This window comes from Phaseolus vulgaris, chromosome 4, assembly GCF_000499845.2.
Source record: "Phaseolus vulgaris cultivar G19833 chromosome 4, P. vulgaris v2.0, whole genome shotgun sequence".
NCBI classification, from domain to species: domain Eukaryota; kingdom Viridiplantae; phylum Streptophyta; class Magnoliopsida; order Fabales; family Fabaceae; genus Phaseolus; species Phaseolus vulgaris.
Window position 1 is genome coordinate 45921666 of NC_023756.2, and position 72089 is coordinate 45993754.

At 31.7% G+C, this 72089-nt stretch overlaps 6 protein-coding genes and 1 pseudogene across 7 annotated transcripts; all 7 read right to left on the reverse strand.

The window, feature by feature from the left end:
* Positions 1-13000: 13000 nt before the first annotated feature.
* Positions 13001-13876, reverse strand: LOC137838905 (uncharacterized). The gene has a single exon (XM_068648115.1). The coding sequence runs from the start codon at positions 13874-13876 to the stop codon at positions 13001-13003; it is 876 nt and encodes a 291-aa protein (XP_068504216.1).
* A 1264-nt stretch (positions 13877-15140) lies between these two features.
* LOC137838906 (uncharacterized) lies at positions 15141-16202 on the reverse strand. The gene has a single exon (XM_068648116.1). The coding sequence runs from the start codon at positions 16200-16202 to the stop codon at positions 15141-15143; it is 1062 nt and encodes a 353-aa protein (XP_068504217.1).
* Positions 16203-17387: 1185 nt separating this feature from the next.
* LOC137837997 (LEAF RUST 10 DISEASE-RESISTANCE LOCUS RECEPTOR-LIKE PROTEIN KINASE-like 2.5) lies at positions 17388-22299 on the reverse strand. 2 transcript variants are annotated; one of them, XM_068647195.1, is made up of 3 exons: positions 21223-22299; positions 19366-19401; positions 17388-18626 (listed from the first exon to the last, which is right to left on the reverse strand). In XM_068647195.1, the coding sequence occupies exons 1-3, from the start codon at positions 22019-22021 to the stop codon at positions 17542-17544; spliced, it is 1920 nt and encodes a 639-aa protein (XP_068503296.1). In that variant the 5' UTR covers positions 22022-22299; the 3' UTR covers positions 17388-17541. The 2 variants fall into 2 exon arrangements, with proteins under 2 accessions (XP_068503296.1, XP_068503295.1); XM_068647194.1 differs by having other exon boundaries at positions 17388-18641.
* Positions 22300-23644: 1345 nt separating this feature from the next.
* On the reverse strand, positions 23645-30751 carry LOC137837998 (26S proteasome non-ATPase regulatory subunit 13 homolog A-like). The gene is made up of 6 exons (XM_068647196.1): positions 30488-30751; positions 27413-27859; positions 26003-26083; positions 25700-25896; positions 25498-25597; positions 23645-24157 (listed from the first exon to the last, which is right to left on the reverse strand). Exons 1-6 carry the CDS (start codon positions 30635-30637, stop codon positions 23972-23974), a joined length of 1161 nt encoding a protein of 386 aa, XP_068503297.1. The 5' UTR covers positions 30638-30751; the 3' UTR covers positions 23645-23971.
* A 3290-nt stretch (positions 30752-34041) lies between these two features.
* LOC137838907 (LEAF RUST 10 DISEASE-RESISTANCE LOCUS RECEPTOR-LIKE PROTEIN KINASE-like 2.3) lies at positions 34042-39228 on the reverse strand (annotated as a pseudogene).
* Positions 39229-49847: 10619 nt separating this feature from the next.
* Positions 49848-54304, reverse strand: LOC137837999 (protein SAR DEFICIENT 1-like). The gene is made up of 7 exons (XM_068647197.1): positions 54131-54304; positions 53882-53957; positions 53250-53799; positions 51419-51579; positions 51121-51318; positions 50926-51025; positions 49848-50341 (listed from the first exon to the last, which is right to left on the reverse strand). Exons 1-7 carry the CDS (start codon positions 54229-54231, stop codon positions 50094-50096), a joined length of 1434 nt encoding a protein of 477 aa, XP_068503298.1. The 5' UTR covers positions 54232-54304; the 3' UTR covers positions 49848-50093.
* A 6415-nt stretch (positions 54305-60719) lies between these two features.
* LOC137838000 (glycosyltransferase BC10-like) lies at positions 60720-64258 on the reverse strand. Its single transcript, XM_068647198.1, has 2 exons — positions 63441-64258; positions 60720-61574 (listed from the first exon to the last, which is right to left on the reverse strand). The coding sequence occupies exons 1-2, from the start codon at positions 64146-64148 to the stop codon at positions 60933-60935; spliced, it is 1350 nt and encodes a 449-aa protein (XP_068503299.1). The 5' UTR covers positions 64149-64258; the 3' UTR covers positions 60720-60932.
* Between the last annotated feature and the right edge of the window lie 7831 nt (positions 64259-72089).

The following is a 72089-nucleotide window of genomic DNA, read 5'->3' on the forward strand; positions in this document are numbered from 1 at the left end:
TGTTTGTAAATGTACATATTATTCGCAGACAATAGAAAGAAAAGTGAAAATGTAATATATAAAATATTTTGAATTATCTTTATTTTATAAAGTAATTTATGTTAACATATTTTTATTCGGAAATATAAATTTTTATTTATTAAGATTTGATAAGATATTTTTTATTTTAATTTAAAATTTATTTTAAATATATTGACTTATTCTCTCCCCACAAGCTGCAATTTTGCATCTCGTAAAGATAAAGATAGAAAACTGAGATATGTGTGCGTGTATGTATATAATAAAGGTTTCAATACTAAAACTCAAAATCAGACAAGGTTGTCTCGCGTCTAAAAAGTGTTTCGCGTCTAAACCGTGTTCGAGATCACAATTTATTATACATGATTGAGAGCAAATTTCACCTCATCGAGTACTTAAAGTCTATTATCTAATATGGTATCAGAGTCATTTTGAGTCTATTTTAACGAGTGTTTATTGAGCTTATCAGGCTACCCGCTATCGGACTGTTATCGGACCGCCCATAATATGTTATCTCACGCACGAGCTATCATTCTTGACGTGAGGGATGTGTTGGAGATCCCACATCGTCCTAGAGATGAGGACAATTCATTATATATAAGTGTGTAAACTTCACCTCATCAGTCGATTTTATGGAGTTAAGTTAGGCTTTTGAAATAAACTGAATCAAAAGAAATTGAAAAATGGAAAGCTAGATAAATGGATCATATTACATCATATCTTTTTTTTTATCAAAAAAAAAATATAATAAAGGAGGTACTTCAGGGTTACCTCAACCCGTATAAAAAAAAACCATAGAAGCCAATACTACATCCGACTCGTATATCATAACCATGAAGCCAACTCCAACACCTACACAACAATCTCAGACCCAACTATGCCAATGGAACAAAGATAGCATCTACACATTCTCATTCTTCGGTGCCTATTCAAAACTAGGTGCAAACTAAGTGATTGTGGCCACATAGCATTATATACACCAATAAGCATTCAGAAATAATGATTCAGAGACCACGTGCATTTTCCTAGATGTTCCAGCACAACATCAGCTTATATAGGCATAGAGATTGCCACATGTCGATCTGCAAACCGCTTCATGCCTTTATTTCCCCCCCTCCACCGAATTCTTTACCCACACTAACCGAATAAGCTTATCCAAGTTTCCACTCTTCATTGCTCTACTTACCTTGCGGGCTGACTCTCTAAAGCTGCATATAAAGTTGTTATCCAAGAAGTAACGCAGCTGCCTTAGTATATATTAGCATCTACTCCCCCTGCTCCTTCATTCACCAGTTCTGACCCCAATCAAGATGCCCCTTAAACTTTCTAGCAGCTCCTCCACCTGTGCTAACTTCCTTGTAGTTACCCTGCTACGCACACCCATCCAACACCACCTCTTATTTATCCATATTAACAGCTCAATTCTAGCATAGGGTCTCCCTTCCACATGCTAGTTTGCTAATAAGCAATGTCTAGACATTGTTCATCTTCCCTGGACCAGCAACGGCCTTAGACGTCTACACCTTACAGGTCCACCTACAGAATTCATTTGACCACGTTCCACTCCTTACTTCATCTACATACCTAACACCAAACTCCCTATACCCTTACTAGCCTTCCTTCACCCATCCTAACCAACCAATTCCTATCATTCTGCTTCCAATATGCCTTATGTAGCATGTTTCAGCAACATACCACAAATGATTTATGTACTTCTTCATTTCAGCGTACATGCGTCACCCGAATAAAAGGTTGACTTCCGATATGATCATGCATGCCACTCTACTCTGCTCCATACACACAACCTCAAAAAGAACTTATGACAGATGCTACTTCCCCCAGCTCTACTCCCTCCACTAGACATATCTCCCCTTTTTATGTGGCATGCATAGCCCACACTTTTCAGCATATGCTTACAAGTCTAAAGACTATAGCAGCCCAATATTACCGCATCACCACAGCAAAACTTAACCTGCATACCCCAAGTAGTCTACCTCCTGATAATTAGCAGCAGCTTTTAATACAGATGACAGGATTCAGATGCCAATCAGAGAAAGCATAATTGAAGGACCAGCCCTATGCTTCAGCCACAACCATGATCTCAATTGAACCAATAAGAAAATTTCTTCTGCATCCGCAATCTTTTGTTTAAAAATGATTGAGTTCTTTGCTCCCATATACACCTTATAACTACCGCCTATATACCTTTCCAAACTTGATTCAAACTTGATTCTGCTTGGTAGTCATAAAGGATAAGTGAAAAACTCTCAAAGTGGTGCTTCAAATCCTTATCTTGGACAAAGAGAATTCCTATTCACTTAAAGCACTGGGACCATACTCGTTGGGTAAGGGGACATTCTACAAACAGGTGTTGAGCTGCCTCTTCAGAAGCCTGACAAAACACACAAGTCAGAGAACTCACTTGCACCCCTCTTGCAGCAATCTGTCTCATAGTCCCTTCCAGGCAGTAAATAACACATTACGTAGGGCTTTACTTTGCCACACAGTTTGAAAACACCATCAACCATACTACTATCAGAATCAGCTAAGCATACATAAGCAGATTTGATATGAGTTGGATTGATCATAAACACTTTTAAACTCTTGAAAACAACATTATAGGAGAAGGATAGCAACAATTTAAGGATCAAAGAGTGCTTAAAACAAAGGAAACGAAATTCAAACCACAAAACAACAAGCTGAAAACAGAAATGGAATCAAGGAAGCTTAAGGAGTCATCAATGGAGTCATAGCCTTCCAAAATGATGATCCAAACTCATTAAGAGTGTTATTTCCTTGTACACAACCATGGAACAAGATATAAAACGCAATTGAATACAGAAAACACAAGAACCGAACAGAAATTGAAGAACAAGCTAAGAAATACAAAACCAAACGGTGAAAAGGATGAAGAACACTAAAACAAACCAAACTACCGATTGAAATTGCAAGAGATGAAAGAATGAACACTTATTGGATGAAGCTTGCTGGATTTGAGAATTTGGAACTGCATCACGCCACTTGGAGTCTTGTTCCAAGATAAGTGAAAGGTTGCTGCCACTTGAAGCTCTCCATTGGCACACAAGATAAGGCAAAGGAAGAAGGAGACAACAAAACTCACAATTTCTCTCTAAACTTGAGTATAGTTTCTCTACATCTAATTTCCAATTCTGAATTTTACAAGAGCCCACACCTCTATTTATAGTGTGAGGGTGCTGAAAAATAGGTGGGAAAATTCAAATGAAACTCATTTGAAATTCCCACCAAAAACGAAGTCACATGGGAGGTGTGACCTTTTTCTACTATGACACCTCCTAAAAACTACACCTACACCTACTCTCCTAAGTCACATGGACAATGTGACTTTATTTTACATATTCACACTCCTTTATTTAATATCCACACCTCCTACAACTATACAAGAGTAATTCAAATGATTCTCTTTTATTTAATGCTTGGCCTTGCCCCTCATGGGATGGACTTGGGCTTTTTGGGCTTTGGCCTTCTCGGGCTTGGGCTTTGGGCTTGGGCCCCATCTTTTGCAAAGATTAATAAGAAGAACTTTAAATGCTTTGGCCCTTGTCCATTTCTTCTATTGATAACATCTTTTTGATTCTCATCAAGATTTAACTGAGAAACCCCCCAATACATCCTCTCCCCACACCAGCAAGTCTGGTTCCTCCCTATCCACATGGCCTCTGGAAACATAACTCAGCAGCTCCAGTTCTAAGACAGATTCCCACTCGTACCTTACCCTCCTCCACCTCAGCCTCCATTACCACACCGACTCTTCCCATCCACCAACCTCGCCTATTGTCATCCCCTGATCCAGCGACAAAGAAAAGAGCCTAGGATATATGTTAGCTAGGTTATTGGTGCCAACCCAAATATCTTCTCAGAATCTAACTCTATTTCCAGAGCCAACTTTCCATCGAATTGCTTTTTGGAACCAACCCCCTTCTTCTCCATCTCCACATACACAATAGAGATCTCGCCACCACCGTGAATGAAATTTCACAGCGTTTTGACTCCGATTAAAGTCCATCCCATATTTGGCAACCAGAGTGTCTTTCCACTTACCTTGTTACCATTCGCCACCTCCATTTTGCCAACAGAGCACTATTAAAGTTTCTGGGATCTTTTATCCCCAATCCACCTCCATCCATGGGTTTACATACATTCTCCCAACTAACCCATCATATTGATGTGTGATCTCTTTCCCAAGCCCACAAAAACTTCCTCTGGATACTAATGATACTATTACACACCGCCACCGGAGCTCTGTAGAAAGAGAAGTAAAACAGAGGAAGGGCAGAAAACACAGATTTGATGAGACAAATTCTTCTCGCAAAAGATAAAAAGCGTCCCTTCCAAGTACTTAAACGAGCACTTATCTTATTCAGGATTGACTCCCAAAACTCCTTCTTCCTTGGGTTACCACCTACTTCTAAACCCAAATATATGAACGGTATCCTCATTATAGTACAATTTAGAGTTTTTGCATAGCATTGAAGGGAGTTTCTCTCAACATTTATTCCTGCTAACTTAGACTTGTAAAAGTTGATCTTCAGACCAGAGACAACCTCAAACCACCTGAGAATAGCTTTAATAGTAATAACATTCTGGAAAGTATCTTCACACATGATAAGAGTGTCATCCGCGAACAGTAACAAACAGAATTCAGCCTCATTCCTCCCCACTTTAAGACCTTTAAGCATATTCTCCTTTAACCCTTGTCTAACTAGCCCAGCCAATCCTTCAGCAACAATGAGGAATAGGAACGAGGCTAAGGGATCACCCTGTCTCAACCCTCTAGATGGTACAAATTCCGTCGTAGTGTTAGAATATATGGCCTTAAACGAGAGGGGGGTGAATTGTTTAAGAGGGATTTTCGCAAACTTTGAAGGCATAATGAAAATCAATGCTGAATTACAAAGAAAGAAATCAAAGAAACAAAGAACCAAAACTGTTTCAAGATGATATCAGAAAAACAATCGGTTGTTTCTTCGAAACAATCGGTTGTTTTTATCAGCAGTTTATAAAAACAACTTAAAAACAGAATTTAAAGAGTTAAGGGTAAGAGATAAGCACGCAAGCAATTTATACTGGTTCACTCTTACACCAAGAGCTACATCTAGTCCCCAAAAACCACTGGGTATTCCACTATGCAATCAAAACCAGATTACAAACACCATACACCAAAGTAGTGACCTTGAACCCCTCAAGAAACACACTACCTTTGGCAAACCACACCAAGAATGTTGATCTTGAACCCCTCAAGAACACACAACACTCCTTGGCAACACAATTACAGAAATACAGTAATCAAGGAAGAAGGGAATAGAATACACTTGGGTATTACAAAGCTTAAAGATCAGAATTACAACCCAATCCTATTCCACACACTTAAGAATGATCCAAAGCTCTTTCAAATCTTGGAAAAACTGTTTTGATAAACTCTTTCTGTTACTTTAAGATTAGGAGCGTAAAACCACCTTTATATAGACCCACCAAGTGGTCAAAAACATTTAATAAAGGAGCCAAGTTAGTTAGGATCATTTAAAACATATTAAAACCGCTTAACAGAATTCTGTTAAGGTTTTCAGGAAAACAATCGGTTGTTTTGTCGAAACAATTGATTGTTTTGGTTTGACAGTAAAGTCAACCAAGTTTTTCAAAAACAGCTAAGGTAAAACAACCTGTTGAATTTTTGACAGCTTTTTAGAAAACACATCTTTTCAAAAGGTTAAAGATTCAAATGAACTTGGATCATCTTAAGGAGTGAATTAACAAGTTTCAAACAACTAGACAACACACACACACCCAGCAGCAAGGTCTTGAAGCTTTCCTCTTGGATTTGGAGACATCAAAGCATCTTGTTCAACAATCTCCCCCTATTTGATGAAGACAAATCCCTCGTTTGTTTGTGTTGTTGTTTTTGAACTTGAAAGGTCATGCAAAACAGAATTTGTGCATACAAAGCAAGTATACCAGCAGGATACCAAGGCACATAAAACTAGTTTTCTGCATAAGCCTTTAAGCAGAAAAACCAGTCAAATAACCATAAAAACCAGTGCCAAAAATGAGACTTGTGTGCAGCAAAACAATGGTGAATAATAACATGGCAGCAGCAGAATTTAAACCATGATAAAACCAGATAACACCAGAGTGTATCAGCAGCACCACAACACATAAAACCACACCATTCTCCCCCTATTTGTCTTCTCAAATAGAATGAAAGAAGGGATGCAGACAACAGAATTTCTAGCATTGAAAACCAGCATATAGCAGCAACATGATAAACTAGAAAACCTGTGTGTTGTAGCAACACCATGGCAGCAACAAATCTTTGATACCATATCAGAATTGCAGCAAAATCTATGGTGTATCAGAGCTATGACAGCAGCAAAATCAAAGTAGCATAGACCCCATAAATTTCAGCAAGGAGACCACAATTTCTCCCCCTATCTTATCTTCATCCAGCAATTCAAGTTGGTCAAATGATTGCTCAAGAGGTGGATTTGGTAGAAATATTCTTTCTTCTGTTAAGAGCAAACCTTCCAGATAATCCAAAGATACATTCACAAATATTCATCAACCCCTTGATCACCAATGTGGTTGCCATTCATAAAAAGCTTTGAATTTCAAGGATGACAAAGAAAATATCTCTTTATGATCTAATTCAGAGGCACAAAGAATGCATATTTGACTCATAATGAGTTATGAAAGAAAATAAACAGTTGTAATCATGCATAAGAAATCATAACAGCTTTATTCAAATGTTCCAGAGGTAAAACAATCAGTTGTTTCGTGAAAACAATCGGTTGTTTTTCTGAGACAGCAAGAAAATGTTATTTTTCAAAGCAAATCATCTTTCAAAGTGATGGGAAATGCATAATGAAATACATTCATAACTTTGCATTACCTTAAGCATGTTTAGAATCTCAAACAAGCAAAAGCCAGCAACAACCTTACAACTTCTAATCTTGCAACTGGAGCAAAGATTTCACCATAATCTATGCCTTGTTCTTGATTATAACCTTTAGCCACAAGCCTTGCCTTGTTCCTTGTGATTACTCCAGATTCATCCAGCTTGTTTCTGAAAACCATTTGCATCCAATGATGTTCTCCACTGAAAGATCCCTTGGAATTCTCCATTCCTTTGGTAGCTCTTCCTGTTGCAGAATTTCAACCGGTTGTTTCGCAAAATCAATCGGTTGTTTTTCTGGACAGGATTTCAGCTTCTCCAAGGTGATGTTCTGCTCATCTTCTTCTGGATAAACCTTTGAAGAACTTTGATCATTCTTCATCATAGCACCTGTACTTGAAAGGTCTTGTAACACATAATTGATGCATATACAAGCAAGTATAGCAACAAGATAACAAGACACACACAAACCAGTTTTCTGCATATACAATATTAGCAGAAAAACCAGAAAAATTGAAGTAATAAAGTGTTTTCAAGTGCAGAGAAGCAACAACATAATGCATCAGTTTTAAAGCTATCTATACAACCAAATCAAGCATAAACAGCTCCCCCTATTTGATCTACAAATAGACAATGAGAAGGGTTGTACAAAGCAGAAACCAGAATGATAATATAGTAGACCAGCAGTACAAACAATGTTGACATTTCAAGAATAGAATATGTCATAGAGCTTTCAAGAAAACAAGTAGATATAATCTTTTATTATCAGAAGCAACAACATAATGCATCAGTTTTAAAGCTATCTATACAACCAAATCAAGCATAAACAGCTCCCCCTATTTGATCTACAAATAGACAATGAGAAGGGTTGTACAAAGCAGAAACCAGAATGATAATATAGTAGACCAACAGTACAAACAATGTTGACATTTGATGAGCATATATTTATTCACACTCATTAGCCTAATTCATAGATTATTGGACTATAATAATAAATAAATCCATTGTTTTAATTAATATTCTTATAATTGGGTTTATTTGGGCCTTAACTATTATTATTGTTAATTTTGTGTTTTTAGAGTAAATTATCCGGAGGAAGCATCTACCTTTGTGAATGGACCAAATATGCAAAAGTCCAAGTTGCTTCTTGAACCAAAACAGAAAAAATATTATGAGGAGAAGAAGAAAGAGAAAATAAAAGCTACAAGATTCTAGAAACAGAATTGGAAGCAAATCTTCTGCAAAATAAAAAGAATTATGGAAAGATAGAAACTTGGAAACGGTTAACAAAATATAAACTACAATATTCTCTCAAGATCCTTGGAGCAGAAAAGCCTATAAAAGGACACAAGCATCAAGGAGAAAAAGGGAGAGCTTCATAGGGTTTTCTTAGCTTATTTTCTTCTTAGTAATTCTTTTGTTTTGCCTCCGCATGGAAGGCTAAACCTTTTTGGTTGGTTCTTTTGTAATTCCCCATTGAGTTCTGAGGTTTTGTTCCAATAAAAGTTTCGATTTTTAATTCTCTATAGCAGTTGTTTTTATTGTCTAATCTCCTGGAAAACTGGTTTTTGTGAGAGGTTGTACTTGAACGCATGATTGAGAGTCTTCCTTATCTTAAACTTTGGTTTCTTAGTTAGTTCGCATTGTTCTAATTAATTTCTTGGGCGCATGATTCAAGGGAGAGGAGGTAAGCATTCCCATGGAGTATACGCATGGAACAAAGTGGGTATTGATTAAACTAGTAGACGCATGCTTTACTAGTGAGTTTCAGTTGAATCAGATCGGCGCATGTTCAATCTGGTTTAGCTCTGTTGGAGGATTGAGAAAAGATTAATCTTTAGAGAACCTGTGAAGAATTCAATGGTGGAAGAACTTGGGATCAACCGCTTTTTATTTGCTATTTTAATTTCTTTTATATTTTTTGCACAACTATCTCAAACCCCCTTTTTCATCTTTATTGTTATTGCTAACTTTTATTGCTTGCAGATAGATTTTAAACCCTGATCAATTGATTTTACTATTGGATTCGTTGGGAGACGACTTGGGGACATTTGTCCACAATTATACTATTATCTCTCTAGTGTTAGACAAGTCTACGCTAGAATCATATTAATTTGACAGCAAAACGACAGCTATCAACATTTCAAGAATAGAACATGTCATAGAGCTTTCAAGAAAACAAGTAGATATAATCTTTTATTATCAGATTTCGAGGCACACTCAATGTATATTTGTCCAAAAGCAAGATTTAAAAAAGAGAAATAGTTTAATCATGCATAAGCAAACTTGGCAGCAGTATACAAAGGTGCTAGAGGAAAAACAATCGGTTGTTTCGTGAAAACAATCGGTTGTTTTTCTGTGACAGCAATTTAAGCATTTCACATATTCAGAATTGACAGGTAAAGATGAATCAGAAGGATAGACTTCGTATTCACATTACATAGATGAAAGATAAAGAAATCAATCAATATTTTTCATACTACAGAATTAAAGAAAAATTCAAGAGAAGAAAATAAAAACAAGGAAAGTCTTATCCTTTTGACAATGTAGTTCTTTCAATGAGTCATTGTCCATAATCAAGTAACTTCTCTTGGCATTCAAGAAAACTAGGATTTGTACTCAACAGTAATTGGAAGTCCATAAAGAATCTTTTCCCTTTAGCAGTCATTCTTCAAGTCCAAAGAGGGTTTAGGGTTTAGGGTTTAGGGATTTGTACTCAACAGTAATTGGAAGTCCATAAAGAATCTTTTCCTTTTAGCAGTCATTCTTCAAGTCCAAAGATGATTCTTGGCTGCCAAAGATCCCTACAAGAAAAGATTAAGAAGCAAGATTTGGTCCCCTTATGAATTTGGGTCCTATGATGTTAGTAGGAGTCTTAAGAACCTTAGAAACCTTAGGAACCCATTTCAAAATACCTTTAGGAACAGAAAACCTTCTTACTCTGCAGAATCTAATAGTGTGGCCCCTTTTCATGCAGTAATGACAAATTTCAACTAGTTGTTTCGATAAAACAACAGGTTGTTTTTCAAAGAAACTTGAAAAGGGTTTTGAAACAGATTTGTTCTTGCTGTTTGGATTAAACCCAACCCCAACCCAGCCTTGCCAAAAACACATTTTTGAGAAGCAAGAACAGTTTCAAGATTGGATTGGCCTTTGGAAAACTTGTCCATGGTTTTCAAAAGATATTGAACCTTCTTTTGAAGAGATTCACAATTTTCACAAAAACTTGAATCAACACACTTATAAGAAGAGTTTTGGTAAATCATTTCCAAATTTTTAAAATCAGTTTTTGAATTGTTCAACTCTTCTTCCAAGATCTTGACTCTATTTTCCAATGAGTTGTTCAAATCTTTCAACCGTTTATTCAAAAGGGCCAACCTATTAGCTTCTTCATGAGTCTCATTGAAGGCCTCAAGAAGTTGGCTATAGTTTTCAACATTAATGGAAGAGCTTGAACTTACACTGCTTGTGTCACTTTCTTGTCTTGTCATTTGACATAAGATTGCTTCTTCTTCATCACTTGAAGAGGAGCTTGATGAGTCATCATTATAAGCTCTTCTTGATTTTCCTTTCTTCTCATGCTTCTTGAAGTTTTTCCTCTTTTTATTGGGACATTCAGTTTTAATATGACCCTGTTCACCACATCCCAAGCATGTATATTTGTTAGTGTTAAACTCAGTAGGTTTCTTGTTATCATACCTGTTGAATGAGTCACTTTTGTTGTTTCTCTTCTTTAGGGACTTGCTGAATTTCTTAAACAACAACCTAAATGTTTCCTCTTCACTCTCATCACTTGAGTATTGATAGTTTTTGTTCCCAGCAGATTGACTTGATCCAAATTCTTCTTTTGTCATAAGACAAACCTCTTTTCTGGATTCTGAAGAGAAAGATTCAACAAAAGATTCTTCTTTGTCCATCAAGGCACTTCTTGGATTCTTGTGATACTGTTCAAGGGTATTCCACATTTCTTTGGCAGAACTACATTCTAAAACCTTGAGCGATTCATTAGAATCAAGTGCAGATACAATGATGTTCATAGCTACACAATCAAGATGTTCTCTTCCAGAAAAAAAAACATTTTCAGATATAGCCATGAGATAGTTATTTGTAATAACATTCCAGATTTTTCTATCTATAGATTCAACAAAGAATTTCATTCTTATGCACCACAATTCATATTTCATACCACAGAACAAAGGTGGTTTGCTTAAACAGGCACCTTCCCCAAAAGAAAACTTTTCAGCCATTTAAAAAAGATTTAGGATCAAAACTTGAATATCTTTCAAGAACCAAGCTCTGATACCAATTGTTAGAATATATGGCCTTAAACGAGAGGGGGGTGAATTGTTTAAGAGGGATTTTCGCAAACTTTGAAGGTATAATGAAAATCAATGCTGAATTACAGAGAAAGAAATCAAAGAAACAAAGAACCAAAACTGTTTCAAGATGATATCAGAAAAACAATCGGTTGTTTCTTCGAAACAATCGGTTGTTTTTATCAGCAGTTTATAAAAACAACTTAAAAACAGAATTTAAAGAGTTAAGGGTAAGAGATAAGCACGCAAGCAATTTATATTGGTTCACTCTTACACCAAGAGCTACATCCAGTCCCCAGAAACCACTGGGTATTCCACTATGCAATCAAAACCAGATTACAAACACCATACACCAAAGTAGTGACCTTGAACCCCTCAAGAAACACACTACCTTTGGCAAACCACACCAAGAATGTTGATCTTGAACCCCTCAAGAACACACAATACTCCTTGGCAACACAATTACAGAAATACAGTAATCAAGGAAGAAAGGAATAGAATACACCTGGGTATTACAAAGCTTAAAGATCAGAATTACAACCTAATCCTATTCCACACACTTAAGAATGATCCAAAGCTCTTTCAAATCTTGGAAAAACTGTTTTGATAAACTCTTTCTGTTACTTTAAGATTAGGAGCGTAAAACCACCTTTATATAGACCCACCAAGTGGTCAAAAACATTTAATAAAGGAGCCAAGTTAGTTAGGATCATTTAAAACATATTAAAACCGCTTAACAGAATTCTGTTAAGGTTTTCAGGAAAACAATCGGTTGTTTTGTCGAAACAATCGATTGTTTTGGTTTGACAGCAAAGTCAACCAAGTTTTTCAAAAACAGCTAAGGTAAAACAACCTTTTGTTAGGTAAAACAACTTGTTGAATTTTTGACAGCTTTTTAGAAAACACATCTTTTCAAAAGGTTAAAGATTCAAATGAACTTGGATCATCTTAAGGAGTGAATTAACAAGTTTCAAACAACTAGACAACACACACACACTCAGCAGCAAGGTCTTGAAGCTTTCCTCTTGGTTTTGGAGACATCAAAGCATCTTGTTTAACACGTAGGACTCCCATTAACAAGAACTGACACAAAAGCAGACTCTAAGCAACCCCTAACCCACTCAATCCATTTGTTATGGAAGCCCAACTTGTGTAGCATATCATATAAAAAATTCCACTTTACCGAGTCGTACGCTTTCTCATAATCCACCTTTAAACATAACCCACTTTTCTTGTGCCTCCTTATCTCCTCAACAACCTCATTAGCAACCAAGACACTTTCGAGCATTCCTCTGTCCTTCAAGAACGCTGACTGAGTGTCGTCAATGACCAATGGGAGTACTTTCTTGATTCGACAAGATAACACCTTGGTAACAATTTTGTATATAGCACCTACTAGTGAAATAGGTCTATACTGATCTAGGCTTGTTGGATCTCTGATTTTTGGTACCAAGGTTATAAAAGACGCATTACACCCCTTTGGGAAGCACCCCATCTCCTGAAAACATAGGACTGCTTCCATGATGTTATCCTTAAGCGTGTCCCAGTTAAACTTTATGAAGTTAAAGTTGAAACCGTCCGGTCCTGGACTCTTAGAGCCCTCACATTGCCACACTGCTTCCTTCACTTCTTCCTCCGTAACATCAGCAATCATGCTTAAACTAACCTCCACAGGTAGAGTTTTAAAAGGAAACACACCCAATGTAACCGCAACCTTATGTGACGCCTTAAACCTCTCTTAAAACAAAGATTTTGCTTCCCTTCTAACAACAAGAGGATCCTCACACCACGTACTACCTACCATAACCCCTTTGACCGAGTTTCTCATCCGCCTCCATCTTATAACAGAATGAAAGTATTTGGAGTTGATGTCCCCATACTTAGCCCAATTTGCTCTGGCTTTTTGCCTGGATAGGGACTCCAACTTTTTATCAACCTCCCTCAAATGGCTTATAAGCTCCATTCTCAACCTCTTATCACATTCATCAAGATCCAAAACATTATCTTGGACGTCTAAATCTTCTATTTCCTTTAACAGCCTCTTCCTATTGGTATTCAAACATCCAAACACCTCCCTGTTCCAAACTCTGAGATCGGCCTTCAGAATTTTGAGCTTATCTTTGATTTTGGTCAAGCTATTTCCCTGCACGGTATAAGAGCACCATTTTTCCTTCACCATCTCCTTGAACCCAGGCTCCATCTGCCACGCATCAATAGTCCTAAACGGGCTAGGACCCCAATCTTTCAACACAGATTTAACCACAATCGCACAATGATCTGACACCACCCTCGGTTGGACGTATTGTTTGCACTCTGGCCATTTTTGAAGCCATTCCTCCGACACAAAAATTCTATCAAGTCTGCTCTTGGCTGATCCATTTGCTTTGTACCAAGTGTACTTCTTTCCAACAATTGGTATTTCGAAAAGTAGATTCCTCTCAATGAAACTGTTGAAGCCAATAATTTCACTTTTTTTACTGCTACCTCCCCTAATACCTTTCCTCTCACCTTCACTTCTTACAGCATTAAAATCACCACATAACCCCCAAACCTTATCTTGATAAGAAGATTTTATACTTGTCAATTCCTCCCATAAGGCAACTTTATCAACCATGTTACAAGCAGCGTAAATATTGACTACAACACAATTTGTTTTCGACTTTAGATGCTGCCCAAAGATAACTATAAAGCCCTTGCCGACTACCTGATTAACATAGCTAAATGTATCTTTGTAATTAATTGTTTGATATAGCTAGCTTTAGTCCCCCCCTAAACCTCTTATATTCAGGCTGAGAATAATCATAAACAGCCATTAGTATGCCCCTCCTCAGATTTCTTTACAATTTGAAGATCCCTTTCCTCCATACGTTTAAATTCAGTAACCAACGCATCCTGTTCCTCTAAGCATTCCATTCCAAGTCGTTTCCCCGCTTCCCACAGTACGATTGTCTCATCTGATTTCTCTTCCATCCTAATACGGTTATTACATTTCAAAATTTCACTATCGGATACATCTTTAAGATTCATACATACCGTCGATGACGAGCTATTCCCGTAGTGCACCGCCCCTGCTCCCCCTTTAGATCTCCATTGTCGCCTACTTGTTTCCCCCATTTCCCACATCGATCGTAACTTGCAGACCTGTGATGGAGTTCTATAGCTTCCCCCCCTCAGTGCGTCTTCAACTTCACTCGAATTGGCTCCCAGTCCATGCCCTTTCGCATCCTCAATTCCCACATTAACACGGTCATTGCGATTGATGATACTTGTCTGTGGTCCCTCTTTCATATGTGTTGAATTAAGAACACCATGGCACCCATCAAGATTGTTTTGCAGTCCAACCGCTACCTCCCCCTCCATTGGGATTTTTCTTCTTGCACATGGTTCCCTTCTGCCGCCCTTACTCATGTTGCTTCCCTGTGGTTCGAGATCTTCGGAATATTCTGCTCCACACCTTTCGTCATTGGAATGGGCTCCAGGAATTGGCGTTTGGGCCTTGTCCATATTGGGCCTAACACTAATCGCACCCAAGGCCCCAACTACTTCAACTAGGTTTTGCACTGCACTTTGGATCTCTGGGCATGCAAAGTTGACCTGTTGCAGACCCGAAAAGCCTGCCCCACCTTTAGATATCGTCTGCACACGTTTTACCTTTTTTTTATAAGGAGGTCCACTTTTCATCTGTTTATCATTCCTATACCCGGAACATTCCTCTAAAAAGTGACCGTTTGACTCCTGCTTTGACCTTTCCTTTCCCTCCCATGACCTCCCTTTTTCCTCTCCCTCGAACTCCGATGCCCACCGTGGCTCCCCTTCTCCGCACCTCCCATCGGCATCATTGCTCCTCATAGACAACACAATCTCTTCGACAAAAGACTCTATTGTTGAAACACTCTCGGACGACAGATAATGATTGTAGGTGCATCGACAAATAGCATCCCCATTACTAGGTGTTTCCTCCAATATACTGATATTGTATCTCTCCCATTGACCCAAAAACCTTTTGATATTCTTACAACACTGGTATTAGGCACACGGACCTGGAGCCTTGCAAACTCGAGGTTGCTCCACACCTCATCTACATATACGAGTTCGACTTCTTCCCCTACCACTTTCGAGAAACAGTCCTTATTCCACAAAGGCAAAGGAATACCAAAACATCTCACCCACACAATTTTATGGCTTGGTACATATGACTCCGACCAGGGTTCAATGGACTCAAGGATGCTTTCGAACCACTCTTTATTTAGCTGAATTAAGTCATCCATTCTTTCTTCCTTAGGCGTTAACAGAACCGAGTTATCACCCAAGTACCTTAGCTTGATCATTTTCATCCCTTTAATAAATTCCTCACACAATAAGTCAAAGGTGAAATCTTGAGACATATGACCAACGACACTGCTTATCATCCATTGATGGACTTGTATCTTAGTTTCAACCGTTGGGCCTTTCCATGGTCCAAGTGAAGTTTTCCTTACAGCATTTGCGTATGAGTGTTTTCCTCTCTGAAACCTCCCTTCCTCCATAGCTTTCTTCTCCTTCCATACCGCCTTACTTCTGTTCTTCACTGGGTTAGAGGCAATAAAATTCCTCCTCTCACTATTGTGTCTTCCTTTCTCCTCAAACCCGTCTCTTCTATATCTTGGTATATTAACAAAGAGTTTCATATTGCCAATACGGATCGAATCCAACTTCTTCTCCAGCCTAGCTGCATTTTCAACATCAAAAAATCTCACAAACCCAAATCTTCTTCCCCACCTATTCAGTCTTCTTGATATGAATATATCTTTCACCCTTGCCCACCTCTGAAAAATCTTAGTCATATCATATTCCCCGTGACTACCAGGAAAATTTGAAAAGAAGAACGTAGTGTGATTACCATTACTAGCCTGACCCTCCTTCCACCTTTCCTCCCTGAACCTCTCCGTTCGACCTCTCATTGTGTTTTTTCATATAAGTATTTAGTTGGAATTACATCATATCTTGTTATTTCTGATCGATGACAACTTTCACTTTTCAACTATATCTGTATCTTGTTCTTTGTTGGCAACTTCATAGGATCTTCATGGGGTTTCCTCCATATGTTCTGCATTGTCCCAAGATGCCTGAAACTATATCATGGGTCATGGTTTAGGGTTTTTTTATCCCTCAACCCTTGTGCTCCTCTTTTTATTAAATTTATTTTTTATCAAAAAAAAATTACTCTTCCTCTACTGCCCTCGAGAGCATCTCCTCATAGTCCTTCTCTTCAAGAATCCATCAACCAGTTTATCATAGTTTAAATTCATATAAATACGTTACTTGATATAATATATCAAAAAATCATTAAATAAAAGTTAAATTTTTTAAAATTGTGTACTTTTTTTTTAAAAATAAAATCTAATTTTAAAGAAAAAATATAATTAATTTTTATATTAATTAAATTAAATACTATTTTAAAGATAAAAAATTATTGATATCTAAATTAGTTTTTATTATTAATAAGTTTTTAAATTAGTATTTATTTAGTTACCAATATTTTTTTAAAATAATATCTAATTTAATTAATATAATAATTAATTACTTTTTTTTATTTAAAATTAATTTTTATTTAATAATCTACATCATACCAATAGTGGATTCTAAATAAAATGTGTCGCACAAACAAAAACAAATGCGTAAGAGTACCCCAAATTATCTCAAACTGTAAATATTTGCAAAGAAAAACCGCATTATTTATTAAAAAGAAAAACGGTTATATGTGACAAGTAAGAGCTAGATCTAATGCACTTAATAGAAAGGGAAAAAAAACATTGATTTTTTATTACAAAAGAGAGAGAAAACATGACTAATCCTCTGTCATAATAATATGAATCAACTTGTTATCATGTCTATATATATATATTTGGATAGAGAACTCCTCAAGATTCTCATCAGCATCTCCTCATAGTCCTCCCCCGCTATAATAGGATTAAACTCAAGAAAGAGAAATAGAATTCACACATTATGTTTTTACTTCTTCCTTCTCTTTAAGTCGTGAATCCATAAACCAACAAGCATCTACTAAAAGCTTATCATCATTTAAAGTGATATAAATATGTCACTTGACATTAGAGTTAGTCATTTTAATTGTTCATTACAAAATATTTATCTAACTCAGGTCAATTGTAGCTAGCTTTTACATTCTTTTATAACTATTACATGACATTGTAGATGACTGGAAATAACCAACAATTATGTAGAACGATTCATTTTACAGCATAAATTGGAAAATTTAAAAGATATGCAGTATACTTAATTTCAGGAAATAGAGTATTTTGGAACTGATCTAGTGGGAGAAGAAAGCAAAGGTTTGGGTGGGATTTGTAGAGAATCCACGGTGTCTTCCAACATATTTATCACGTTGCTCATTGTTGGTCTGTCATTAGGAAATGTTTGAGTGCACCATAAGCCCACTATGGCCAACCTCTTTGCAATCTTATTTTCTTCTGTTGTCATCACCATATTTGGTACCAAATCATTGTCCAACTCAAGCTTATTGTATGCCCAGTGCGGGAAGTATATCTCACTTGTACGACTAGCTTCGGCATTAATGTTCTTCCTTCCTCCCACCATCTCTAACAGCATCATTCCATAACTATAAACATCAGACTTATGTGAAGCTCTTCCAAGATTTCTACTCCACATTTCTGGAGCTACATACCCCATTGTTCCTCTAGCATCTGACAAGGAAACAATACTTTCATTCCTAGGACACAGTTTTGCCAATCCAAAATCCGATATCTTTGCATAAAAATTCTCATCCAAAAGAATGTTATGTGGTTTTATGTCAAAGTGAATAATTCGAGTATTGCATCCCTTGTGTAAGTATTCTAACCCTTGAGCTATGTCCCTTGCAATTTGATATATAATATCCCAACTCAAAGGTGGAACTACTTCACAACTTTTTCTATAAATGAATTTGTCAAGTGAACCATTGGACATAAATTCATAGATGAGAGCTCTGTTGCGACCTTCCAAACAGAATCCAAGAAGCGAGACCACATTAACGTGAGAAGTTCTACTAATACTAGCAACCTCATTGATAAATTCTTCACCATTTTCTTTCGATGCACTCAACATCTTTACAGCAATAGGACTACCATTGAATAACTTACCTTTGTAGACAGTACCAAAACCACCTTGTCCCAGCTTCTCTTTGAAGTTCTTGGTCATTTGTTTTAAATGTGATAATTTATATCTTTTTAGAGCCAGAGAGCCGTCAATTTTAAGGAATGCTTCAATATTTTGATTACATTTTGAAGTCAGCCCAAAACTCGCTAGCCAGGTTGATGACTTGTATCTTGCACATAAAATTGAAATTAATATTAAGACTCCTGCAATTGCTGAACCTAGAACACCTGTTAGCAGATGAGAAATTAATGTTGACATTTCATTCTCTAATCTACTTTTATCTTCAAATATAAATAAAGAAGAGTTATGAATAGTGAATTTAAATTTAAACAAACTTTAATTTTCCAACTCTAAGAAAATTTATTAGAGATCAGTAACAAATATGTTGTGGAAACTATTAAGCACTTTAAATTTGAAAATAGTTATACAACAATGTCTACTTTTTGTGTATATCCACTACAAGAAAGCTAATTTTTAGTGATAAAAAAAATAATTAGTTGTTATAGTGACTAAATTAGAGATCATTTTAGAGACTAAAAATTTTTTGGTTTCTAAATTAGTTTCTATTATTGTCAAATGGTTTCTAAATTGGTATCTAATTAACAAGTAAGGTTTTTGCTACCAAATTTAGAAACTAAATAATTGGTAGTTAAAATCTTGGTTGCTAATTAGATATCAATTTAGAAACTATTTAACAATAATATAAACTAATTTAGAAATATTTTTTTTAGTTTCTAAAATGTTCTTTAATTTAGTTACTATAACAACTAATTATTTATTTTTTATAAAATTAATTTTTATTTGATGTTTTTCTTGAAGTGATGTTCCATGATTATTACATAGAATCATGAAGAGATAAGATAGAAGCACAAAACAATAGTATATATATTTCATGAATATTCAAGGAAGTAGGATTATGGGAAAGTATAAAAGAAAATTTAGATTTATTACCTAAAATAATGAGCTTCTTCCTGTTTTCCAATATGCCTGCAAAAGTAGATGAGCAAAGAGGAAATCAAAGGATTCCTAGAGTGTTACGTTGAAGAATTATTTCGAGTGGACGACTGATGTGGACTTAAAATAATTCAAGATAAATTTGTAATGGATAAAAAACACAATATATTTTATAATAACGTATTTAAATATATTTCGCTAAAGTTTAAAATCAATTTTAATACAAAAAAGAAAAACACAATTGTCAAACGAAAATAACACAAATAATCAAGAAGAGATGATGAATGAATTATTTGCGAGAAATTGAGAGTGATATATGTAATTTTGTTAAATGAGAAAAGAAGGAATATTAATTTTAAAGATGATGAGACGTACTTCTTTGTCAAATCATTCAAATTTATAACTTTTAAAATATTTTTTATTCTTTTATATATTTTTACTGTACCAAATAATTAAATATTTAACTTTATTTCTTATCTATTTTTAATTTTTTCTATTTATTTGACTTAATTTAAATTTTTAAATATTTTATAAATTTATATGTTTTTAATTGAATTCTTATTTAATAATGGTTTTATTAAGTTTTTAATTATTTTTTAAAACACCTTGTTGTGATTAGTAATTAGTAATTGCTAATTTGCTTATTGAGTGGGTCAAGTGAGAACATAAAGAAGCAACTACCTAATAATTGTAGGGACCAAGAGAGAGACACAGCAAGACGAGCAAAAATGTGAAGTCAACCAAAGTCTGGTCAACAAAGGAAAGTAACTGAAACCTTCCAGTTATTTTTTGAGTAAATATGTGTAAGCTAGCAATATATATAATAATTAATGTGTTAAATTTTATTTTTTAATTAAAATATCCTAAAATTTAATTTGTATCCTCATTTATCTTAAACTTTATCCCATATATAAATAGATATTCTGAATTTTAATTTTTTTATAATTAATGTTTAAATTCTTATTTTTCTTAATAAATACCTAAAATTTTAATTTTTCTATAATTAGTATTTAAAAGTAAGTAATTTTTTGTAAATAATATTCTGACAACTTTGAGTGAAATACTAATAATAATAATCGTGGTAGTAGTAATAATAATAATAATAGTATCTTAATAAAAAATATTTATTATAAAGAAGTATATTTATAAAAAAAATATATATACTTTAAGAAACAACTACAGTAAATCTAAATTTTGAGGTGTGTATTTATAAAAAAGATTAAAAAAAAAGAATTAACTTGAGCAAAATCAAAACTAAAGATATTTATTTATAGATTGGATAAAATTGAAAATCAATTACGACAATTAAATTTTGATGCCAGAATTTATAGAAAATGGTAAAAGAAAAAAAAATATTTGACACGTAAAAACATTAATTTGACAATCCATTATAAAAATATACATTAGTATTTAAATTAAGTTGTTTGATAGGTGTAGTAAGTTTATTTTAGTGTCATGTAATTCATAGAAAATAATATTGTATGCAAAATACTCTTTCTTATCATTTTTAATTAAAGAAACCTCTTTTAAATTATTTTCATAAACAAGAATCGAAGTGAAATTGATGTGATTGGAGTGTGTTATGGTTTTTGGGTGTATGAAGCGAAGGTAGAACAATAGGAAAACCCAAGCTTTATGGGAGTTGGTGTGGAAAGAAACTGTGGGAGGAAGGATATAAGTCATTGTAAAAGAAAGAAAAGGAATTGTTTTAAGAGTGGGTTGGTCCAATTGCAGGTGTTCCCAGACTGCACTCAATTTGTTGTGCTTATTGTTGCATGAAAGTGGGAAGTGAGTTGCTAAAAACATGATTTTGTATGTAAGATATGAGAGGAATAGAGAAGATACAAGACTTACTTCTTTTGGGAGAACAGTGTTGATCTGGGCAATAGTATTCGCATGAAACTACATGTCCATCGTAACCATCCATCCCGCAGTTACTTTCGTTGCATCTTGTGCAATGTTGAGGAACATCATAGTAGACCTCAAACCCATCATTCAAAGCTTGTTGCAGAACTCCAGCTCCATCATCACTATCATCATAATGATTCAGAGGAGCCGCACTGGGCAACCTCAAACTTCTCTTGCACTGCTTAAGCAGTGGGTATTTCTCGAGCATCTCATCCTCCTTGTATGCCTCCTCAAAATAATACACACCATCCTCCCCGCACGTCCATTTGCGTTTTGAAGGGAATTTCGGGATGTCAAGAGGACAACCATGGAAGAATACGGTGACGTTGTGCACTGAAGCGTAATACTGTAACAGAGTGCTGTTCAAGTTCTCGTAATTCTTCAAAAATTCAGGAGAACAAACATCTTTGACAGTGTCTGTTGGTACCAGTGTCATGGTGTGAGTGGTGTGGTCGATATCCTTCACCGTCAAATTTTGATGTTCATAACGATCATATTTATAAGGATCATAGCAGATGAGCTGGGATGATGGGTGGGCGCCTTTACATTGAGACGCTGGACTCTGTTCCCAGAAAGGATCCAGGATGGCGGTGGCGGAAACGTTTATGCTGCACATGTATGACTGTGGAGCACAAGGCGGTGGCGGTGGCGGTGATTGAGAGTGGGAGTATGGGAAAGCGATGAAGAGGAAGAAAGAGAGGGTGAGTGTGGTGTGGATCTCATTCATTATCGTAGTTCTTCTCATTTCCCTCTCTCAGAGAAATGAAAGGTATAGAAGAAGCAGTTCTTCACAGCGCCATACATACCAATTATCCACACACTCCTCCCACGAAACTACCTCCTTCTTTCTTCTTACTTTCTTCTTTCTTCTTAATTTCTTCACACTCATAAATGAAAGCTATAGAAGCACTTATGAACACACTCCTCCCACGAAACTACCTTCTTCTTTCCTCTTACTTTCTTCACTCCCAACAAAATACATTTCAATTTTCCCCAAACACGACTCGGTCTCTTCCTCTCTCCCTCATTCAAAGAATTAGGGAACAAACTCTGTTTAATTTTGAAATAAAAGATATAAAAAAAGTGTAAAATGTAGATGCAAAATCTTAAAATTAAATTCCACCGATTAATCTAGATTATAAAAGTCAATATTAAAGGTTTATTTGAGATATTAAGATAAATTTATAATGCTAATTAGAGAATAGCCACGAAAATAAGTAAAGAGATCAAATATATACATATTGAATGTGGAAAAGAAAAAATGTTCATTCCAATTAAGTTTTGAATTCTAGTACAAAAATAATAATTTCTTTGATGTAAAACTGCTCAAAACAAACCTAGTAAATGAATTGTGCAAAGAACTAAAAACTAAAACTCTCTACCAACCCCTCTTTATCATTTCTAATTTTTTTTTCTCGTTTTACTAAGAAGCTATATAATCAACTCTGAGTTAGAGACAAGGAAATTAGAGTATATTAAGTTGGAAAAGATTTTGTTGAAAAAAATAAAAAAAACTTACCCTTGACATTATATTGTAATAATATAATAATATTTTTAACTAAAAAATAAATTAAATATAATTAAATATTAATTTTTTGGTATGTGAAATGAATGTTTGACACTGTATATGCTGTTAACGTATCATCACTGTACTACTTTTGACCTTTTATTGATAGGAGTTCGGTTGATACACGTTTATATATGTTCTACTCCAAACTCTAATTATACAAAGATAGCCTAAGAGGATTTTACAAAATAGCATTTTTTGTATCTACTTTCATTTATATTTCTGTGGAGCTAAAGAAAAAAATGCAGACAAACAGCATTTTTTTTAAAATCTATTTTATGTTTTTAATTTTTGTGATAAATTAGATGCAGACAATTTTTTACTTCAAAAGCCCCACTTTCAACAATTTTTTCTTATTTCCTCTATTTGCGTTCTCTACTATCGATTTAGTTTATATTTTCACACGGTTCATATTTCTGATTGGACTTATCAACGTAATAATCGTATTTGAAATGAAATAGTAAAACCTCTATGAATTCATTCTTTCTTTGACAAATACTTTTTTCATACAAATGACCTTAATCAGACCGCAAAGGAGTTCAACCAAATGTTTCCATGAGCATTGCTAGTAACACACTAAAACAGACTCTTCATACTATGATAGTAAGAATCCATACAACTTTAATTTCTATTAAACTTTATCCTATAAGAAAAAAAGTATGTTCAAGAATGTGTTAAAACATTTAGCATCTCTATCACCAGTCGTGTCAATTCATCATTTTATTGCTGTTACAAGAAAACAGCCTCACACAAATAACAGAAAAGATTCAGAGTGGATGAAAAATGGCAAAAGAACGTGAATGCTTGGGACTGTTCAATGAAAATTACTTCTAAAAGTCAATAAAAATGGTCGTATCAAAGAAAATTCCAGATACATAGTCTGTCATCACACTAATTCGTAAAAACAGCCTGGGTGGAAACGAGTTACCATGTCTGTAAGTTTGCAAGCACAGAACCAACAGTTTCTAAGCCAAGTACAAGGGGCTGCTCTTGCCAGCAGTGACTCAGAAAGCAGCAGGCAAACCAGGCTCCATGTAACTTGGAAGTCTCCTCATCTTTTGTCGCCTTAGGATGTGTTCTCTTTAACCTAAGAAATTGTTACAATGGCAGAAAACAAATAAAGAAAAATCACGATCCGATTAGATCAGGTGTTTCTGCCTCGATGGATAACAATGCAGTGTGTACTTTCCCTGTCCAACTGTCAAGTCTATCCCTTAAGGATTTGATCTGTTGAATACCCAAAACTCTTGGTTGCACCCAGGAGACGTGCACTGTGCCCTCAACTTGATCAATTATACCCTCAATTAGATGAACCTGCAAATAAAGAAATTTACTTTCAAGCTCTAAATTTTAAAACGTTATTTGCCGAAACCTCTATATGATAATAATAAAGTTCTCAATTAAAGAAACTTCCGATTGCTTTGCTTAGAACAATTCATGGACAACTAAAAATTCTTTGAAACAAGTACATAATGCAATAAATACATTCAAAATGAAGTTGTCTTTTGTACTCCTTGTAATAAACATTAAGATAAGGAGCAAAGTAAGTATTTCAAAACCACAGCCACAATATTCAATAAGACCCTCTGCTTAATCACAGAAAAGGTGTAGATATACAAGTAAAACAACATATTTGTTTGAATGGGAAAAAAGATCCCAAGTCTAAAGCAAGCTTCAGGAGGTAATGAAAGGACAAGATGAAAGCAAGACTAAAAAGTTAACACAACACCAATTCCAAACAGCCAAAAAAGCATTTCAACTTTGAACCTAGGACAAACCCTTTGGACTTAATATTGCAAATAATCGGCTCAAAGTTCTAACATCAGATAAATAACGCATTCTGTGCAAAATTCCCGAGATTTATAAACCCTAGTAAAAGATGCAAATGCTCTGCAAAATTTTAACCAAATACACTTCTTCACTTTATGTCAATTAAACTCTTAAAATCAACCAATTCACTTGTCCCATTTTAACCCACTTCTTAGTAATGGATGTAGTTAATTTTCAGGTGATAAAAATAGAGTTAATTGCCAATGAAAACTACAAAGAATTATCTAATAGACAATCAAAGTCAAAACAGATTATTTGCATTGCAATACTGCCAATAGGCAAGAAATTTGCCTTAAATGAAATCAAGCATCAAAAGCACTTCTGAAGATGTTTGAACAGGCAGATCATACCACTCACTTTGACAAATCTGGCACAAGATGGTAGGTCATTTTCAGCATGGCAAAAGTACATCATTAGGTGTTGCTTATGTATCACGGTTAATAACTAGAACTCAATAAACAACTATATATTGTATAAGCAATAATCAACACAACATAATTCTTCAACTGAGTAGGGACATGTCAACTGCTCGAGACTCAAGAACTTAATAAAATACCAGTTAGATTATAGTTTGTATCTCCATTCCCAAACAGAATATAAGCTTAAAACACTATGATCACACTAATTAATTGCCATCATAGATCAAGCCTTGGTAGAAAATAATATACACTAATAAAAATGAGAAGAAAACAGAAAACATCATAAGCTATTTCACATTTACAGAAATGCATGGGTTGAAAGAAAGTGTAGTACTTTAAATGGTTGCAAAGAAAATCAAACAAATTTTCTACATTGTTTTCCTAATAACTTCTAACACAACTTACAGATAAGCTCTTCATCAGGAGATGTTCCACATTTTCTATAGAAAGTTTGGTACGCTCAGCAATTACATTCAAGGGAATAGTTCGATCTTCTGAAGGCCGACTGCAAGAAATGGAAATCAGTTTGAATTGGGAATGAAAAAAAAAACAGGTTATTAAATACACCTCAACAGGTGACAAAAATGCAATCTAATTAACTATACACCTGAATATAATCTCCATCAGGCAGAGAATGTTGATTTTTTCCAACAACTTCTGTTCATTTTGAACCAGTGCTGGTTGGGCTCTTAAAGCAGCATTATGCACCCGGCACAATTCTTGATATCGTACTAAATCACCAGAATTGAATACCTGCAGAATGTAGTAAAGCCATTCCACTTTTGTCCCTAGAAGGCTCTTGATCTGTTTAACATATTATAGGCTGTGTGAACCAACATAGTAAAAAGATAGATGAAACAAAGAAATTTCAGAAAATAGGCGTTCCAAATATTTTGGTGTAATTACTCACTATAGGATGGGCAAGTAGCTCTCCAAAGTTGTAGATGTTGTCCCCAAGAAGGGCAGAGAGGGACAAATCAAATGCTAAATCCTAAAAATAAAAAATAGCACATTAATTCATATAAAATCTGCAGAGAAATAGAAACAAACCATAAATGAGATATAGACTACTATGAACTCTGCTATAACCTCTTCTCATCCCTTATACAACACAGTGCACCTAAATGTATTTATAAGCCTCTGACAAAGTTTCCATTTTACTAAAGAAAAATGCATCAATTTATCTTCAAACTCCTCCACATTAATCTTTCTAAGGTTGACACAATGACATTTGCAATGTCGGGACGAAGCAGCAAAATAAAAGTAAAACAAGCTAAAATTTTAACACATAATATATAAATATTACATAGATGAAGCACAGTTAGACTTAGACACATCAACTAGCTTTAATTACCACAGGGACAACATAAAATTGGACTGCAGCTGCCATGAGCTTTGAGCTCCCGTGTCATATATATATAACTCTATAGGAGAAAAATGTGATTCAAGAGAATAAATATCACTCCTTGATACCAACAATTGGATGTGTCATTATCACACACTGTAAATTAATAAACAGTCTTAGCCATATGCTTTTGGAAAGTATCACCAATTATGGAGCTCCTTATCATTGTCATCTTCCTTCTTCCCCTCCCTTACAGATTTTGTTGGAGAGAAAATACAATTTGCATAATTCAGAAAGAATTGCCATATATGCAATAGTCACAACCAGTGTTGTCTAATTCCAAAAGTTTTGGCACCCATCGTCATCCACTATTTGTAGATAAGGAGCTTGATGGATAACAAAAGGAAGCAAGTTGAAAATGGAGAGGGTCAAGATGGAACATCATCTCAAGGAGTTTCTATAAAAGGAAAAGGAGGAGCTTCTGAAACTAGAAAGGAGTTCTGGTTGAAGAATTGGATAAAATAGTAGTGAGGAGGAAGAATTAGACGAAAGGATTGCAAAATATTAATTTGGAAATGTCAGTAGAGGAAGATGAAGGAGATGCCTCTTTTGATGATGAGGATGACGATTTGTTTTGCAATGAGTCAATGTGTCTTTAGTATTGCCCTATTGTTATGTGATGACAATCACATGACATTGAGACTTAGATAAATGTTATGAGTTTTAGTTTTATGTTGTTTTTAATATATTTGTCACTTTTTAAATTTGTATGTGTGTATATATAAACACATTGTCAGCCATGACTTCCGCCATAAGCCATTGTTCCAACCGCTCTATTTATATGGCGGATTTTTTTGGCTTTCTATCTCCCCTTGAAATACAAAGCATAAATTTATTCAAAAGTAACCATTTTAAGTAAATAGCCATAAATTGAGACAACAGAAAAGTAGATTTGCAACAATTGTGATGACACACCAGCTTAAATGATTCTGAGAGAGACTCCACTGATGTGTATGCCAAATAGAGAAGGGCACTTTTGTAGAACTCTGCAAATTCTTGGCGGGTCTTGTGAAATTGAGATGATACCCAGTAATAATTGGCATATACAGATGGATCAATATCCGTCATGCTGTCAAGTGTAGTCTTACCATCTTCTAGGAGTTTCTTGCTTTCCTTCTGGTCACCTTGCTCAAGCTTGAATATTGCTATTTGCATCTTAATGTAAAGGATAGGTTCTTCTATGCGCTGTTCTCTGGTGGCTTGCAGTTTCTCAATGACTGCTCCAAGATAACCAATTGCCGCTTCTTTTTCAGAATACTGCCGAGAAACTATAACAGCAAAATGCGCAAGCTTCAGAAGGTTGATTTTAGTCTCAAAGTCTGTGATGAAATTGTGATATAATTGAATCAACGCATCACCAGCCTGAAATTTTTTGCAATAACCAATTATAAAACAAAAGAAACTATGAACTATAATAAGAATACATGCCAGAAAGTGAATTTCTTTCAATAAAAAGTAAAGAAATATTATATTAGAATCAAAAGGAAATAGCAATATCCACAAACTGTACAACATAATAAACGAAATCAAACATAATAATTAATAGTTGAGTACAAGAATGAGTGACATGACTAACATAATGGAATCAAACATGTGCAATAGTTAAGTAGAGGCATTACTGGGCAATAAAGTGGTCAGGATAGTTCTACTTCGGGTTAATTAACAACCAATGTCGTTAAATAGTGGCCATGGTAGCGGTATGCAGAAATCAGTCAGGCACCAGAAAATGGCGATAGGGTGGCTGGTTTTTATGGTGAGTTGTGGCAGCCACAAAATGCAAGGCAGACATGGCATCTGAAATGGCCATGGCAAAATGCCTGTCAAGAACAAAGAGATGAATGAGTTGGGTCATGACACCCAGCCCCAAAAAAATCTGAAACCCTAAAACAACAAAAGAAATGGTCTGGGCCAAGCAACCCAACCCAAACCATGTCTAAAAAAGATTGAAAACCTTTTAAAAGTATAGAATACAGGTTGGACTGCATGACCCAACCCCAAAACTATTTTTAAAAAATAGGGCCCTGGCCTGACCCAAACCACAGCCAAAAGAATTAATGAAACACCCCACTAGTTAGAAAACCTTAAACCAAAAGAAAAGAAAAGCATCAACAGTACGTTGCAAAATCGCATGGAGCTGGACAACCACCCAAGCACTGTCACAGGCATCTCCAGAAACCACTGCACCTGAGATGGATCAGCACCGCACTACCCTAACACCCAGCAACTATTACAGCCATCTCTCGCAACCACCACACCAAAGTTGTACTATAGAGAACCACCCCAGCAACTGTCACAGACTCACAGCCATCTCCAACTACCAACCAGCAACATATTTCTATGGACTTCATTGAAGAATTACCCCAATCCCAGGGTAAGCAATGCATTTTTGTTGTAGTGGACAGGCTTAGTAAGGCTGCTCATTTTATAACCCTCACTCATCTTTACACTGCACCCGTAGTGGCTCAATCCTTCTTAGACAATGTATTCAGATTGCATGGCTTTCCTGAATCTATAATTAGTGTCAGGGATCTGTTATCATCAGTAAATTCGGGCAAGAACTGATCCATGTCAAGGTGTACACCATTGAGGCTTTCTAGTGCTTATCCACAAACAGATGGTCAAACTGAAGTTTTGAATAAATGCTTAGAAACTTACTTAAGGTGCATGCTGTCATAAAACCCTCAACAATGGGTTAAATGGATTCCTTTGGCAGAATCGTGGTAAAATACCACATATTACACAGCAATAGATGCCACTCATGAGATTGTGTATGGCCAACCTTCCAACAACTTCATTACCCTATTTACCTGGTGGTGAGTCTACTGTGGTGTTATTAGACAGAAGTCTTACAAAAAGGGGAGAGATGTTAAGTTCGAGATTTGGTTTATTTGAAACTTCATTCCTATAGACAAGGCTCAGCAGCAACTAGAAGTAATGAGAAACTGGCTCCTATGTACTATGGTCCTTTTCCTGTGATTGATAAGGTCGGGGCAGTGGCTTAAGTGTTACAGTTACCCATAACTTCTCAAATTCACAATCTATTCCTTGTTTCTCAGTTAAAGAAATACATTGGTGATGCTACAAATTCCTCAGTTTTGCCTCGCCATATAACTGATATTTCTGATGTAAAGGAACCAGAAGCCATTCATGACAGAACCTTTGTCAAAAAGAGAGGACAGGCAGTGACAAAGTACTGGTGCAGAGAAAAATCAGTGTCCTGAAGATGCAACTTGGTAATATTACTCTGATCTTCTCAAAAAATTTCCACATTTTTATAATCGTTCAGGACAAGGATTTTCTTAAGAGGGGGAAATTGTTAGAGTCTGCATTTTTAGTAGTTATAACAAAATTAGTTTAGCTGATGACAGCTAACGACTTGTTAACTAACTCTATAAATAGTTAGTGTGAACATGAATGAAAGCTCTCTTGCTTTTGATAGACAACTATATATAAAGAAAGTCTTGATGTTCTTTATATTATAGAACTTCCTGAAATTTGAGATTCTTCGAGCTCTTTAGTTCCTAGTATCTTGTGTTCTATTAGTTACCGTATCACACATGTTCCACACTTTATCCCATAACATACCAGGTCGCTAAAAATCTTCACTCATCACTCCCCTCCAAAGCTAAATAACTAAAAACGTAAAACCCAACTCCAAATCAGGTGCCCAAACATGTATCCCCAGCAAAAACCTAATTACAATCCTTTAACATCCCAGTCCACATTTCCCACCCAACATCTTCGGATCCCTAACGAAAATCAAACGCTATCCTAGTGAAAAAAATGTTCCCATGTTTCCCACCGTTCCAAACACAACAAAACCCTAACGGCAGCACAATCACTCTCTCACTACACCTCCCCTAACTCCCAAATCGAGCTCACACCAACAATGACATAAAAACAAACAAATTAAAACCCTAAACTAACCATTTCCGAAACAAAACAAGCATAAATACAGTACAGCTCGAGAGCAAAGAAGAAGAGTGGAACCTGAAAAACAGCGAGTGCGACAAACTGCTCGAGTTTGAGGGTGAGCTGATGCCATAGCTTCTTCTGATACAGATCCGCAAGCGAATTGTACCATTCAGCCAACTCAGGTTGCGAATTGCGCAGCGATTCCAAGTATTGCAGAGCAGCCATAGCGATTGAAACCAGAGAAAACCCCCAAACTACGAAATTGAGAACCTTTGTACTCTCTCTTATTTCTTCTCGGTGTTATAATAAAATATATTGTATTTTACAATATAATCAATTATGTTATAATATAATTAGTTGTTGTTATATTTGACAACATAATTTACTTTTATAGATGCATATGCCAATTATTTTTATTTATAAAATATATTATTATCAACCTTTATTTTTATTTAAAATTAACTAAATCGTGTCAAAATCGGATCAATAAACTCTTTTACTTTGTTGAATCATCAATTCAAATAAATAAATGACAAAATTTATCTTTGATGATGTCTATTTAAATTTGTATAGGTGTGATTGATGTTTCTGATGATAATTTTTTGAAAATATTTTACAATTCTAAATAAATAGAGTTAATTTGGATAACATCTTCATCATAAATAAAAATAAATAAAGGTTCAATATATGTAATATAACACAAAAGTTGAAATTTTATATTATCCAAATAAAAATAAATTGAATGAGTCTTTCTACATGTAAAATTAATTTAATTTGAGATTTTACTTTATTAACCTGTTAAAAATAGTAATCGAGAAAATGAATTTTGAAAAAAAAAAAACTAACAATATGCATATTAATACTACAAGAAAATCATTAAATAAAAATTAATTTTAAAGATAAAAAATAATTAGTTGTTATAGTAACTAGACTAAAAATAATTATTGATTTTTAAATTAGTTTATATTATTGATAAATAGTATCTCAGTTTAGGATCTAAATAATTGGTAGTTAAAACCTTGATAACTAATTAGATATCAATTTAAAAACTATTTATCAATCATAGAAACTAATTTAAAAACCAATAATTTTTTTTAGTCACTAAAATGATTTCTAATTTAGTCACAACTAATTATTTTTTGTCTCTAAAATTGGTTTTTATTTAATAATTTTATTGTTGGGTGAGTATTTTGTTTACTTTTGAAAATTATTTTATCTGTTTTAAATAAAAAAAATTTGTTTAATTAGATATTTTTTGGAAAACTGTTTCAAAAAATAATATCTCGTTTTAAATTTGAAAATAAAATAAGAAAAAGAGCATCTGAAGTTAAATTATTTTATATTTTTACTTTTTTTATTACCCATTATTCTTATACTATATTTCATATTTGATTTCTATTTGTAACAATGGCTGCACGTGGAGTAGGTTTACATGAGTTTCTAATAAAATTACCAAGCTATAATTTTCTTCTTTTTGAAAAAAAAAATCATCGTTTTTTAATTTCTATAAAATTTTAAATAATTTTTTTTAATGATTATAAAATAAATAAATTTTCACTTTGTTTTCTTTAAAATATCTTTTTATTTTCAAAACATTAGAGTTTTCAACATAACGTGTGAGGAGGATAATGGACAATGCAAAGAGAGGTTTTGATGAGTGTAGTTGGTGTTTTAAGCTAATAGTAGTTTGGGTATAAAGATAATAATACTTCCATGTAAGAGTAAATCACCTAAAGCTTGATATTGTGACTTAAATCATTGTTTAAACTGCTTTCACGACCAAGACAAATATATAACATGGAAAAGAAAACATCTTGTTGTGATTATACCACAATTATCGTCGTATTGCAGATGATGTTGTTGGAAACCATTTTTATGAAAAATCATAATTAATGAGTATTAGTAATTAACTTATTGAATATATTTAATGATAAACATTTCAACTTGTATCTCACTCTCGAAGATTTTGAAGTTCAACTTAAAAAATTGAAGATGGTGTTTTCAAGGTATCTTGAAAATGTGACAAACATTAATTATCTATTATCTCTTTATAAAGAAGTTTTTCTCTCATTCTCTATATAAATAAACATGTGAGAAAGAGAAAGATAAACAAAAAAAAGTAACATTGAGAGAATAAATATCTACCATAATATGATATTAGAAATTCTCGTAAAATGTATAACATAAATATTATTTGGTTTAGGATTTAAAACTAAGAAGATAGAGATGGTAAGGAGTGAAAGGACATAGTCATCCATTAATAAGAAGTTAATGTTTGGTATATCATATCATTTGGCTTCTGAAATTAAAGAAGTATACTTTTTCAAATAAACCAAAAGGCAAACTAAGGAAATTTAACCCCATTTCTTTGAAAGGTAAGTTGAAGAAAGAAAATTTGGGGGTTTGCCTTCAAAGCAAAGAAATTATTAGCTAGGAACCAATACTGATAGAGTCAACTTTTGTAATAGTGTTTTTTATATAGATTTTTTTTGGACAATGTACTTCTTTAGATGAAAAGATATATTTAGAAATTTTCTATAAATGTACTGTAAATATAAATTTAAAATACCACGCATGTTTTATATTAAAATTAATTATTTTAGTTGACAACTTTTAATGAGATTATGATTTAAAAATAAAATATATGAAAAAATTTAATTTATATATGAAACATTTTTGTAGATTTCATTTATTTATGGATGGAAACTTACAAAAGGATAATTTCATGGGTTATAAATTCATATTTAAGCTTAATAAATCTGAGGGTGAATTAAGAAAAATAAAACCAGAAATATGTTTTAAAAATAGCAAGCATTGAGTCCAGATGCCAAGATTGAAAGATGGTGGTGTGCCCTATAGCATTAACTAATATTCGATCTTGAAACTAAAAGAAGTGTTTGATGAAAAAGTAACATTTTATACTGTTTTATTTATATAGAGTGCAATGCTATTATAAGGTGACAATGGAATTGATATTTAAATGGAATGATACAGAAATTCAGTCAAAAGAAAGAAAGAACTAGAAAAAAATTGAAAAAATTATGTTGAACCCATAGACAAAATAACAAAGTCAATAACATCGTTTAAGAATGAATACAATATATACAACACCAGAAATAGAAATAACTACAAGAGAAGGAAAAGAAGTTGAAGTAGAGAAAGAAATTTAAAGAGAGAGTTACATTTGTCACTTGTCTATCAACTACAATCTGTAATTCATATGATCATAACAAACTACTTTGATCTTACTTATACTAACAACTTTATTTGACCAAAAACTTTTAGTTATATACATAACACAATTTTATCTAACATGAACATTTGCATATAATATGTTGGTAGAAGTATGAAACCTATTATGTTGAACGATTTATTTTTGGAATATCAACCTAAATTTGTCACTTGTCTATCAATTACAAGTTGTAACTGATTAGAGCAGATTACTTTGATATTATCTATAGTAACAACTTTATTAGACCAATAACTCTTAGTTATACGCATAATACAGTTTGATCTGACATAAACATTTGCATACAATATGTTGGCACAAGTATGAAATCCGTTATGTTGAACGATTCACTTTACAAAAGTAGGGAATATCAACCCAAATTGTAAAGAAAATCACTTCATCAACTAATGGGAGAAGAAATATCAGGTTTTGGAGGCATTTCCAAGGAATCCATGTTGCCTTCTAGCATATCTATCACTCTAGTCATTGTAGGTCTATCATGTGGAATTGTTTGAACACACCATAATCCCACTACAGTCATTATCCTTGCCATTTCATGTTCTTTTGTGGTTATGACACCATCAGGTCTTAATTCTCCACCCTGCTTTAGCCTGTTGTATGCCCAGTGTGGGAAGTATATCTCACTTGTGTGATTGGCTTCTGCATTAATAATTTTTCTCCCTCCCACCATTTCTAACAACATCATTCTATAACTATAAACATCAGATTTGTGTGAAACTCTACCAAGATGTCTATTCCATACTTCAGGAGCTTTATACCCTATTGTTCCTCTTTGATCTGACATGAAAATAGTGCTCTCTTTCACGGGGCAAAGTTTTGCTAGTCCAAAATCTGATATTTTGGGACAAAAAAATTCATCCAAAAGTATGTTGTGTGGTTTTATGTCAAAATGTAAAATGCAGAGTGTTGCATCCTTTGTGCAAGTATGCTAGTCCTTGAGCTATCCCTTTGGCAATTTGCCACAAATTATTCCAACTCAACGATGGAATGACTTTGAGTCCCTTATTGTAAATAAACTTATCAAGAGAACCATTAGACATAAATTCATAAATGAGAACTTTATTGTTGCCTTCCAAACAGAATCCAAGAAGTTGAACAACATTAACATGAGAAGTTTTACTAATACTAGCAACTTCGTTGATAAAGTTTTCACCATTTCCTTTTTTTGCATTCAATTTCTTTATGGCCACAGGGCAACCATTCAATGTCTCTCCTTTGTATACAGCACCAAAACCACCTTCACCTAGTTTAACTTTGAAAGAGTTGGTCATTTTCTTCACTTCTGAAAATTTGTATTTTTTAGAGTTTGAGCTCCATGATTTTTAAGGAATGCTTCAATATTTCCATTAATTTTTGAAGTCAACCCAAGGTGTCTCTGCAAGATTGGTGACTTGTATCTTAGACAAAAAATTGCTATACATATCAACATAATTGCAACGGTTGCACCAGTAACACCTGTTAGCAGATACAGTATAATAGGAGCAACAATGAACATTTGCTATACTAGGAAGTTGTCAATTCACTCTAACTACATTTTTCTTTATTGTTGACTTAAATTTACTGTAAACTAAATTTTTTTAATTTAAAACTTAACACAACTTTTTGCTTCCCAATAAATTTAAACTTTCGCCAATATAATGAGCAGCAATGACTCCTTCAACATGATCAGATCCTAAAGGTGCATTTCATCATAAGTATTAAAAGAGTCGAGAACAATATAAGAAGAATTTATTACCTATAATAATGAATTTCTCTTTTTTGTTCCCTTTTTTGCCTGCAACTACGACAGTACCTAGTGAGAGCAAAGAGTACGTTAGACACTTAAAGTGTTAATGAAAATCTTGTTATTCAGAGAGAAGAAGAAAACGTTCTACTTTTCACAACCATTTTTTGGAAGAGGAATTGTAAATACTGCATGATCATATTTCAGTAACTTATATTTTGTTGTAAAACCATATATATTGCAAAAAAAAAAAACAGAGTGTGTGCAAAAAATGGAAAATAGAGTGTGTGAGAAAACCCTAGTCATTTTCGATACCGTTGGAAGAGACCGTGAAAGTGCAGCTAATACTGGATCTCACTGGTGCAGAAACACACAACGAGTGCGATTATTTTGAATATATAAATGCGGCTATATAGCCGCATTTGATGAGCACGCACTTGTAAATCGAAGAGATACAAATGCGGCTATATAGCCACATTTATAAATATCATTTACAAGTGCGGCTATTTCCTTTAGTCGCACTTGTATATGCTTCCGTAAATAAAAAAAATAATAAATATGTTCAAATGTAATCCACAATGTCCAAGTTTGACGCGTATCGTTGCCCTCTACACCCAGGATCATAGTCGCACGTCCAGGGAAGATTCACGCCCTTCACTCTCGTTGCGTTCCTTCTTTTCCGCAGTTTTCCTCACTCTTCCGGTGGTTGCTCCGTTTTCGGCGGCCAATCAATGGAACATGTCACGATTTCAGTTGTGAAGATGCAACAGATCTTTGGTTCTTCTTCCTATATAAAGAGGGGTTTTCGTTTTCATTTTCACACATCTCTCACTCACATTCTCCATCTTTCTCAACCCACCGCGGTGCACCTTTCTTCTTCCTCTCAACTTTTCACCTTTTTCTCTTTCTCTCTCTTCATTTATTATTTATTAGTTCTTACTCTCTCAAAGTAACTTACTAGTTTTGATCCTTAAAAATTCTGAAAATATCATGTTGTATCCTGAGAGACTTACACAACACAATGCAGATAAGTCATTACAAACCGTGATTGTTCATGTCTCGAAAAATTATTGTGTACGTGTTTTAATACTCACATAGTACATATTTTTCTGCATTACTTCAACCGAGCTTCGTAAAATTTATGACAGAGGAAGAAGCATTTGAGTCTGCTTGATAATCTCAAATAAATTTCAACGTTATTTTAAAATAGTATTGGATTTAAACCTCGAAACATGTTATCATATTATGCAGACTTCAAATGCATAATCCTAGATTATAAATATATTTTCAAACTAAAATATAAAGGTAAGCATTAAATCAATAATTGAGCACTTCTTTTTAACAGAAAAATTCTATAGTGGAGAGAAAGTGAGAGAGAACAGAACATGTTCCTCAGTGTTTTTCATGCATATTAAATATACCAATAGAGAAAAGAAAAGAAAAAACTCAGAACGGAAACAAACAGCATATGATGAATAGCTGGAGTGAAAAAATGGTTATTGACAAGGTCAAAGGTGGACACTGGGTCTAACCAAAAATGAAACAGCGTAGAGAAGAAACAACGTCAAATACTTGTAGGGACCATCACAGAATCAAACGCAGAAAGACTTGGAAAAATATGCAGTCAACAACCCTAGCTTTTCTCAATGTCAGGTAAACGTAACTGTCACACAAACCTCTCACAGATTTGTATAGTAAATGTGTACAAATATAAAATTGTTAAAAATATACATAAAGTTATTAATAATTATTTTGACTTATATTCTCAATTTATATATTAGCTTCTGAAAGTGTTAAAATTATAACACTTGATACACTAATCTTTGGAAGTCAATTTCAACATATCCATTAAACATGTCTTAATGCAATAACTTAATCAATCTTTGTTTGGTTATCATTCTTCTTCCACATGTGAAACACATCACAAACACCAACACAGTGTTCATAGTGTCAAACCAGAGATTTAATTCAAAACTAGTCTTGTCTCCAATTAACAGGTTCTCATTATGTGAAGAAAAAAAATGTGGTGGACTTGCTTATTATCGAAATGTCCAAGTGCAACTGCCGCCAATAACAATTACTTGCCCTTGGCCCCATATAAACCCTTGACCCAACTATCTTATTAAATTGGATGTGTCTCCCATGGGGACATTTGAATGAAAAAGGTACGACTTTTAAGGTAGAGAGGTTAAGTTTTTTTGAGAAAAATAAGAAGAAAAAACAAAATTATAATCAGTTAAAAACAAGTTTTTGCAGAAGTTATACGTAACCGAATAAATTATAAAAGTAAAAACTTAAAAAATGACATGACTAATGTTGCTTTGATGCTTTGTAATGAATGCAATATTTGTTCAAATAACTAATGTTGCTTTGATGCTTTGTAATGAATGAAATATTTGTCTGAACTACTGTAGAAAAATCAAGTTTAGAATTTCTTATATATTTTGTGGGAAGAATGCATATGCTGATAAGCTTACTAACTTATGTTTTATTCATAAAGAATATTTTTATTGGTATAATAGGTTTTCTTCTAGTCTTTTCGTAAGTTTTTTATTAATTTGTATAGATTAACTATGTACGGTTTTGTTAATATATAGGTTTTGGTCTAATCTTTCATATTTTCTTGTATTTTTTTAATAATATTTTTTTATATTATTGTTACTTGAAATATCAGTCTACATGAGATGTCAAGTTTCATAATAATGTCTAATATAAGAGTTTTTATTAAAAAAAACTTATAAATTAATTTGTATACCTTAATTTTAACTTATAGACAAAATTAATTTTATTTTTTTATTTTTTTAGAAGTCTTGATGATGTGTTTGTCTAAAATGTATGTGAGAACTCTACAAATTAACTTATATATGGAAAAATCAAATTCAATTTCTATTTCTTTGTATCGTTTTAGTTTGTTGAATTGGATGGAGGGTTAGATTCAAAGACATGGTTCATCTTCATTTCTTGCATCAAAATCTATTGTTTAAATGTATGGTTAAAGATTATGAACATGGCTAGTAATAAGTGAGCAGAATATTCAAAAGTTGAGAGGCAAAGAGACATACTATTTGTAATGGTTTTGGGAGAACAGTGCATGCCATGAGATCCATTGGTGCAATAGTAGCATGAATTCACTGCATGTTTCTTGATACCATCTCTCCAGCAACGCCCTTCCCTTCCCAAGCATCTTGCGCAAGTTTCAGAAACATTATACTTCACCACAAACCCTTCATTCAGTTTTTCTTCCAAAGCAAGAGCTCCACCAGAAAAATCCATTTGAGCATCACTCCATGTGTGTAATCTTTGCTTGCACCTTTCAAGTTGTGGATAATCAATGAACAACCTATCATATTCCAGTGCAAAATAAGTGATAGCATCTTCTCCGCACATAAAGTGTCCATAATGGAAATTTTTGATGCGGGGACAGTAGTAGAATATGGTAATCTTTTGCACTGAAGGAGAATCCTGGAACAAACCAGTGTGGCTCTCATTCACATCCTCAGATAGTGGAGAACAGATATTTGCAACAGTTTCTGCTGGCACCAGTTTCATGGTGTGAGCAGTGGTGTTGATCTCCTTCACTGTGAAGTTTTGTGAGGCAATTCGAACTGAAGTAGTGTTATTATCATTGCAGGTGAGTTTGAAAGGATCGCCACTGCCACATTCAGGAGAACGATTGTGACCCCAGAAAGGATAGAAGATGTTGGAGAGATTTCCACAGTTGTAAGACTGATTCTTACAAACTGAATAATCAAAAGTGGGAGATGATTGAGAGTGAGAGTGTGGCAAAGTGATTAACAATAGCCAACACATATTGCAAATATGGATATGATCATCATCATCCATTGTATAGGTTTCTTTGCCAAACTGTTCAACTTCTTTTGACAGTGAATCCAAAACAGATTCTCCCTGTTACTTTTGGTTTATATGATAAATGGATGTTGAAACGTGAAGACAAATACACATTTTATAATGTCCTTTTAGAACGATCCTTGGAAAATGATGACCACTTATGTTATGGTCAAATAAGTTAAGTTTGACACACGAAATAGAAGAATATTTTTGACATTTTATATGCCCTATAAAGGTGTAGAAAGAAGCTATGAGTCTGTAAAACGAAATAGGCTCATAGGAAAGATAAAATAAATATATATATATATATATATATCCTCTACCAAAATTTGTGAAATTTCGTCTTACTTTCTGAAATTTTATTCTGGATCCGTATTGTGCTAAAAAAATTCACACAAGTACTTTCATATGTTTTTTGCATCCACGTAAGGAAACATATTCACAAACAAATCACAAAAAGAAGATATCGGGCAGAAAAGCCAGGACATTTTGTTTTCGGAAAACTAGTTTTGTTCACTCTCGGTCTGGGACTTACTCCGCCTTACTCCTTGGGTATTTTGGTATGAAATTTTTACCACACGTTCTTAACTGTGCCTATTGAATTTTGGCTGAGATTTGAGCCTAAGATTCGTCCCACAAGATTGACAATAAATTTTTAATTCATTACTGTCAGGGCTGAAAGGAAGGTTCGTTTGTGTGAAACTGTTTGATTATTTTTGTGGGCGAATATTCATCTGTTTGACCTGAAATTTATTGCGTTATGTCCCAAATTCAGTGGAGATTCTTATGTGGAATTTCAGGAAAAAACTATTTCGGGAGAATTTTTCAGAAATTTTGTGCAAACCAAGGGTATAATATCCTATACCAAAACTTGTGAAATTTCGCCCTACTTTCTGAAATTTTATTCTGGGTCCAAATTGTGCTTAAAAAATTCATATAAGTACTTTCATATGTTGTTTGCATCCAGGTAAGGTGGCACGTCCATAAACAAATCACAAAAAGAAGATACCAGGGAGAAAAGTCAAGACGTTTGGTTTTCGGAAAACCAGTTTTGTTCCCTCTCAGTCTGAGACTTACTACGCCTTACTCCTTGGGTATTTTTGTTTGAAATTTTTACCACACGTCTGTCACTGTGTCTACTAAATTTTGGCTGAGATTTGAGCCCCAGATTCGTCCCACAAGATTGACTATAAATTTTTTATTCATCATTGCTAGGCTGAAAGGAAGGTTCGTTTGTGTGTGAAACTGTTTGATTTTTTTCGTTGGCGAATACTCATTCCTTTGACATAAAATTTGTCGCGTTTTGTCCCAAATTCAGTAGAGATTCTTACGTGGAATTTCAGAAAAAAAAAAACTATTTCAGGAGAATTTTTTCAGAAATTTTGTGCAAACCAAGGCTATCCTCTACCAAAACTTGTTAAATTTCACCCTACTTTTTGAAATTTCATTTTGGGTCCATATTGTGCTAAAAAAATTCACACAAGTACTTTCATATGTTGTTTGCACCCAAGTAAGGTGACACGTTCATAAACAAATCACAAAAAGAAGATACGGGTGAGAAAAGCAATGACGTTTTGTTTTCGGAAAACCAGTTTTGTTTACTCTCGGTCTACGACTTACTACGCCTTAGTCCTTGAATATTTTACCAGACGTTCGTCATTATTTCTACTGCGTTTTGGCTTAGATTTGAGCCCCAAATTCGTCCCACAAGATTAGAAATAAATTTTTTATTTATCACTGCCAAGGCTAAAAGGAAGGTTCGTTTGTGTGTGAAACTGTTTGATTTTTTTCGTGGTGAATACTCATTCGTTTGACCTGAAATTTGTCGCGTTTTGTCCCAAATTCGGTGGAAATTCTTACGTGAAATTTCAGGAAGAAACTATTTCGGGATAATATTTCAGAAGTTTTGTGCAAACCAAGGCTATCATCCACAAAAACTTGTGAAGTTTCCCCGTACTTTCTGAAATTTTATTCTCGGTCCGAATTGCACTGAAAAAATTCACACAAGTACTTTCGTATGTTGTTTACACCCAGGTAAGGAGGCACGTCCATAAACAAATCACAAAAAGAAGATATGGGGGAGAAAAGCCAGAACGTTTTCTTTTCAGAAAACCAATTTTGTTCACTCTCGGTCTGAGACTTACTACTCATTACTCCTTGAGTATTTTGATCTGAAATTTTTACAAGACGTTCGTCACTGTCTCTACTGAGTTTTGGCTGACATTTGAGCCCCAGATTCGTCCCACAAAATTGGCAATAAATTTTTTATTCATCACTGACAGGGTGAAAGGTAGGTTCGTTTGTGTGTGAAACTGTTTGATTTTTTTCGTGGGCGAATACTCATCCGTTTAACTGAAATTTGTCGCGTTTTGTCTCAAATTCAGTGGAGATTCTTACGTGAAATTTCAAGAAAAAATATTTCGGGAGAATTTTTCAGAAATTTTGTGCAAATCGAAGCTATCATCTACCAAAACTTGTAAAATTTCGCCCTACTTTCTGAAATTTTATTCTGGCTTCGTATTGCGTTAAAAAAATTCACACAAGTACTTTCATATATTGTTTACACCCAGGTAAGAAGGCACGTCCATAAACAAATCACAAAAAGAAGATACGGGGGAGAAAAGCCATAACGTTTTGTTTTCGGAAAACCAGTTTTTTTCACTCTCGGTCTGGAACTTACTACTCCTTACTCCTTGAGTATTTTGATCTGAAGTTTTTACCAAACGTTTGTCACTGTGTCTACTTAGTTTTGGCTGACATTTAAGTCCCAGATTCATCCTACAAAATTGGCATTAAACTTTTTTTTCATCACTGTGAGGGTGAAAGTTAGGTTCGTTTGTGTGTGAAATTGTTTGATTTTTTGTGTGGGCGAATACTCATCCGTTTGACCTGAAAGTTGTCTCGTTTTTTCCCAAATTCAGTGGACATCCTTACGTGAAATTTCAGGAAAAAACTATTTCGGTTAAATTTCTCAGAAATTTTGTGCAAACCAAGGCTATTCTCAAACAAAACTTGTGAAATTTTGTCCTACTTTCTTAAATTTTATTTTGGGTTCGTATTGCGCTAGAAAAATTCACACAAGTACTTTCACATGTTTTTTTCACCAAGGTAAGGAAGCACGTCCATAAACAAATCACAAAAAGAAGATACAAGGGAGAAAAGCTAAGACGTTCTGCTTTCGGAAAACATGTTTTTGTCACTCTCGGTCTTGGACTTACTATGCCTTACTCCTTGAGTACTCTGGTCTAAAAATTTTTCAGACGTTCATCACTGTGTCTACTGTGTTTTGCTGAGATTTGAGCCTCAGATTAGTCCCACAAGATTGGAAATAAATTTTTTATTCATTACTACCAAGGCTGAAAAGAATGTTTGTTTGTGTGTGAAACTGTTTGATTTTTTTTGTTGGCGAATACTCATCCGTTTTGACCTGAAATTTGTCGCGTTTTGTCCCAAATTAAGTGGAGATTCTTACGTAGAATTTCATGACAAAAATTAATTCGGGAGAATTTTTCTTAAATTTTTCGCAAACCAAGGCTATCATCTACCAAAACTTGTGAAAATTTCGCCCTACTTTCTGAAATTTTATTTTGGGTCTGAATTGCTCTGAAAAAATTAACACAAGTACATTCATAAGTTGTTTGCACCCAGGTAAGGAGGCACGTCCATAAAAAAAATCACAAAAAGAAGATACGGGGGAGAAAAGCCAGGACGTTTTGTTTTCGGAAAACAAGTTTTGTGCACTCTCGGTCTGGGACTTACTACACCTTACTCCTTGGGTATTTTGGTCTGAAATTTTTACCAGACGTTCGTCACTGTCTCTACTGAGTTTTGGCTGAGTTTTGAGCCTCAGATTCGTCCAACAAGATTGGCAATAAATTTTTTATTCATCACTGTAAGGGTTGAAAGGAAGGTTTGTTTGTGTGTGAACTTGTTTGAATTTTTTCATGGCCAAATACTTATCCGTTTGGCCTGAAATTTGTCACGTTTTGTCCCAAATTCAGATGATATTCTTATGTGAAATTTTAGGGAAAAACTATTTTGGTAAAAAATTTCAGAAATTTTGTGCAAATCAAGGCTATATCCTCTACCCAAATTTGTGAAATTTCGTCATACTTTCTGAAATTTTATTCTAGGTCCGTATTGCGCTGGAAAAATTCACACAAGTACTTTCATATGTTGTTTGCACCCAGTTAAGGAAGCACGTCCATAAACAAACCACAAAAAGAAGATACAAGGGAGAAAAGCTAGGATGTTCTCTTTTTGTAAAACCTGTTTTTGTCACTCGCAGTCTGGGACTTACTACGCCTTACTCCTTGAATATTCTGGTCTGAAATTTTTACCGGACGTTCGTCACTGTGTCTACTGCGTTTTGGCTGAGATTTGAGCCCCATATTAATCCACAAAGATTGGAAATAAATTTTGTAGTCATCACTGCCAGGGCTGAAAAGAAGGTTCGTTTGTGTATGAAACTGTTTGATTTTTTTCGTTGGCGAATACTCATCCGTTTGACCTGAAATTTGTCGCGTTTTGTTCCAAATTTAGTGGAGATTCTTACGTATAATTTCATGACAAAAATTAATTCGGGAGAATTTTTCTTAAATTTTTCGCAAACCAAGGCTATCATCTACCAAACCTTGTGAAATTTCACCCTACTTTCTGAAATTTTATTTTGGGTCTGTATTGCGTTGAAAAAATTTACACAAGTACTTTCATATGTTGTTTGCACCTAGGTAAGGAGGCACGTCCATAAACAATTCACAGAAAGAAGATACCGGGGAGAAAACCCAGGACGTTTTGTTTTCGCAAAACAAGTTTTTTCACTCTCGGTCTAGGACTTACTACGCCTTACTCCTTAGGTATTCTATTCTTAAATTTTTACCAAATGTTCGTCAGTGTTTCTACTGAGTTTTGGCTGAGATTTGAGGTCTTGATTCGTTCCACAAGATTTGCAATAAATGTTTTATTCATCACTACCATGGCTGAAAGGAAGGTTCGTTGGTGTGTGAAACTATTTGTTTTTTTCGTGGGCGAATACTCATCCGTTTGACCTGAAATTTGTCGTCTTTTGTCCCAAATTCAGTGGAGATCCTTACGTGGAATTTCAGAAAAAAAAACTATTTCAGAAATTTTTTTCATAAATTTTGTGCAAACCAAAGCTATTCTCATCTACCAAAACTTGTCAAATTTCGTCTCACTTTCTTAAATTTTATTATGGGTTCGTACTGTGCTAGAAACATTGACACAAGTACTTTCATATGTTGTTTGCACCCAGGTAAGGAAGCAAGTCCATAAACAAATCACAAAAACAAGATACAAGGGAGAAAAGCCAGAACGTTTTGTTTTCGGAAAACCTATTTTTGTCACTCTCGGTCGGGGACTTACTACGCCTTACTCCTTGAGTATTTTGGTATGAAATTTTGACCAAACTTTTGTCATTGTGTCTACTAAGTTTTGGCTGAGATTTGAGCCCCGGATTAGTCCCACAGGATTGGAAATAAATTTTTTATTCATCACTCCCAAGGCTGATAAGAAGGTTCGTTTGTTTGTGAAAGTGTTTGATTTTTTTCGTTGGCGAATACTCATCCATTTGACCTCAAATTTGTCGCTTTTTGTCCCAAATTCAGTGGAGATTCTTACGTGGAATTTCAGGAAAAAACTATTTCGGGAGAATTTTTCATAAATTTGTGCAGATCAAGGCTATCCTCAACCAAAACTTTTGAAATTTCGCCCTACTTTCTGAAATTTTATTCTGGGTCCGTTTTGCGCTGAAAAGATTCACACAACTGCTTTCATATGTTGTTTGCACCCAGGTAAGGAGGGACGTCCATAAACAAATCACAAATGGAAGATACGGGGGAGAAAAGCCAGGACGTTTTGTTTTCAGAAAACTAGATTTATTCACTCTCGGTCTGGGATTTACTACACCTTACTCCATGGGTATTTTGGTCTGAACTTTTTACCACACATTCGTCACTATGTCTACTGAGTTTTGGCTGAGATTTCAGACCCAAATTCGTCCCACAAGATTGGCAATAAATTTTTTATTCATCACTCTCAGGGCTAAAAGGAAGGTTCGGTTGTGTGTGAAACTATATGATTTTTTTGGTGGGCGAATACTCATTCGTTTGACCTGAAATTTGTCTCTTTTTGTCCCAAATTCAGTGGATATTCTTACATGAAATTTCAGGAAAAAACTATTTCGGGAAAATTTTTCAGAAATTTTGTGCAAATCAAGGTTATCTTCTACTAAAACTTGTTAAATTTCACCCTATATTCCGAAATTTTATTCTGGGTCCGTATTGCGCTGAAAAAATTTACACAGGTATTTTCATATGTTGTTTGCACCCAGGTAAGGAGGTACGTCCATAAACAAATTACAAAAAGAAGATACGGGGGAGAAAAGCCAGGACGTTTTGTTTTCGAAAAACCAGTTTTGTGCACTCTCGGTCTGGGACTTACTACACCTTACTCCTTGGGTATTTTGGTGTGATATTTTTACCACATGTTCGTCAGTGTGTCTACTGAGTTTTAGCTGAGATTTGAGTCCTAGATTCGTCCCACAAGATTGACAATAATTTTTTTATTCATCATTGTCATGGCTATAAGGAAGGTTCGTTTGTGTGTGAAACTGTTTGATTTTTTTCGTGAGCGAATACTCATCTGTTTGACTTGAAATTTGTCGCGTTTTGTCTCAAATTCAATGGATTTCTTACATGGAATTTCAAGAAAAAAGTATTTTTGGGAGAATTTTTTAGAAATTTTGTGCAAACCAAGGCTATCCTCTACCAAAACATGTGAAATTTCGCTCTACTTTCTGAAATTTGATTATGGATTCATATTCTGCTGAAAAAATTCACACAAGTACTTTCATATGTTGTTTGCACCCAGGTAAGGAGGCACATCACAAAAAGAAGATACGGGAGAAAAAAGTCATGACGTTTTTTTTTTCGAAAACCAGTTTTGTGCACTCTCGGTCTGAAACTTACTACGCCTTACTCGTTGGGTATTTTGGTTTGAAATTTTTACCACACGTTCGTCACTGTGTCTACTGAGTTTTGGCTGAGATTTGAGTCCCTGATTCGTCCCATATACATATATATATATATATATATATATATATATCATTCTACACCCCATGGTTTGAAGTTGTACGCCATAGAGGTGGTTAAATGTCAGAAATACCCCCAGTTTAGATTTATAAAACAACTCTATTTTGGATTACACCATTTAAGATATATTTTGAGATTTTTATATTCATTCTGAAATGCTGAACTGTATACTTCGAAATGCACGTTCAAAATTGTATTTTTATATTAGAAAATACATTATATAATACATTAATACATTTTAGAATATATAATCTAAAATATATTAATACATTATAAATTTATATTTTGAAAATGTATTTCTAAGAAATATGTATTTTATAATTTATTTCTAGAAAATGCATATTCTGGAATGTATTTCTAGAAAATGCATATTCTAGATTGTATTCCTAAAAAATAAATATTCTGAAACGTATTTTAAAAAAATGTATATTTTAGAATGTATTTTCAAATCTATGAATACATTCCAAAATATACAATCTAAAATATATTAATACATTCTATAATGTGTAATTTAAAATATATTAATATATATTTTAAAATGTATCTCTAGATTCATGTTATAATATATATTCTAAAATGTGTGATTTATAGAATATTAATACATTCTAGAATTAACAATATGAAAAACATATTTTTGAAATATAATATTGAAAATTTAATTTTCTTGGAGATGCACCATCAATATATGGGGGTGCAGAATGAAATTGCGAGGTTTTGAACCATGTAAATGTTTGGACCCTAAATGTTGAACACTTCTCTATTTTGTGGGCCGCTGGGCCGCACAGTGATTATTTGGTTTCTTCTTGCAGTGGAATCGAGGCACGTGATTAACAACAATAAGAGAAAAAGAGTTTAATATTATTCAGACTTTTCCAAGTATGCTAAATCTGAAAAAAAAAATGAAATATCTAATTATCTTTGATTTATATTTTGGTGAACTTTACAAAACAAATTGTTCATCTCATCTTTCTCCTTTAACCTATCGTTTTCTAAGGACAAAATTGTAATAAATTTCAAAAATTTAAAAACAGACAATATTTTAAATATGATAATTGATCATAATGATATTATCTCTTCATACTTAATTTTAATAAAAAATAAATAATTCAATAAAATAAAAACTAACACATTTTAAAAAATCTTATATAGTATGACTTCACTTTTTCAATACTTCTAAACTTGACTTTAAAAAATCTTATATAGTATGACTTCACTTTTTCAATACTTCTAAACTTAGACTTTAAATTGAAGCTATAGTGAACTCCATATAACTTTAATAAGAAAAAATTATATGAAAGTCGTTTTACATTAATATTATATTTTGATTAAGCAGTTGAATATAATTAACTAATTTAACCTTTAAATGATGTTGTGATATAATAAGATGACTTCAATCTAAAAGGAATATAAATAGGTATATGACAATAAAGATTTTTCTTTATTTATGTGTATTTTATTTACAATGAAGTCATCATATCCTATAACGATTTGAATTCATTAATTTTTGTTTGTATTAAATTATGATATAACTTTTTTCTTAAAATAAAAAGACTTTATGTACTAAATTTTCAATTATTTTAATTTCTCTGTTGACATTAACTTAAGATTTTGTTTCGTAGAGATTTATTTTATGTATATAATTTCAAATTTCAGTTTTAATTCATTTTTACTAAACTTTTCTTTAACAACATCAATCAAAATCACCTAAAAAAGTCATTAATATGAATATTTTTAAATTATTAATTATATTTGGTAATTTAAATAACTTATATAAATGAGATGGTTAAATTTCAATAAATTTAAATTGTCTTACATAAACAAAATTTAAAAAAATAAAATTAATTCAAATTAAGTTTTTTTCAAATATCTTAAAAATGATAAAATTCTTCATCCACACAAAAATACAAAAGGTAAAAAAGAAATAATCTGAAGCAAATTTTGAACTTTTCTTTCCTTGGAACTACCATTGGAAATGCTTTAAAAATTTCTCTTCAAATCATTTTATTACAGTGCTCTAGAAACAGGAAGATATTAATTTTCAATGGAGAATTTTCTTAATGTTTTGTTCTATGGTGCAATGCATAATGCCTAAACATTCGTTTTCAAAGTGGTAACGTCATTCGTTTTCAAAGTAAGAAATTGTTTAAGTTTCCAAACCAAAATATACCAATCAATCAATAAGGAAAAGTTTTCATTTGACACTACTATTTATCTACTGCAATTGTTTTTATAATAAAATATTCTTATAATAATAAAAATAAAATTATGAAGTTGTAATGTAAGAGAAAAAATGGAGTTTCAAAGTATCATTACTGAATATTTCTACATCTAACTTTTTTTCTAAATATTATTATATTATTATAATAGGTGGTCAAGTTGTTTATTTATTTATTTTGTCTAATTAATAATTTTCAAAATATATATAACAAAAAATAATTTTTCAATTGAATGATACAAAATTTATTAAAATAATAAGTATGTTGATTACAAAGTGGAGGTAGAAAAATCTTCTCCATAGCTTAATTGAAAGTTTGATCTTGGATTATCTCCAAAGTTCTTTCATTGTTTTTTTTTTCAGTGTCTTGATCCTTGGTATGTATATTTTCGATTAAAAATAAGTAATTTGTTTTAGATGATTGATCATATATTTCACTACAAGAAAACCATGAAATAGAAACCAATTTTTAGAAACAAAAATAATTAGTTGTAATAGTAACTAAACTAGAGACCATTTTAGAAACTCAAAAAAAATGGTTTCTAAATTAGTTTCTATTATTTTCTATTATTGTTAAATAGTTTTTAAATTGGTATCTAATTAGCAACCAAGGTTTTAGAAACCAAATTTAGAAACTAAATAATTGGTAGTTAAAACTTGGTTGCTAATTAGAAACTAATTTAGAAACTATTTAACAATAATAGAAACTAATCTAGAAACCAATTTTTTATTTAGTTTCTAAAATGGTCTCTAACTTAGTTACTATTTTAACTAATTATTTTGATTTCTAAAAATTGGTTTCTATATCATGATTTTGATTTTCTTGTATTGTTTGTTTTGGTGTTTGTGAGAGAATGTCTTATTTGTTTATATTGAATTGAACTTTAGGTGTTCAATATGTATAAGAATTGAATCATTCCTTAAATGATCCATATTTATTTATTTTTTCTTATTGATAAAAAAATTAAAAAAATATCAAAATATTACCATTATGTATAAATAGTTGTACCACGTTGTTAGCAATACAATCAGTTCCAGCTTTCCTTTCTCAATAGCTCTTATAGTTCATCAGAATTGGTTCCCAGAAAAACTTCTCTAGATCAATTTCTTTTATTATCCAACGAATCTGAAAGGCTTGAAGTTGAAAAAGAAAAGAAAAGGAACGCATCCAAACCAAAACCAAACAAGGTATATTACGTGCACTATAGATATTATTTTACAACACATCTTCTTCTTTGTGATAGCTCACATTTGGTATTAGAGAAACACAATGCCTATTTAAGCCAGATTTTGATTCCTCCACATATTTTTTTTTATCAGCAATATTGATTCCTCCACATTGCTTATGCTATTGTATATAGAATATATATACATATGCAGCAGAAACTAAACATACTTTACTACTAATTCTATTTAGACCTTTTTTTTTTTGCATGGACACATCATTCAGGATCATCACTTACAAAGTTTCGTGGATTGCAGAAATATCTTATACATATTTGTAAGTAGGGTATGTGCTGCAACTTTTGATGCACCTAGTTGTGCCTTGTTGTGGCTCCATCAACATCCACAGAGCTAGAACCTGAAGCGGTCATGTCTCCATCTGTCTGTGTTGCTGAGAAACTAAAAGGAAACTCATTACCAAACGCTTCTGTGCTGTAGGGTTGATTCAGTGACCACTCGCATCCCATTTGTGTGTTGTTATTTGCAACATAGCTGCCAGATTTCTCACTGTAATAATGATTCTGATCATATGTCACTACTGATGCAGAAGGTTGATCACCTGCAGTTATTAATTATGTTCACATAAATGTCTTACTCATGTTCTTTCATAAGAACTGGGTTCTTACTATTAAAAAAAAACATTCATCTGTCAAAAATATCCAAACAATATAAAGAATAGGGTTTATTGCCTGTGGAACCTTTTTTAAGTTCTTCAATTAAAAATCTAAAAATTCGTAAATAAATAAATGTTCTATAAGATATTTTTAAGAAGTAAAGTTTAAACCTAATTCAATCTTACAAAAACTGATTTATAAGATAAGAATTACACCCACTTATATATTATGATATATAGTAATCACTAGCTGATGTGAAATTTTCAACAACACACTCTTTCACATCAAGACGGTGAACTTTTGTGTGTAACTATATATTATGGGTGTCCGATAGCGGGTGACCTAATATACACCTAACAAAACAAATTTTCGCTATGATAGACTCAAAATAACTATAATATCATATTAAGAAATGAATTTAAGTATAACTCGACCTTATAAAACTGGCTTATAAAATAAGGTTCGCAGTTACTTATACATAGCATTTATCTAATTATATATAATTCAGCATAGGTTAAAAGGAAGATACCTTGGATTAAAACAGCAATGTTATCGTTCAGAACCCCATCTATCTCCTCCAAGTTAGGCCATTTTGCATATGCTTCTCTCACCAATTTGTCTATGTAAGCCTGCATGTGTCAAAAAATTTAACATAAGGGTGTAATCCAGATATAAATCAAGGGGACAAATTGTGTCCAAGATAGCAGATGATTCATCATGGTACCTTGTTCAAATGGGGAATTTGATCTCTGTTTGAAAATGTCTGTCCATTGACCTCTGCTCTAACTAATTTGCAAATTGGATCCAGAAAAATAGTAAAGTGTGGTCCATGATAAATGTACAACTTGCTCCCCATCTCACAACTCATTGCATGTTTGATTGCCACTTCCCACATTTTGTCTGACATCGACACGCCCAAAATCTGGTTGCAGAAACATTTAATTAACAAAATATCATTAATTTCATATAGTTACTTCAATAATGAAAAATCTCCTTGACTATTATGATGCAAAGATAGATACATTTCTTAGCTTAAGAACATCAACAACTGCTAGTTTAAGAAATTCTTGGACTGTTTTTATGCCCTCAGAAGACAACTTTTTGTGGTAAGGTCCATCTTTACCGATCTTTTCCAGGCGCCACACTTCGTCATGAAGCATTGGAGGGTAGCGTTTTCTGTACACTTCAAAAGTGTAAAAATGAAGTTAATCACAACCAAGAGACAAATTTTTTTACTGTTTATAAAATATAATTTTTTTATCTAACAATAATAGATCATGATGAATTAACTCTTATATAATTCATCAACAACAAATATAGTTAGTCAACAAAATCCTGACTAAACTACTCTAATACCAACCAAATTACTAGAAAATAAGAATCTCAAAAACCAGAGAACACGGCAAGGATCGAATTTAGACAAATTATAAATTCAAAACACCAATTTAAATAAGAAAAACAAACGAAGATGATAAACTTCTTTCAGTGGCAGAAGTTTATGGAGATTAGCTTAGGTTAAACTAATACTAATACAAGATTATCCCTGATGAAACCCCAAGAAAGACCCCACTTAAGAAATTAACCACCAGGCTTGTTTCTTGATTGGTTTCTCTTAAAGTTGAAACCATTGACTTGAGATTCATTTATGACCACGATTTGAAAATTAGAAAGTAGAACCAAAAGATATTATACGTAACAATTATTTTGAAATCAATAACGTGCTCTTGATTTCACACCAATGGTGGGACCCCTTGAGAATCTGACAACTATTAGATGTTGGATGCTGCAGAAGGTTTTTGGCTTTCTATTTGACTAACTGTCACTTTTCGGTTGTCACAAAAGAACATCCAGACAAAACAGAAGAAACATAAGTACTGGATTGACCATAACTTGATAACATGTTACTACAAATTTTATATTTCGTTTATTTATAAAAATGCAAAGAATGGTTAATATCAGTTATATGTGGTAATGGAATTTATGGTATAAAACAAATTTTCTTTGTGATAATATAAGATCTGTCAAAGTCAGCTATGTCATCTTTTTAAGGCACATGCATGGACTAGAATTTTTTGATTCTTCTGATAATCAAGGCAACAGCGATTGAATAAAGAGACTTTTCCTTTAGATATAGACTTTCCTTTGAGACTAATAGTTATTAACAACCCATGAGTCGAAGAAAAGAAGAAGAATATTGCAGAATAATTATTATAACACCAACTAACTAGCAATAGCAGTTATTGCTAGCTAATATGAACTACTAATATATTAAAGTGAAACAAACGGTCAAAGCTTATCAAGCACCAAATAGGTTGGTTAAAATTATTGTGAGTTCGACAAGAACATTTGGTAAAATCAACTAAAGTACTTCGTCATCATGTTCACACAAACAACAATCATACAAAATAAAACGTCACCAAGTTGGTTACAATGACAAATAATGCAAAGTGGTAAATAATTAAAGACAAGGTTTTGAAAGAAATTGTTGACACTCGTTAATTTTGATGTATCTTAATCTCTCATCAATTAATTCTTCTTTTAATTGGCAAGCAAATTAATTTTCAGGGTACAAAGAGTACACACAAATGAAGTTGCAATTCATAACTATACATGAGGAGGAAATTGTGGGAAGCACCAAAGATAGGTGGTAACTTTGGATAAAAGGAAGATGTGATTGACAAAACTTTCATCACACCTATAGAATGAGTAGTAAGTAATAGTCTTGTTCTTAATTAGCACATTCTAGTAGAAAAATAACTTGGAATATGGTTGTGTAGATCATGGTTGAACTACCACTGAGTAATAAAAAACAGTATATTAACAAAACAAAAAAATATGAATAGTGTAACTTACATTCTCCACGGTGATCCTTGACAACAAATGCTTCAGTCATTCCTTCACGAATCCGAACTCCTTGAGTACTTCCTGGTGCTACTCTCACTGCAACTCTGAACTTTCTGCAGCGAATCCAGCTAGAGTTATCTGTGAATTCCATGTCCCCAGTTGGTGCAATTCCATCTCGCATGATCAAGTTCAATTCTCCTGCAAGTAAAGGTCTCTTCCCCGGTCTCTCTTTCAATATGTGTCTGTTAAATTCATCACTCGTCCAACCCTCGTTTTCAGAAGGAGTAAAATCTCCATCAAGAGCCACAATCTCTAGCTTGATGGCATGTGGGAGACTTGTGGGTACCATTTGGTTATTGTTGCTTTTTTCCATCAGAACTATGCTCATGGGGTTCTCTTCAAAGTCAAGAATCCTGCTACTTGTGAAAATTGGAAGGAAAAGCCTCTTGCTGAACCCTAGTTGCAAGCTTGATGGCTGCTCCATTGCTCGAAGTCTCAATGAAGGAGACCTATGGGAGAGTGACCACCGTCTCAAACCTCCCTCAAGTTCCTCACTCACCTGATAAAATAGTGATAAAATTTAGTAACAAAAAATTTCATAGTCAATTAGATAACAAGAAACGAACTTCTTAAAAACCTACCACTCTTCTAAGCACAGGTTCCAAGGCAGTGAAAAGATGCTCCAAGTTATTTACCATGACCACATCTCCAATTACACTGTCCAAAAATAGATGAATGAGAAGAGTGAAAAGTTAAGTTGAGACACAAGACATATAACATAGTGAAGTAAGCATTATAAAGGGATCAAACAAAGTAGAGAAAAGAGGAAGTAGATTGAAGCATGATGAGATAAACCCTAGCGCTATATGAAGTGCATAAAAAGTACATACGAAGCAAAAGACGGTCTAGCAGTGTTATTTCTCATCCGTTTGTCGTCTGGCTTATCATCAGGGTCTCGTTGAGAATCATTGAACAATCTTTTCGCCGCCATTTTCGGTGAAGAATCTGATGAGAGTGAAACTGTTTGGTGTGTTTGAGGTTAATTGAAGTGATGAAGCAGGAGGGGGGGGAGCAAAAGAAAGGGGTTCGTTCGCATTTTATAGCTCTTCATACACATATTGCGTGTTGTTATTATTATAAGAATAAACACTACAGCGAAGGTTCATGGAATATTGGAGGAAATAGCGTAGCACTTAGCCCGATCATAACGTTGTGTACAATGGTGCGTACGAATGATGCAACCACTTGGGAGTCAAGATTTCAAGAATCGAAGGGCCATTAAAAGTCTACCAATCACTTTCACTTCTCTCCAAAGCTAAATCACCATGGACCTTCTCTATTTAAGGAATACAAAGGTATTAGAAAAAAAATATTGAAGACGTGGCATTCTTCATTTGGTTAGTACACTAATTTGTATCATTAAACTACTCTTTAAACATACTGTAAACATAATTAAAATTACTTTGTATATAAACTAAAATTTTGATTTTTTAAACAAAATTATAAAAGTTAATCTATATATACTATGATTTAAATATATAAAAAGTTATTTTTTTTTTCTTAAAATGATTTATAAAGAGAAATTATGGGTTATGTGACAACATCAAGAAATGCTACAAGGATTTCAAGGAAAAGGGTGGAAAACTTATAAATAATAATTAATTAAAATCATATGTCTATAACGTTCAAATCTCAGAATTCTAAATATGTGAATTTTAAGTGTGATTAAATTTACAAAACTTTCCTCAGACTTAGAGTTTTTAACTCGGTTTTAGATTATGTTATGGATGGTTTGACAGGATTTTGAAGGCGAATGATCTTATAAGTTCAATAAATTTTTGTTATAATAAATTTTTACTACTATAAAGATTTTCTTGAAATATAAATTAATTTTAGAGAAAAAAAATAATTAATTGACTAAATTAGAGATCATTTTAGGGACTAAATAAATTTTTGGTTTCTAAATTAGTTTCTATTATTGTTAAATGGTTTATAAATTGTTATCTAACTAAAAATCAAGGTTTTTGCTATCAAATTTAGAATCTAAATAATGAGTAGTTAACTTTGATTATTAATTAGATATCAATTTATAAACCATTTAATAATAATATAAACTAATTTAGAAACCAATTATTTTTTAGTTTCTAAAATGATTTTCAATTTAGTTATTATTGCAACTAATTATTTTAGTATCTAAAAATTGATTTCTAGTTAATGATTTTCTTGTAGTGTCATAAATAACTTTGATATCATCTTAAGAAATTAATCTCAACCTTACAAAATCAGTTTATAAAATAAAATTTACATTCACTTACTGTGATATTTCACAAGAACTTTTAATCAGAGTTCAAATAAGTACCCTTTGTAGCAAAAACTACAATTAATTCATCATTTATATTGAATTCTGTTTTTTTTTTTCCTATAATTTGCTTTCTTGTTGTGTTTGGCTTCTGTTTTGATCTCAAGGGTGAGTGCTGTTACAGGACATTTTCTGGGAAGGATCGACGATGTGGATGCGTGTTGTGGGTGTACCGCGTTCTCTGAGGAAACTGATTACAAAGAAACTGTCTGGTAATTACATGAACCGCAGCAAAAAGACAAAAATTATTATTCTCACACTCTGTTTTATTTGAAGACAAAATTTAACTTTCTTCTGAATGGACCAGAGTCCTGTACGGTTTCAACTTCCACACAAGTGTTTCAATGGTTAACTCCATTTAAGCTGCGTTCTTCTTTCTAGCTTTTAATCATGGCAGGCACACACATCATTGGAACATCATTTTTTTTATGTCAAGTTTTATAATTCATACTCAACTCACCATATTCAATAATTATTTCAACTTAGTTTAATTAAAAAGCTTGTTTTTTTTCATAAAGCAAGTATAATTATGTGTAACATAGGTACAAAGATACCTAACTCTTATATAGAAATGTAAAGTTCACTATTTTAATGAGCACATATTAAAATATAAAGGAGAAACAAAATCCTTTTAACTTTTATTGGTAATCACACTTTAGATTTAAATTTAATGATTTCTGTACTATAAAGAAATTTAACTCATTGTTGACTAAAAATAATATTATTCTTATGTGATCAAATAGATTATATAGTTGCAAACCATCAAAAAACTTATTCAACAAAGACAAGTGAAAGATGTATAGGTATTTTTGTTGTACTTGTTATTTATTTATTTTTCATTGTGTGCAGCTTAATCTTGATGAGGGATGTTTGTTTTTGTTTATTGTTTAGGAGATTTTCATTTATTGATGGTATAGCACTACAAGAAAATCATGAAATAAAAACTAATTTTTAGAGATCAAAAAAATTAGTTGCAATAGTAACTAAATTAGAGATCATTTTAGAAACTAATAAAAATTTTGGTTTCTAAATTAGTTTCTATTATTGTTAAATAGTTTCTAAATTGGTATCTAATTAGCAACCAAAGTTTTAACTACCAATTATTTAGTTTCTAAATTTGGTAGCAAAAACTTTGGTTGTTAATTAGATACCAATTTAGAAACTATTTAACAATAATAGAAACTAATTTAGAAACCAATTTTTTTTTAGTTTCTAAAATGGTATCTAATTTAGTTACTATTGTAACTAATTATTTTGGTATCTAAAAATTGGTTTCTATTTCATGATTTTCTTGTAGTGTAGTTGGGAATTGAGTTTTGAAGGGCACGGACACCAATTGTTTTAGTGTTAATAATTAATAAATATTCTCAATTCAAATTATTTTTATAAATAAAATAATAGATTAATTTGTTTATTCTTATAAAAAAAATGCATAATTGTTAATTTGGAATTAATAAATTACCTTCCTTACTAATGGTTACAAAATTTAACTCCCCTACACAAAATGAAAGACTTGGACAACGTATATTTCAAGGTATGTTGCATTGTGAGAATATTATGTATTCCCGTGAATATTTGGTTGGTAATTTATCAACTTTAAAGAGATATTGAAGTGGAATTTTTTGGTTTTTTTTGGAAAGTATTTGTATGTTCCATACTAACACTTAGGCATAGCAATGAAAGTGATGTGTGTTTTATTATCCACATCCTCATTTCAAAAGTAAATGTTTATGTGAATGAATATGAAATTTTTTATATCAATAAATAATAAATATACTCATATCCACTCTTTACAATTTTAAATATTATCACTTGAAGTCATATTATAAGAGGAAGAGTGGTATGTGAAAAAATGGAGAATAATCACTTAAAGTAAACTCATACTCTTTAAATAAGGTATGATACACTATAAAAAAAATTATAAAATAAAAATTAATTCTAAAGACAAAATATATTAGTTGTTATAGTGACTAAATTAGAGACAATTTTAGAGAAAAAAAAATTAGTTTTCATTATTGTTAAATAGTTTCTAAATTGGTGGTACCTAATTAACTATTAAGGTTTTAATTACCAATTATTTAGATTCTAAATTTGGTAGCAAAAATCTTGGTAGCTAATTAGATACCAATTTAAAAAAATCATTTAATAATAATATAAATTAATTTAGAAACCAAATTTTTGTTTAGTTTCTAAAATATATCTAATTTAGTCAGTATAGTAACTAATTATTTTTTTTTCCAAAATTGATTTCTATTTGATGATTTATTTTTTTTGTAATAATATTATAGATAGGAAAAAAAAGTAATTAATAAAAAAACTCTATTAAAATAGTCCACCATATTTTTCAGTGAAAATTGTTATCTAACAAAATGGATTAAAAACATTGAATTGTAAAAGTTCATTTATTTGTTTTTGGGAATAGGAAGCTTCGTGGCTCCTTCCTTCTTCCTACGTCCATGTCTCTCATGAGCTTGGACTTCCCAATCAAATCTAGTGGAATAAGAAAGTTGCCGGCCATTAAAATTTGTCAAAACAGCATGCAAATGTGATAGAACAGACAGATTATAGGTACAAGTGTCCTTCAATTTGACTAGAAAAAAACACGCACACAAAACTTAATTAATTCCATTTCTAAATTCTAGGGTAATTACTCGATGATAAACACGTTTTCTGTTAGTGTTACCTCTACTTTTAGGTCCATAAATGCCCTAAGAGGTTTCCCAGAAAATATGAAGCAACATGGTGTGGAAGAATTTGCAGCATAATGACCATTGATGTTGATGTGTTACAAATTGCTCTGAGGAATTTGAAGATGCTTTCAAGTACTTTCGTCGTAACGTTGTAGAACTTTTGTGGCCTATAAAACATTGTCAAACTATGCATTAATCTATGTCTTTTAGTCTTTGAGTTTGGACTTGTTGAATATGTTGTAATAAACCTACCTCTGTAACGCGGCATGGTTAATTTTCTTATGTGTTGTGTGAATTGCTGATTAATAATTAATGTAAGAATAATTTCATTGTAAACCTTGATTAAATTATTAAACTCTTTAGGGGTTGACCATTTGTGGAACCATGTATAATTAACTGAGGGTTTGACCATTTATTAAACTTTGATTAATTTGTCAAATCAATTATGTGTGTGAACTAGAATTGATCAAATTTGATCATTGGTATAAGTTTGATTGTAAACATGTTCAAACTCCATTTAACTTTAATTTTATAAACTTTGCTCTCAAGTTACTTCTTATTAAAACTTGTAGTTCGATTTCTACGTTTTTGTTGGTTTAATTTTTAACTATAAGGATTTAATGTGTTTTTAGTTTGGCGAGTGAGATTTGATTTTAATCTCAGTAAAAAAGTTTATTTTAATCTCTCTAAAATGAAAAAAAAAAAAAATTATCAATTTTAGTCTTTATGGTATTGTGTTACACTAATTTAATTACTTATTTATGTTGAAAAAAAGAGTAAAAGATTATTTATTTTTAATGCGAAATATTAATATTGTAATATAACGTTGACATGTGACACCTGAAGTTCTTAAAATTTGTATAATTTATTATCTATCTTAAAAGAAATATTAAGAACTAAAAATAGTCATCTAACAATCTTTAGAGATCAAAATCAAAGAAAAATATTATAAAAAAAGTTCATGCCTTTTATTACAAGGGCTAAACAATTATTTCAAAAGCAACATAAGTAAAATCAAAACTTAATGAATTTTATAAAGATTCAAAATTCAAAATATATTTAAGCCTGATATAAATCATCATAAGAATAAAATAAAATAAAATCATATTTATAAAATACAATCACCTTCTATTAATTTATTTTTAATAATTACACTAATTTAATAATTTTAAAAGAAAATCAATAATAAGAAAAGCTAGATTAGGGTATTTAGTAAATAAACAAAGTAAAAAGTTTGAAGATTATAAAAAAGAGCTTAAAAAAAGTTAGAGTACTAATAAAACTTGAAAGTTGAATATATATAACTATAGAGATAATACTTTTATACAAGGATTTTTAATAATTGAAGGTTGTGCCTCTTTTCTTCAAAGATATTCTTTATATATATAAAGTAAACAAAAAAGAATGCTACACTCCTTAAAAAAATCCACTTAACAACCAAATACTAATAATATAATAATTATATTAAAATTTAAAATCTCATAAAAGTAAATTACATTATTGATGTAGAGTACAATGGTGGACATTGACCTACAAACTTCTAACTTATTGGAAATCTTTACTATTCGGTTGCCAAACTTTTCTTACTTGTTGAATCTTTTGTCTTTATTTGATTTATTGATAATTTTTATTAGTTTAGTTGCTTCTTTAATTAATCAAACATGTCTTTATGTGATTAGGGATGCGGATAAAAAAAATACTTCTGAATCCCTTTTCTAAAATATAATTTTAAATTTAAATGTTTGAAACATATTTTTGAATTCTGGAAATTCTTTTTCAAAATATATTTTAGGATTTAGGATTTAGATTGTCTTTTAGAATTTTTTTTTCCAAACTGTATGTTTTGTATTCCAGATTTATTTTTTAAATTTTCGAATTATATTTTTTGAATTTTAAATTTTCAAATCTACGATAGAAGGTCATTTTAGAAAATTTGAAAGATGATAGAATGCAGATTCGAATTGGTACAAAAGAAGTGTTGTTTTAATAAGTGGACTGTCCCAGATTTTGGCCCAAAACTTTACTACAAAGATCTGGTCAAATACAATTTTTTCTTCATGCACCCTCAAATTTCTAACTGTAACTCTATAATTTTTAAAATAACAATTTTACCTTTCAGATGCTAATAATGTAGGGTATTATAATTATAATTTACTACATTTTTATGTCTAAACATAAGGCACATGTATTCTTAAGAACATTTTTCATTTTCATATGGTAGTTTACTTTTCACTTAATATCTATTATATATACGATCAGAGCTTTAATATTCAATTTAATAAATTCATTTAATTTTCATATTATACATATATATATATATATGTATATTGATATCATATATCCAATTTTTAATCTTATAACACTTAAGAATTTGTAGTAGCATATAAAATTAATCAATTCAATGGTTTTATTGCAAATTAGTATACAGTAGATTAAGTTTACAAAACTTTATTGGGAAAAAAATCAGTAATATGTGAAGAAATATAAAATAACATTAATGAATAGAAGAAAAGAAAGGGTCAAATTCTTGGTACCCCTGAATTGAGTACTTGAATGTGAGTATGTGTATGTTCAACCCAAAAAATATGTAAGAAAACAGAAATGAATATGAACAAACAAAAAAGAAGAATATGGAGAGAGAAATCAATTGAATTGCATGAGCTTTGGAGCAAATCTGAGCAATCTATCCAAAGCATGAGTGGTGAATTTCCTTGCAAACAAATGACAAATGTTGGTGGTGTGACCATTGTAGTCACATGATGTTCCAAACCTCAGCTTGTTCAAAAACTCATTGTTCACATCATTTCTGTAATACCTTGAAGGATGAGCACCACCCTTTGCCCAATCAACCCATGTCAAGGTCCTATTGGAGTTCCTCTTCCAAAACTTGATGCTGACAAATGTGGGCAAGTAGTGTTCATCACTGTAGCAATTGGGGTTGCAGTACTTTAAGAACACTGGGAAGTAGTGGTAGTCAGAGACTGTTTGAAGGGCAAGAAAACGGTCTATTTGGAACCATTGAGACCCTTTTCTCCATTGGGAGAGCCTAATCTGAGGCCTCATTTGGGTCCTGTACCTGCCACGCCCCACTTCCCCTGGCAGATCATAGGCCTCCACAAAGGTCTTTGTTGAGTTCATTAGATAAGTGTAGATGGTGGAGAAGTTGAACAAAGGGATGCATGACTCTGAGAGTAGTACAAAACGTTGGTTGCTGAAATCAAGGAGTGCATTGGCTAATAAGCGTCTCTCTGCTTCTATCATGCTGTTCTCACCCCACCTCACTTCCTGCATCATTTTCACAGCACAGTATCATATCAGATTATGAATTTTGGGACATGCTTTAAGTCCAATGATTGAAATTCTCAGTTCACCAAACAAAAGGGTTGCTAATGCATGTTTTGTCTTCGTAAATTTGGTTTTCAAATTCAAAAAGTATATAAATTTGTCATTTCTAACTTTTTCTAACTTTTAGAATGAATTCTTAGAGATGAAGGGTTAAATCTGCATGTTTTCCAAAGCTTAAAGATCAAATTCTTCTGCATGAAAGTAGATAATAGTGTATATGTATTTTCTAAAGTTGTTCATGTTGTGTTTACCATCTAAACATAAATGAAATAGCAGAAAGGTGCATTTATTCTGAGCTCAGATTCTTTTTCTCATGCTAGAGACCGGGTATATGAAGAAAGGAATTGTGAAAAGAAAAGTCTGATGGGGGGTTGAATAATTGGTTCTTGAAATAGAAAAGAATAGAATTTTCTTGGAAGTGCAAAAGGAGTGGAATCAAAGAAAAGTATGACCAGTTTGTATTGACTGTCCAATTCAGGAAGCAACCAAAAAACAGAAACAAAAATGAACATTCAACAGATTCAGTGGACCTTATACACTGTTCAGTTTTGTAAAATTTATTTACCTCCCATGTTATATAGTATTGATACAAAATACAGACAAAAAACATGGATAACTAGCTAACCATGAAGAAATTGGAATTGTTAAAGGGTTTGAACTTAAACATTGAAGTTCATTGGAAAAAATAATGTGCTGAAAAAAGCATAAGCTGTCTCAAAAGATCTTATTTAAAGGCATTGGTACTGATCTTTTTCAGCCTTTTAGCTGAAGTTGTTCTTTCATCAAAACTCTTCTTACAAGCAATCTTGCAGAAAATTCATAATAATGTGTGCAACTATAGAGACTTAATCACACGTTACAAAGTGTCCACTTGTTCATGCAGACAAGTGTTTCACAAGTTAGCAGTTTCCTAAAATAATTTGTAACAGGTATTTCCCTAAAAGATCAAGTGCACTAGTAGCTAAATACAAGTAACCTTGCCAAGATAATAACACAAGGTGTGGACAAATACTAAATTTGATATTTTAGAAAATTTAAAAAAGATTAAAAAAGCTAAAATTATAAATCATTCTTAATTTTATTATGAACTCGAGTAATTGAGTAACTTAAAAGTTGTAAAAGTCAGCAATGGAATCCGAAAAGGTGATATGGTGAATGAAACTGGAAAAGTTGCATCTTTTACTGCTTTTGGGAAAAATCAATTATAGGATTATGGTTCTTGCAGAAATGGTAAATATCATTTAAGAACCATTTTAGGATGAGAAAATTAATTATCTATTTAATTTTTTTGCTAATTTCAAAACTCTACTTGATCACATATAACTGGAAAACACGGATTCTTAATGAAATAGGAATAAAAAGGAGAAATAACTAAGAAAGATAAAAGAAAAGTTCATTCCAATCTTGATACATTGTTGAATTAATCTTCCTTACCTGTTTTAAACTATAATCACCATATAAAATTCAATACAACTATAAAAAAATAATGTTAATTTCTCTTTCACTTTAACAATTCTTTGTCATTTTTGTTCAGTAGAAATGTGAAGAGACTGCAAGAAAAACAAAAACAGACAACCAGGTACTAGGTAATAATGATACATTAACAAATCCATCAGATAACTAGATTGATAATGATACATTGACAACTTCATCCAGAGATTCACAGAAAAAGTGTATTTTGTCATTTCATAAAGAAAACTGAAATTTTAGATAAGAAAAATGGAGTTGTAGACTGTAGAAATTGTGAATATATCATATAACTTTTCATCTCTTAACAGTTATAAAAGGTGGAATGCAGGAACTGACCTTACTAGGGATATTGCGGCCATGAAAGACAGAGTTTTTAGGCACTGTTTCATTGGAAGAAGGGTAGGAATGGACATAGATGGAATACAACCCTTCATTTCCTTTGAAAAATCTCTCCCACAGAGGAGCCAACAGCACAGGCCCTTTTGTCAAAAACATGAATGCAACCTTTGGGGTCTGTTTGAATGGGAGTTTGTGAATCATGGGAACCATGGAGGCTTTCCACAACAACTCTTCATCACTCATATCATGCATGGCCATGGGGGACTTCAAGAACTCACTCAATCCAATCCTGGTGAAATTCACCACCTTTGTGACCAAGGTGGAATTAGAAGAAGGTATGGTTTGGTTATCCTTCTGGGGTGAAGATGAGGTGTTTTTCTTTCCAGAATCAAGGACTAATCCTTCAAAACAGTGAGACTCATTCTTTGTTTTGATGTCTGGTATTGGCAATGAGATATTGGAGGAGATTGGAGAGAAAGGTGGTGGTTTGAGGGTGTTGGATGGGAGGGAGAATTGCTGGATTTGAAAGTTGATGAAGGAGAAATTCTTGACAAAGAAAGTGAGTGTGATTCCAATGAGTAAACCAATGCCAAAAACTAGAGCATGACCAAAGAAGTTGAGAAGGTCTAGTTGAGCAAAAAAAAGGTTCAGATATGATCCTGCACCTTTGCCATCACCTTTGCCCTGTTGCTCCTTGTTCTTCATTGTGATGAGACAAATTCAGAATAAGCTTGGAACAGTTCAGAATAACCAAGAATGTTAACTCTGAGAGTTTTTTATACAGTGAGAGAGATTGAAGAAGAATCCATGAAGCTTGATTCTGGACTCAAAGAGATACTTGAATTGATCCAAAAACAATACCTATATATATTCTGCTGTTTACATGAAGTGGGGGCAGAAAAGGTGTATTCTTTTGCACAGTTTGTGAAGGGTTATGAACTGTACACAGCAATGGAACATTAAATTATATATATAAGAAAAAAGGGAAACGTTTTATTTGGCTGAATACAAGAAACTCTAATGAAACATGCATTAAAGTTTGTGTACCTCAGTAAATATTAATTTAATGCTTTAATTATAAGTATAATGATAATGTTTGTTTATATAAATATCATGATGCTATCTAATTAATTCTATGAGCTAAAAATAATTTTTTTTTTCACAATTTAAAGACTAAAAAACTGTTTTTTTTTTAATTTGAATGCCAAAATAGTTACATGTAAATTTGAATTTAATGGGCTAGATAAAAACAATTTCTTAATTCGTTTTTATATGTTAAAATTGATTAAAAATGATCCATTTAATAAAACATTAATTGATTTAATAAAATTCATTTACTAAAGAGGGAAATTCATAATTTCTAAGACATTTAAATACATTGTATTTAAATTTATCTCATTTGAAACTGATTTTTTTTTAATCTTTTATTTGAATCAAGTAATTCAAATTCACTAAAAATTTTAATTTTTTTTTTTGCATGTGTTTCAATCATTTTCAAATGTAAAGAAAATATCAAAAAATAATAAATTTTTTTAAAAAAAATGTTGATATTGATGATGTTTTTAGTTGACCTTAGTTTATATTATTTTTAACTAAACTTCTTCTTGATTTTTTTTCGACTTTTCGATTGGCTAAAAAAAAATTCCAATTGGAAATGATAAATAAATAATCTTAATTAATGTTAGTTAAAAAAGTTTTCAATCAACCATGGAAAGAAAATTCTAGCAAATTATTCACAAAAATAACATTTTTGTTGATGATATAATGATGAATATTGTAAAAAAAATAATTAATCACTATATTAGAATTATTAAATAAAATAATTATGTCATAATCATTATTAAATTAAAATTAATTTTTTTAAAAATAATTAATTTTTATATTATCTAAATTAGATACTATTTTTGAGACACAGTATTTAAATTAATTTAAATTATGAACAAATAATTTATAAATTAATATTTAATTACCATTACATAGATTTTAAAAGTTATCTAATAATAAAAATTAATCTAATTATTCTAATTTTAAAATTTCTTACCTAAATAACATACTTTGGCATAAATCATTTAAAATTCTTAGAAAAATTATCTTTCTTAATTTTTTTTATCAAACACATTATATATGTAATGATGTTGATGATTTAAGATGCTAATATATTAAAATTATGAAGAGAATCATCACAAACAAAAAAGCTATATATTATTAATGTAATTAATTTGTTTAGAATATTTAGTTTTAAATATTTTATAACAAAATTACTTGTATATATTTATTTGATGAGGTTAATTTTTTAATTATCTTCTTTTTTTTGTCACTTAGTTATAGTATGTTCTTGTTGTCATCCAATTATAAGATGTAATAATAATACTATTAATTTTATAATAATTACATCAAAATATTTATTAATGATTTTTACACAGTGCATTGATATTAAACTTTTCTCCTTGGGATCATATTGTATATTGTTTTATGATTTTTTTTGTTTTTTCATAATTTTTAATATTTGCATATGTTGCATTAATGTTTTAAAAACTTAATCTTAATTATTTTAAGATTCTTTATAGTGTCCTTTTAGGTTGATTAGAGAAAATAGGAAAATGTAATATTTTTCTTGGTTTTAATAAAATATTTATATTTTACCATTTTCATTTTTACCTCACAATGCATATACATATATGTAAACTAATTAAAAGTTAAATGAATGATAAAACTATAAATAACAAGACAATAATTAATGTTGTCTTGAAATTTAAAAATAACAGTTAAACAAACAAAAAATATCACTAAAAAGTATTTATATATATATATAAAAAACTAATTAAAAAGTAGATAAAAGATAAGAATATACATTTTAAAAACATAATTAATATTATCTTCAACTTTAGAAATACAGTTAAATAATTTATTTATTTTTAAAAGTAACGTTTAAAAAAGAAACGAGAAAAGTACACGGAATAGAAGTATCAAATTTTTTTAAAAAATGTGGGTTTTACTTGGTAACTATTACAATTTAATATAAAATAAAATAAATATAAATTGATTAAAAAATTATAATTAATTAAAAAATAAATAGGAATTGAAGAAGAAAATTAATATTTTATTTCAGTGTCTTTATGGTAACTATATTCAATTCAACTCATTAAATATTCTTTATTAGTTTTTTTTAAAATAAATTTATTCTCGATATTTAAATGTTAAGTTTCTCCTAAATACAAAAATAACTCAAATATAGCTATTAAACATTATAAAGGAAACATAAAATAAACAAGTACTAAATAGAAGAGAAGATGATATGAAGTTTCACACGTTTATTTCAGTCGTTATTTTCCTCTTAGGCTAAGAATATATAATTTAGTGTAAAAAGTATTTAATCAAAGTTATGAACTCATAACATTAGATCAGAAAAAAATTCAAAAATATATATATATATATATATATATATGATAATAAATAATTATGATCTAAATCGAAAATATGCATTTCATTTTAATTCATAGATAACAAATTATATGAATAAGTTTGAATAATTAAAGTTTTACTCTCCATGCATTGATTGATTATTTAGGATAAATTTTCATTTTTTTACAATTATAAACAAATTTATCCCAGTTAACTAAATCAACTATCCTTATTTTTTTTAATTGACACAATTTTTTTATTTTTTAACTGCCTTTTTTAAATTAAAAATAATATTAGCTCTTAATTATATTATTACTTTTCATGCATTTTTAATTAATTTTCATATATGCTTTTATTCTGATGTAATTTTTTTTTATACTTACTTTACTAAAGTAATACAAAATTATTATATTTAAAAAAAACTTAAATAAAACATAAAAAAGAGTATAACTTTCTCAATAATTGTTTGTGAGTTAATGGTGGCCAAAATCTTATATTTATAACTATGAAAGCATTTGATTTTACCAAAGCCATTTTTTTCTTGCAAACTTATTATACAATAATTATAAATCGTTATTATATGCTATGGAAGCTAAAAATTTATTTCATAACAAAGAAGAAACTAATTTGTTTTGCCCTAGAATATGCATAACAGGGGATATATTTATTATACTATCGAGAATAATAAGTTTTTTTTATTGAACAATATTTATTAAATTAGAAATAGTTTAATTAAATATAAGTATCACTTAAACTATTTATTTTATGAGTGTATTTAAAATAAAAATTAAATTTACTTTATTATTAATTAATACTAACTAGTTTAACTACTTTTACAAATGTTTATAATTACATATTTATTTTTACAAAAAAATTGAGACATTTTGCGGATAGATATTAACAGTGTGTTATAGATAGAAAAATTTAATGGATAATTCATTTTTACAGAGAATTTGAAATACTTTTTAATAATTTATTTGGATAAAAAATTGAAATTCTAAATTTATTTTGAGTAATTAGATTATTTAAAATAAGATAATTTTAAATTTTATTTATAAAATAAAAATAAAAATTGTTTATATTCTCAAAGTGTCTTTTTTTATTTATTTCATAAGGTTCATCTTTTTTAAATCGTTATAAACTTTGTAAATCCGACACATAATTGAAATCACTGATTATTTTTAGTTGATATCGATTACAAATTATTTTTGTATTGATGTTATTATAAATTATTTTTATTTAAATTTTTATGATTATATTTTTTATTTTTGTAAATCACTATTTTTTTCTTGATATTAGAAACTTTTTTTTCGGTCAATGCTGAGAGAGTTTTTTTCTCGGTAAATATGAACTATTTATTTTTCAATTGACGTCAATGATGATTATTTTTGTTTTATTTGCAATGATTTTTTTATTATCGATAAAAATAATATATTTGTCAATAAGTTTTTATAACTTTTTGTAGTGTTGATTGGAAAAACTTTTATCCAACGTTAACTAAAATTACTTTTGCTATATTAAAATATGTTGTTTACAAAAAAATAAAAAGTATATTTTACAGTATGTAAAATAGAATAGCACCAACTACTTTTACAATAAAATAATTACATACTTTATAAAAATGATAAAATAAATAATACTTAATTAATCAAAGACCTACTAAAATTAATAACTCGAACAGATAAAAATGTATTTTTGAATTTTAAAATTATAAAAAATAGGGAGACAAACCCCACTCAAACCCATAAATAATTATACCAAAATCCTACAAATTATTTGTTAAATAGACACTTATTTTGCATATAGTTCAATCCAATATTGCTAAGTACTGTCCAGAATGGGCTGATATTTTTCTCAGCCTTTTCTTCATGCACCCCATAATTTTTAACTATACTCCTATAAATTTTTAAATAATCATTTTAATTCTTGTAAAAGTAATTTTTGGATTATCTGTTTTGTTTTAGAACATGTTCTCTAAAGTTTCCAGAAAATCATTTCCTTAACAAAATTTTCAAAATAAGATTTTTAGAGTAAATTTTCCTTCCATAATGAGCTTTCGAGAATATATATAATACATTCCAAAATAAGTTTTTCAAAACGTGTTTACAAGAACAAGTTTTTCGAAACACATAAAATATTTTTCAAAACCTAAATGATATCTTTCTACATTAAGGATTTTTTTTGTGTCATTTTTTAGGGTGCAGTTAGTAATAATGAGGTGCAGAAAGAAAAGCCCATAGTTTCAAGTACACAGATGGGGCTTTTGTGTTGCGCTGGGCTTCATCATTGTCATTTTCTCTTTTTAAGTGTGGTGGTTCTTCTTGCAGTCTGTCAAATTTCTCCCTACACTCCCATCAATTAGGTAAAATATCCCATTTAATTCACCATCATTTTAAAAATTGATATATACTGTTTTCGTCGGCTGACTTTGGTCGGTCTTCAGGATACTCTGACTTGTCTTCACATGATGTTCTGGATGTTGATCTTTGGGATAAAGGAGACTCTACCTATTGATCACATTTCAACGATCAAGTCAGTGAGAACATTCAAACTATAAATTTGTATCAGTATATAGTTCAGATAAACTTACTTTTACTCGGGGTCTCAAACCCCTTTTATAGACATTCCTTCAATTATTTTCATCAATCAGAATATTGTTTCAACAACAGGAATATAATTTCAACAACAAGAATATAATTTCAACAATAAAACATTCTGTCAATGTGCACCTTTATTTTCAGCACCACATTATTCCCAACAACTTTTAAAGATATATATGCTTTAATTAATTTTGTTATTCCTTTTGTTATTTCTACCTTAAGTATCTTCTTCATATAAACTACCAAATATTTGGACCGACCTTGTAACATGTCGTTGAGTCCATACCTGCCTCAAGTCGAACTGAATATAACTTATCCAACCAAGCTTACTACACTTAAGTGCTGGAACTACGACCAAACACGTCCATCAGTACATATACTTTGAAAAGAATTATTTAAAATACACATTTCAAAACGTATACAATATTTTCCACAATTCCGAAAAACATTTTCCAAAATTCTGGAAAATATTTTCCAAAAATATATTTTATGGAAATTTTAAATATGTATTGAAAACCTTATGAAAAAAGTAATCCATAAGTCATATTAAAAAGAGCAACATAGTCTTTTTCGAAATTGACAGGTGCACGAAAAAAATTGTTAGGATGCGTGAAAAAACACCTTTTTAAGTGTTTACATATATATAAGTCAATTATCCATATGATCTTGTTATTTATTTATTTTGTTTAATTTAAACTTTCAATTAATAAAAAAGTAGAAAGTTTCTCAATTAAAAAAAAAAATTGTAATAATATATTTTTTTAGGTATAATAAATATTCCAATACCCTTATTGAAATTTACACGATTAATCTATAAGTATACACTATATCTAAATCATAATAAATCGTTAAAAACTCTTTGGATTTACATAAAATGTACCCATATAACATCAAAGAAACACTTTATCTCGTCCTATAGCAGAATCAAAATTTCGTGAATAACTCGAACGAGTGAAGGGTTTCTTTCCATGCATTTGACTTTAGCATCCACTCATATTAAAAGGGGCAAAACTAAAGAAATTTTGAGATAAATTAAGTTTAATGGGTTGGGGAGTGCTGCATAATGCCATGATTTACTCTAGTGGGTTAGTAAAGTCTTCAAGTCAAAACTAATATTACACATTGGATTAAGGACATTGATTACCATATTAAAATATTCAAGTTTTTCTAATGAAATGCATAGAAGTACATTTTCATATGATTTTTTTAATGTGTTTCTATATACGTTTTAAGAGAACAAAAATATCTTATTGATTTTTTAATCGTTAACAAAACTCTAAAACTTATATGTGGTGGCAGCCATTTTTAAAAAATTATTTGGCAATTTTTAATTTATATTAAAGAATGTGTTTGGTGGTAGGGATTTTGCCAATATACATTATCATCCTTAAGAAGAAGTTTTGAAATAAAATAGTGGACCATAGTAAGTATTTCATTATACATTAATAAAATAGTGGTCCACATCGACTTAAATAAGTTAAACTAAAAAAGTTATTTTTATTTAGATCATTATTTTTTAAATTTGGTCTTACTTGAATCGTTAAGTTGTGCAATAGATCTATTTTCACAACTCTAGGTCAGACTTATGTTAAGATGAATTAGGCTAGTCCAAATTTAAGTCAGTTGGATTAGATCAGACCTAATTAAAGTTAGGTCTAGTCACGATCATGTCAAGTTAGTATAATTGATCCCAAATTAGGAATTAGGTTGGATTAGATCCATGTTAAATTGAGTGGGTCAGATTCAGGTCAAACTGAATTGAGTCAAACTCATGTTAGACTAAATTGGAATGAGTCTACATTATCAAGTAAAGTGAGGCTCAAGTAGGCCAAGTTGAACAAGGTATAGGTCAGACAAAGTTAGACGAGACCTAGGTCGAACTAAATTAGATGAACCTTAGATTAGAGTGGTCGAATAAAGACAAGATAGATCCTACCTAATTAAGACATGTCCAAGTTAAGTCGAATCGACTTGTGTCTAAGTCTTAACAAGTCAAACGCATTCTAGATTCAATTTGAGTTGATTATCGAACCTAAATTAAATTGAAATATCTAAAATGTATTAAACTTATTCATATATTTTTATTACCCCAATATAACCAATTATGTTGTATATACAATAAATAAATAAAATACTTTATAGTTGCTTAGTATAACTAATTATCGTGACTTCTCATAATTATTGAGGTTTTCATAATCAATTACAAATATATTATATTTTATTACTATTTTAATAATAAAAAATTAAATTAATAAGTAAACAAATATAATAAATAACATTATCAAAATAATTGAAATAAATTTTGTTTTCATTTATTTCTTTTTAACCAAATACATCCATAGCAAAGCAAATTACACCTTGTGTGCCCAATACAGGCTCTTTGGTTATACTTTATTTCCTGCTTCTTTCCCTTTGGAAAATAAGACTGAAAGTGGAAGAAAAAGGAAGGTGATATATATTGAAGAGATTATGTAGTCAGACTCAGCACACTAAAGAAGCACACATTTTTCATCCTAAAGAATCCACAAAGCATATTCGGAATTGCTTTATATATGTGTGAGACACATTATAACACATTATAAGGTTGCTAACTGTAGTTGAAGATATGAACAATGTTGAAAATATTTAGTGGGTTATATCTCTA

What these genes read in the sequence shown, in the direction of transcription:
- LOC137837997 (XM_068647194.1), bottom strand. Translation starts at nt 22,021, where the DNA reads ATGAGAAGAACTACGATAATGAATGAGATCCACACCACACTCACCCTC. An exon ending in ACACTGTTCTCCCAAAAGAA is followed by an intron (nt 19,402 to 21,222) that starts GTAAGTCTTGTA and finishes CTACTTTTGCAG; the next exon opens with GCATATTGGAAAACAGGAAG. An exon ending in GAAGAAGCTCATTATTTTAG is followed by an intron (nt 18,642 to 19,365) that starts GTAATAAATCTA and finishes ATCTGCTAACAG; the next exon opens with GTGTTCTAGGTTCAGCAATT.
- LOC137837998 (XM_068647196.1), bottom strand. Translation starts at nt 30,637, where the DNA reads ATGGCTGCTCTGCAATACTTGGAATCGCTGCGCAATTCGCAACCTGAG. An exon ending in TCTCAGAATCATTTAAGCTG is followed by an intron (nt 26,084 to 27,412) that starts GTGTGTCATCAC and finishes TTTTATTTTTAG; the next exon opens with GATTTAGCATTTGATTTGTC. An exon ending in AGCTACTTGCCCATCCTATA is followed by an intron (nt 25,897 to 26,002) that starts GTGAGTAATTAC and finishes TATGTTAAACAG; the next exon opens with ATCAAGAGCCTTCTAGGGAC.
- LOC137838906 (XM_068648116.1), bottom strand. Translation starts at nt 16,202, where the DNA reads ATGAGAGGTCGAACGGAGAGGTTCAGGGAGGAAAGGTGGAAGGAGGGT.
- LOC137838905 (XM_068648115.1), bottom strand. Translation starts at nt 13,876, where the DNA reads ATGGTTGATAAAGTTGCCTTATGGGAGGAATTGACAAGTATAAAATCT.
- LOC137837999 (XM_068647197.1), bottom strand. Translation starts at nt 54,231, where the DNA reads ATGGCGGCGAAAAGATTGTTCAATGATTCTCAACGAGACCCTGATGAT. An exon ending in ATGTTCTTAAGCTAAGAAAT is followed by an intron (nt 51,319 to 51,418) that starts GTATCTATCTTT and finishes TTCTGCAACCAG; the next exon opens with ATTTTGGGCGTGTCGATGTC. An exon ending in CATTGCTGTTTTAATCCAAG is followed by an intron (nt 50,342 to 50,925) that starts GTATCTTCCTTT and finishes TAATAACTGCAG; the next exon opens with GTGATCAACCTTCTGCATCA.
- LOC137838000 (XM_068647198.1), bottom strand. Translation starts at nt 64,148, where the DNA reads ATGAAGAACAAGGAGCAACAGGGCAAAGGTGATGGCAAAGGTGCAGGA. An exon ending in GCCGCAATATCCCTAGTAAG is followed by an intron (nt 61,575 to 63,440) that starts GTCAGTTCCTGC and finishes AAAATGATGCAG; the next exon opens with GAAGTGAGGTGGGGTGAGAA.